Source organism: Notamacropus eugenii, chromosome X, assembly GCF_028372415.1.
Source record: "Notamacropus eugenii isolate mMacEug1 chromosome X, mMacEug1.pri_v2, whole genome shotgun sequence".
Classification (NCBI taxonomy): domain Eukaryota; kingdom Metazoa; phylum Chordata; class Mammalia; order Diprotodontia; family Macropodidae; genus Notamacropus; species Notamacropus eugenii.
The window spans coordinates 90,352,239-90,424,327 of NC_092879.1; the positions used below are offsets into that span (position 1 = coordinate 90,352,239).

The window sequence follows — 72,089 nt, forward strand, 5'->3', positions numbered from 1 at the left end:
CTTTAATTCAGAAAATATAGCTGAAGAGATGAATAAATCCAAGAAACAACAACCACCATAAAACTATTTGTATAACTAAAGCCTCATCCTTTCCCTCTTACTACTACCAAGAAAGAGACTAATTCTGCATCCACTTCAGAGACTCAAAATGGAAAAATGAATTTTCTACAAGAATTACATGATTGCTTGGGAGAAATGAAACAAAAATAAAAGCTCTGGAGGAAAGAACTGGAAGGAGAAGAACTAGCTCAAGCCAGAACATGGTAAACATTACCCAAGAAACTGATTAACTGAAAACTAGAAGAGATTAAACAGAAAGCAATGACTCCATAAGACTTAAATAGTAAAACAAAATTAAAAGATTGACAAAATAGAGAAAAATACAAGGAATCTGGTATAAAATGGCACCTAACTTGGAAAACAAATCAGGGAGAGATAATTTAAGAATTATTATATTGTCTGAAAATGCTGATTTTTTAAAAAGCCTCTGCACTACATTTCAAGGAATCATAAATGAAAGTTCTCCAGAACTATTAGAACAAGAGGACAAAGTAAAGACAGAAAAAATGAACCAACCACCTTCTGAAAGAGACCAGAAAAAGGAGGAGTTCCAAACATATCACAGCCAAAATCCAGAGCTCTCATGCCAAAGAAAAGAATATTGCAAGCATCCAGAAAGAAGCAGTTCAAATTCCAAGGAACTATAGCCAAAATCTCACAAGACCTGGTAGCTTCTATTATAAATAAGAGAAAATTGAGAATCCAATGCTCTAAAAGTCACAAGATACAGGAATACAACCAATAATAACTTACCCTGCATCAAAATATAATTCTACAGGGGAAAATGTGGTCTTCTAATAGAATAAAGGATTTTCAGTCACTCCAAATACCACCACTATTGCTGCCACATATCAATCAACTAGTATTTATTAAGTACCTACCATATGCCAGCTAATGTGGTAGACCCTCAAGATCAAAACATGCAAAATCTAGTCCCTGACTTCAAGGAATTTATAATCTAAAAACTTATTATTATGAAAACTGTCATTTATATACATTAACACATCTGATCCTCACAATACCTCTTTGAAGTAGGTGCTGCAGGCATCATCGTCATCCTTTTAGATATTAGGAAACTGAATTTCAGAGTGGTTAAGAGACTTGTCCAGGGTCATAGATCAAACAAATACAGGAGAGGAGATTCAAATCTAACTCTCCTCCATCCACATTTAAGTCTTTTCACTTTACCACACCTTTTTCAAATCTCCATTTCTGTCCTAATACCTAAAAGAAAGAGCATCTTCTGTGATATCATGAAGCACCTAGGTAGTGCACTATGCTACCTACTACTGCGTCTACACTAGAGTCAGAAAGACTTGAATTCAAAGACAGTCTTGGATACTAGTTATGTAACCCTGGTCAAGTCACTTCTTTCTTTGCTTCAATTTTCTCAATTATACAGTGGGGATAAGAACAGCACCTACTTCCCAGGGTTGCTGTGAGAATCAAATGAGGTAATAATTTTAAAGCACTTAGCAGAGCTCCTTGTTACATTGGAGGGTCTTAAAAATGCTTATTCCCTTCCTTTTTCTCTTCTCTTTTTATATATTATAGACCTGTGATTTTCAGAGTAAGGTAGATTGCTACCCATCTACAACATATATGTCCCAAATGGCTAAGATCTCTTGAGGATGTATCTGACCATGTGATTTTGTAACACTGAATTTATCTTTATTACTTCTGAGAAAGTACATTTAAATTCACCCTGGCCCTGCATTACAGGTATTCTCACGCTTGATTTAAAAATATTCAAAGACCAAAGCACTTAATTCCCCAGTAGTCAATATTACTTCCTATTGGCATACTTCAGAAATCTGTTGAAGCTTCTGACACATACCATTCAGCTATAAAACACTGGGCCATACCAGGAGGTACACACACATAAGTATGTATGTATGTATGTATGTATGCATGTATGTGTATGTGTGTGTTCGTCCTTCATTGACAAAGAAGATCATGCCATCAGAGAAATAATGACATGACTTGTACTTGACTTTGTTTTGAGTGAAGGAGGGCTGTGCAGGTCACCAGCCTCACTTCTCTTCCAGAGCCATCTGAATCCAGTGACCAGATATTCATCAGGATGACTGGAGATGACCCAGGATGAGGCACTTGGGGTTAAGTGACTTGCCCAAGGTCACACAGCTAGTGAGTGTCAAGTGTCTGAGGTGAGCTTTGAACTCAGGTCCTCCTAACTCCTGCACTGGTGCTCTATCCACTGTACCACCTAACTGCCCCAAGTATGTGTACCAGCTTTTTAATAAACCATTTCTGCTTAAACAATGGAATTAGATATTCCTTATGCCAGTGTTCCTCAACTTTTCTGTTCTCTTTGATACTCAAATTACTTAATCAATTGGTAAACAAAATTGTATTCAGTGGTTACTGTATGCAGGACCCTTGAGACACAGAGATACAAGTACAATAAGCCCAGTCCTTAAGGAGCTCACACTCCAAAGGGGTAGACAACAAGTGTACATCTGAGGAGAGAAGGAATACATACAGAATGTGAGGTAGTTTCTAGGGAAAGGGAACCCTAGCTAGCAGATGGGGGAATAGAAAGACTGAAAAAAGGAAGCATCTGGGTCACTCTTTCTTGGAGATAAACTCAGATAATACTTCCTACATTCCCTTTCCCTGATCCCTCTGGGTTGTTAGTATCTGAGGCTCAAAGAAATTAAATGCCTTGTAGGGGGTCACAAGAGTGTGCTGAATTAAGGTCTCTATAGTTTCTAGTCCAACACTATCCACTGTGCTAAACTCTCCCTCCAGTTGTTTGTTTTTTTTTTTTAAAGTCATAGGAGCTAGACCTTTGATTTCATTGATATAATAACTCCCAGGCAAAAAAAAAAAAACACAAAAAACTTCCTCTATCACTACAAGTCAGGGCCATCTCTGCAACTTTGATTAGAATATCATAGTCTTAGAGTTACCCAGGGTGGGGAGAAGTTAAATAACCCCATGAAGGAAGGTGGAGGCAAATCATTTGAAATTGCTTTTGGAGAGGCAGTCTTCTATGTAAAAACTAGCTCTGGTGCAGTGGTACAATTATTCTAGGAGGTAATTTATAAATAAACCTAACGCACAGTTTTGGAATGACTTAACTGAGCTATTTATTTTTGGAAAGGAGAGGGGAGTGGAAACTTCCTTCCTTCTTTTTAATTTTTTTTGGTTCAAGAGAATGACATGGACAGGGAAGTTACCATAGGGGCTACATTTCTAGTCAATTTTACTTATGTGATTTTCTTTCATTGGCGACTGGGTGGGAGGAGATAGAGTACAGTGAGGGATACATGAAAATTGTTCTAAAACCAGGACTCTTTGCCTTGATTTCTCTACTAAAACAGGGAAATCAGCTCCCTCAGAAAGTAATACTTTAGCAGCCAAGTCAGAAGGCTTCATTGCCTCATTTCAGCAACCCTATAAAATGGACTGTGGCCAGGAAATCAGGAGTGATGCTGTTTTTTCTAGCAAAACAGTTATTATGCTTTAACCTTTAAAGGATAAAAGACAACTTTAATAGAGACATGGAGAAACTATAGAGCAAACTATGGAAAATGATATTATCATGTCGGGGAGTCTTGCAAGATATTGACTTCAGTAGACATCATTGTTTCAAACAGCTTTCTATCTTGATCAGACCCATTGTTCATCTGCTCTCATTCCTTTGTACCAAGAGTATTCAATGGAGTGGTTTCTGGGGGAGAAAATCAAGGGTTTCTTTCTGAAGATGCATGGATGCCAAAGAGGCCAAATAATCGATGAGATCTATTTGTGGTGCTATTCCTGTAGCTCCTGTGATGAGCCCTAAAGCTTGTGGGGTGAAGGTGTGCATGTTTTTGCTTCTGAAAAAGAAGGTAAGCCACTGCAGCAGCTCCAGTATAACATAAATATCATGTGATACAGCTGTTGCTAAGAGCAACCACACATCTTTCCTGTCATATCTTTATCCCTAAATGCTCAATCCTAATGATGTCCTCAATAGCATGAAATCTGTGCCTCTGACTTTCCAAGTTTGACAGGGTATAAAGTCTACAAAAGACTGTGGGAGGGAACGGGTGTATATGTAGGGGGATGTGAGAAGTTGGTGGTCCCTAGAAAGAATCCTGACCTTGATGCTTATGGCAGATAAAAGACGACAGTAGGCACTACATTAAACTTGTGAACTTTAGCACAAAATGCAGCCCATACAAGAATATTAGATAATCCAAAAAGATTGAATCTAGCTTGTGAAATTGCTACCTTTTATATTCAAATGTCCACAATGGATTTTGGTCAATAGTTCAGACTGAATGTGATATATTCTTTTTTAAAATTCTGAAGATCAAAGATGATACTTTTTGATGATAACCAGAGGAATGCTCAACACCAAATATTATGAGCACAGGGAATCATGGGTATTTTCATCTATTTTTAGCTGGGTTGAACTGAAAAAAAAACTAGTGGAAATTTTACAGAAAGACTCTTGTCTAATTCAGTTCACTTTTTGGCTGCTATGAGGAGAATGGATTGAATGGAGAGAGGCTTGAATCTGGGGCATCAATTAGGAGGCTATGGCAACCACTCAGGCAAGAAGTGAGGAGGGCCTGAACGATCATTGCGATTTTGTGAGAAGAACAAGAGGAAGAAGGTGGTGCCTTCAAGAAGGATGTGACTTGTTCCATTGTGTCTGCACTGATTTCTGGATGTCTCTTTCTTATCTCCTTATTAGGTAGAAATGTCAAAAAACAATGACTATGGCACGTAGCCATATTTCTCTTCCTTCTCCAATCATCATGTAGATACCTAACAATAACTATAGTATCAGGAATGCCAACTCTATCTAGAGAAAGCAAAGACAAGAACAATGGACTGGCTTATCTCTACTAGGAGAAAGGGGAGCAGTAAAGAAGGGAACTGACAGTTATGTGTGCGTGTGTGCATGTGTGCATGCATGTATGTGTGTGCACATGCATGCGTGTGTGTGTAGATAACTGAGAATATGAAGATGTAAGAACTGACAGAACCAAATGGATTAACAAGACTGTGACATCCAAGGAAGAGAGTAACAAACTGCCTTTGATGAATCCAAGTCCTCTGGCTCAAGCAAATGGCATCCTTGGATCCCGGGATAGCTGAGATTTATTAGCAATATTTGAAAGAGTGTGGGCAAAGGAGAAATAACTCAAGACTGGAGAAGGGCAGGTGTTTCAACTTTCAAAATGGGAAGTCAAACTGTGGGCCAATGAGCTTAGCTTTGTTACTGGGGAAAATTCTAGAACTTACCCTTAAAAAGCTGACTGGTAAAGAAATAGAAAGGGAAGGTGTGATCACAGTCAGAAGGGTTTCATTAAGAACAGGCATTTTAGACTAATTTTATTTTTAAATAATATTTCTAGCCTAGTAGAGAAGAGGGAATGTTGAGGATAGAGTTTATCTAGAATTCAGCAAAGCTTTTGGCAAATTACCTCTCGCGGAGAAGATGGAGAGATATGGATTAGACAATAATAAAAACAGATGGTTTCAAAAGTGTTTCAATGGCCAGACTCTTGTTAATGCTTCAGCTTCCATGTGGCAGGAGGTCTCCATTGGAATATTCCATGGATCTGTGCTTAGCCTTGGGCTACTTAACATTTTTATCAATGACTTAGATAAAGACATAGATGGTATACTCATCAAATGTGCAGATGCTGCAGAGCTAGACAACTGAGCCAGGGTACAAAAGGAACTCAATGGCCTGAAACATCTGGCTGAATTGAAGGTGATAACTTTAGTAGAGACAAATGTCAAGTCTGGCACTTAGGCACAAAATCTCCATGCCATGAGTATGAGATGGAGAAAGCATAGATAGAAGAGTCTGTTCTTCTAAAAAGAATCTGGGGTTTTAGTGACTACAAGCTCCTTATGAATCAGTATGGCATGCTATGACCACCAAAATCTGATGCTTTGATCTGGTACCTCTAAGGCCTGGAATGACACTTGCTACTTAATGCTTAATGAATACAGAATAGAATTAAATTGAGTAAGAGTAGAAGTGGTGAGGATCACTAGTTCATAGTTCACCACTATTGAAGGATAGGGGTAGGAATTTACCTTAACCCTAACCTAAATGCACAAATACACTGAAAATTTGTAAGGAAAAAACAATATCTCTTAACAATAAATATTGATAGCATTTATATTGTGTCTTAAGGTTCACAAAATGCTATACAACTATTATGTTATTTTATTCTTACAAAAACTGTGGGAGCTGGGTGCTATTACAATTCCAATTTTACAAATGAGGAAACTGAGGCAAAGGTTAAATGACTTTCCCAGTGTCACAGAGCTAGTTAGTGTCTGAGGGAGTGTTTGGACTCAAGTCCAGTGTTCTGTCCACTGTGGAACCAATAATGTGTCCAATCAGGGAGACAACATACAAGCAACTATGGACAGACAAGTTATACACAAGGTAAATTAGAGAAAATGAAAAGAGGGGAGGCATGAGTGGATTAGTAAAGGCTTCTTTTAGAAGGTGAGATGCTTAAATAAAATGCAGGAGGCACACATGAAGGGGAAGAGAGTTCCAGTCGTGAGGGACATACAGTGAAGATGCTCAGTCAAAAAGATGGAGTACTTTGTACTAGGATCAAGACAGAAGTCCATACCGTGGGATCACAGAATACATGATGAAAGTAAGAGGGGAGAAGACTAGAAAGGTAGGAGGGAGTCAGGTTATAAAGGGTTTTAAAAGTCAAACAAGAAGTCTAATTCCAGAGTTCCCAGGTCAAGGAAAAAATATTGCAAGCAGCCAGAAAGAGACAATTCAAGTACTGTGGAAACACAATCAGGATAACACAAGATTTAGCAACTTCTACACTAGGGGATCAGAGGACTTGGAATATGATATTCCAGAGGTCAAAGGAGGTAGGATTAAAATCAAGAATCATCTAACCAACAAAACTGAGTATCACACTTCAGGGGAAAAAGTTCAATGAAATAGGGATATATAGGGAATGGGGTACAGAAATCTATCTTGCCTTACAGGAAAATAGAAGGGAAGGGAAGGGGGATTGATAGAAGAGAGGGCAGATTGGAGGAAAGGGTAATTGGAATATATGCTATCCTGAGGTGGGGGGAGGAGGGAGACAGGGATAAAATATGAAATTCAAAATTTTGTGGAAGTTAATGTTGAAAACTGACAATAAACAAATTAAAAAAAGACCTGTAAATTTTCTTCCAGTTCCTCATAAAATTCTAGAAAGATATACTAAAGGAATTCTTTGTGAAAGGTAAACAGTGATCACCAAGAGCCAGTATCAGATTAAGCACAAGTTATGACAGATCAATATCAAGTGTCTATTTGATAAGGTTACTAGACTTTTGACTGAGTCAGAAAAATCCAAAATGTTCTCCATCAGCTAGAAGAATGTGCCAGCTTAAATATGGATCATTTTGCAAAGTGTCACAACTATGTGGTCAATAACCACTCATTGGTAAGTACCAGTTCTTTCAAGGTGCCACAGTGTCCCTAAGTGTGTTGCACTGGTGAGTTCTTAAATGAGAATGTAGTGGGCATATCTGGGCAGAAGGAATGACACTGAAAGGGTTAACATTCCTTTGCCCAAAATTGGCCAGTTTGTTCCTAGAATTTCCTCATGGGCCAATGAACGATCAGAGAAGCATCAGGAATCAAATGGAGACTTCAAGATATGACTGAGTTTGGGGGGCCATAGGGGTGGGGCAATGTACTTCCATGCACTCAGCTTTTTAATGTGTCTGTTTAGACATGCTGTGCCAACTGTCTAGAGTTAGAAGTATTCTAGAAGTCTCTTGAAGACTGATCAAGTGCCAGGGATCCCACTCCCTCCTCAAGGCTCCTTTTAGGCTGCTTATTCTTGTGGTTGTTAGAAGAGAGACAGATACTTCATTGGTGGTGCACCTTGGCCTGATTAGATCTTGTATGAAACAATCACACTGCTAATCAGACTAGTTCCTATACATGACTACAGCTATCAGCAGCCTACAGCTGGGAGTGACAACTTCTACATGCCAAAAACCCTAACAATTATCTTTCAGTCACATTCAATGGCCAGTTAGGCTAATGAAAATGGTAAGGATGGGCACTTCCCTTCAAACAGTCAAAACACACACAAACCAAATCCAGAGTGGGTGAGAAGGCAAGCTTCAAGAGAAGGAGATGTTGGGAACAGCCCCTCACTTCCATCCCCAGCCATCCTGCTGTCTTAGGAGGAAATTCTCCATATGATGTGGAAAACCACACACATCAAATAAATGACCATGTCCTACTGTTAACAATATTTTTCTTTCATCCAATGCATTTCTTCATCACCTCCACCTGAGAAATGCCCCCAAATTCCCTTCAAGCCACAGTTCATGAATGACCTCCAACTCAAAGTCTTTGCAGCTTCTTCCTTGATCCCATCAGCACCTGCTCTCTCCAGAAATGACTGTGTATTTACTTATTTGTGGATATGCTGCATTTCTTCCCTCCCCTGGAATGTAAGTTATTTGAAGGCAAAGACTATCTTGTCTCTGATGCCTAGCTGGCATGCTTTCCAGCTAATGGTCACTTAATGTTTACTGAATTAAATTAATTTATTCATTCAGGCAACAAATATTTATTGAATACCAACTATGCATCAGACATAGTGCTAGCCACTGGGGATAAAAGGCAGAAAAACAGCTCCCCCTCACCAACTCCTCCACATGGTATTATCTTAGATTCCTATTTTAAAGGGAATTCAGAATCCTTACAGTTGAAGTGATATTACCTGTGTGTGTGTGGTGGGGAGGGATGGAGGTGATTATACTCACTATTAAATTTTTGAGAGTCTCATTGAAAAAACTCAAAAGGATCCTTCTATATATTTGAGATTCTAGAATTTTAAAAATAACTTGGTTGCAATCATACTAAAGAAACCCCAAATTATAGGTTCCATTTTTAAATTCAAGTGGAGGAGAGGGAGATATAACTCAGTTTGTTCTTGGCAGGCCCTGAATTTGAAATTACCCTGTACTAGCATGCACAGAAATCAGGTGGACCAATGATGAGTCAGCAGCGTTGGCTACTCATTTCTAGGCCAAAAGTCACTGGCACACAGGGAAGCCATTACACAAGCAAAATGAGTCATATGACCTTAATGCCTGCACAGCCTTGTCATTTCACCTCTGGTCCTCAGTGTCCTCATCTGAAAAATGACCTTGAAGCTTCCTGCCAGTTCAAACATTTTATGATTCCAAGTCATTAGTGCTGAGGTTAGAATTTAACATCAAAATATTAAAGGCAAGACCAAACAAAATTACACAACAGAATCATTTGGAAAAGTTAGTCAACCATTTGGCCTAGACCTTAAATTATTTTCTTCATTCAATGTGCATTATTTTTTTTCCTGTTAATTAAAGCATTAACAGACTAATTAGCAGAAGCATAAAAGAAGTGTAGACTGGCACAATCCTGTCTATTTTAACCTTCCCAGACACTGGATTTTATTCATTTTTATGTGTTGGGTATTTGAACTTCCTTTGGGATGATGCCAAGACTCTGCTCTAGAGCCTAAGAGAAGTTCAGGTCCATGGTAGAAATGCATGCTCCTAAAAGGTAAAGTTACCTGAAAGAAACTAGAGGATACGAATTTGTCTTGAGAACCTTGAGGGTTATCTAGGAGCCTCTTTGTCACCTAGAAGAAGTCACATAGTATGTAGACAACTATCTCATTGTGATTGATGACAGAGAGACGTAAGATCCATGTTTCTGATTACCAAGTAGCCTATATATACTTACTGGTATGTAAGTTCCTGCAATTCCAGTGCCTAGGAAACCATGGTGTTTGAACTCAGAGGAAAACAGTGCAACCACACTCCCTTGGAATGAAATTGTCACAAGGTGCATACTTCTAGTTCAGAATATATAATTTAACTTTAGGTTGGTTTGAGTGACATCATGCTGGAAAGAAGGTACAAAGGAACTTTATGGAGAAAAAGGCTAGAAAGATACATGAGAGGAAAATTCTGAAGAGAATCAAATGTCAGGCCAAGGACTTAATGCAGGAAGTCATCGCAGCTGTCTCAAGAGGGAATAATACCATCAGAAATGTGTTTGGAAAGAACTAGGAAGGAGCACAATAGAAAGATCATCAAATTTAGAATTAGAGGGACTGGATTCAAATCCTGGGACCACATGACAATGCAGTTGTTGCAATCTTTTTTTTTGATGTTTATTAATTTATTTTTAGTTTTCAACATTCATTTCCACAAAATTTTGAGTTCCAAAATTTCTCCCCATCTCTCCCCTCCACCCACCCCAAGACACAGTACATTGTGATTACCCCTTCCCCTAATCTTTCCTCCCTTCTAACACACCTCTCCCTTCCCTTATCCCCATCTCCTCTCTTTTCTTGTAGGGCAAGATAGATTTCTGTATTTCTTATTTCCCAGTTGTATGCAAAAGTAATTCTCAACATACATTCCTAAAGCTTCGAGTTTCACCTTCCTCCCCCCTCCCTCATCCCCACTGAGAAGGCAAACAATTCAATATTGTCTACATATGTGTAGCTTTGCAAAAGACTTCCATAATATTCATGTTGTGTAAGACACACTATATTTCCCTCCATCCAATCCTGCCCCCCATTTATTCTATTCTATCTTTCGACCTTGTCACTCCCCAAAAGTGGTTACTTCTGATTGCTCCCTCCTCCCATTTACCCTCCCTTCCATGATCCTCCCACTCCATTTATCCCTTCTTCCCTAATTTCCTGTAGTGTAAGACAGATTTTCACACCAAAGTGAGTGAGCATGTTATTCCCCCCTTAAGTCAAATGTGATGATAGTAAGCTTCATTTTCCCCCTCTCCTCTCCCTCCTTTTCTGCTCCACTGAAAAGGTTTTTCTTTTGGGCAGAGCCAAGATGGAAAAGTAGAAAGGCAGACCTGTAGAAGCTCCCCTACATAGCCCATAAGATACCTGTAAAAATGACTCTAAACAAATTCCAGAGCAGTAGAAGCCACAAAATGAAAGAGTAAAAGAGATTTATAGTCCAAGACAGCCTGGAAGGCTGACAGGAAAGTACTATGGCACAAAGTGTGGAGCAGAGTGCAGTCCACTGTGGGCCACACAGCACAGCATGGACAGGAACTGGAACAGGCTTCAGGGAACCACCGAATGCAGCAGTTCCTAGATTGTTCAACTCACAAATGCCACAGACAGCCTCAAAGGCCAGTGAGAAAGCTTTTTCATCTGGGTGAGAAGGGAATGTGGTCAGGCCTTGCCAGCCACAACCACTGAAGCAGCAGCATCCGTTTTTGGAGCCCTCCACCTAAAACCCCCTGGAGGAATTGAGAAGCTGATCTGAATATCAGCCCTGAGCCAGGCCCTGGGGTGGGAAGGAGCACTGGCATGGTGGAGGTAGAGGTGGCTGTGGAGAGGGAATTGTACTTACAGATTCTGGACAGAAAAATTTTTGGTTGCTCCCAGACCATTGTGTAGACCAGGAGATGATTAAACTTCTCTCCCTTGACTGGAGGAACTGAGAACTTACAAGTCTCCAGAGTAAACCCTCCTCTTGACAAAGGACTGAAAGGTCAAGTAACTGACTGGGAAAATGCCCCAAAAAGGGAAAAAATAAGACTATAGAAGGTTACTTTCTTGGTGAACAGGTGTTTTCACCCATCCTTTCAGATGAGGAAGAACAATGCAAACCATCAGAAGAAGTCATGGCTTCCAAAATCTCCATAAGAAATATGTAATGGTCTCAGGTCATGGAAGAGCTCAAAAAGGATTTTGAAAATCAAGTAAGAGAGGTGGAGGAAAAATTGGGAAGAGAAATGAGAGCAATTCAAGAAAGGCATGAAAAGTGAGTCAACAGCTTGCTAAAGGAGGCCCAAAAATGCTGAAGAAAATAATACCTTTAAAAATAGGCTAACTCAATTGGCAAAAGAGATCCAAAAAGCCAATGAGGAGAAGAATGCTTTAAGGAGCAGAATGATCCAAATGGAAAAGGAAGTTCAAAAGCTCACTGAAGAAAATAGTTCTTTAAAAATTGGAATAGAGAAGATGGAAGCTAATGACTTTATGGGAAACCAAGAAATTACAAAACAAAACCAAAAGAATGAAACAATAGAAGATAATGTGAAATATATCATTGAAAAAACAGCTGACCTGGAAAATAAATCCAGGAGAAAAAAATTAAAAACGATGGGAATACCTGACAGTCATGGTCAAAAAAAGAGTCTAGATATTATCTTTCATGAAATTATCGAGGAAAATTGCCCTGGTATTCTAGAACCAGAGGGCAAAATATATATTGAAAGAGCACACAGATAAACTCCTGAAAGATATCCAAAAAAGAGAAACTCCTAGGAATATTGTAGCCAAATTCCAAAGTTCCCAGGTCAAGGAGAAAATATTGCAAGCAGCCAGAAAGAAACAATTCAAGCATTGTGGAAATACAATCAGGATAACACAAGTTCTAGCAGCTTCTACATTGAGGATAGAAGCACTTGGAATATGATATTCCAGAATTCAAAGGAACTAAGATTAAAACAAAGAATCACCTATCCAGAAAAACTGAGTACAATACTTCAGGGGAAAAATGGTCATTCAATGAAATAGAGGACTTTCAAGCACTCTTTATGAAAAGACCAGAACTGAATAGAAAATTTGACTTTCAAGAATCAAGAGAAGCATGAAAAATTCAACGGGAAAGAGAAATCATAAAAGGCATTCTAAAGTTGAAGTATTTACTTTCCTACATGCAAAGATAATATTTGTAACTCTTGAGACTTTTCTCAATATTTGGGTAACTGGAGGGATTATATATACACACCTATACATACATACAGACACACACACACACACACACACACACATATAGACAGAGGGCACAGAGTGAGTTGACTAGGAAGGGATAATGTCTAAAAAATAAAAATGAAGGGGTGAGAGAGGAATATATTCAGAGGAGAAAGGGAGAATAAGGCAAACTATCTCTCATAAAAGAGGCAAGAAAAACATTTTTAATGGGGGAGAAAAGAGAGGAGGTGAGAGGGAAAAAGTGAAGCTTACTCTCATCACATTGTGCTTAAGGAGGGGATAACATGCTCACTCAATTTGGTATGAAAATCTATCTTATACTACAGAAAGTAGGGGAGAAGGGGACAAGTGGTGTAGGGGGATGATAGAAGGGAAGGTAAATGGGAGGAGGGAGTAATCAGAAGTAAACACCTTTGGGGAGGGATAAGGTCAAAAGAGAGAATAGAATAAATGAGTGGTAGGATAGGATGGAGGGAAATATAGTTAGTCTTACACAACACGAATATTATGGAAGTCTTCTGCAAAACTACACATATATAGATGGACCAGGGGGACAGAGCCAAGATGGTGGAGTGAGAGCAACTACTCACATAAGCTGTTAGACAAACCCTTCAGATACCTCTAAAAAGAGAATCTGACCAAATACTGGAAGTGCAGAATCAAATAGGAGATAGACTGTGGCAGATTCACAGACCAGGACAGACTGGAAGGTTGATGGGAAGGATTTGTTCTGCCTGTGTGGAAGAACCACAGCATACAGCACAGCATGTCTCACTGAAGCAGGGTCAAGCATGAAAGCCCTGAGATGGCCTAAAGCACTGGAGGGGCAACAAGGCTGAAAGGCAGAGTGGCAGCCCAGTGTGGGAGACCAGTGGAGCTGAGTGATAGCTGCTGAGCTCCAGGTATCAGCCACAGCCACTCCTGAGACTTTCAACCCACCGATTAAACATCTGTAAGTCACCTACTTGAACTTCCAGGAGCCAAAATGGTGGAGTGATCAGTAAATGCTCTCTCCTCTTCCTCTTGCTGACCTTAAAAGAACCATAAAATATTTCCCCAGAAAAAGCCTGAATCAGTGGGATCAGCAGAAGGGGCAAACAATCTCGTAGCACCTGAGGCTAGGAATATTCCTCTTACAGTGGGGATAGCCCTACCTCAGCAAACCAACAAAGAGGAGATTGAGAGCCGAGGGATGTGGAGCCTTGCACTAGAACCCAGGTGTGTCTGAGTGCTCCAGGGGAAAAAGGAAGGCAGCCATGATCACCACACCCTGAGCTTGCCTTTGCTCTAGCTCAGCTGAGGAGATCTTCTATGACCAGACCACCCCTCCCCCACATTTAACAAACTAGCCCCAGAGCTTATCTGGGGAAACACAAAATAAGAAAAAGGACACCTGCTTGTTGCTTTCTTACACCAGCCAGTTCAACACGAGATTCTCCAGCTTCTAGCTGAAAGAATCAGAGGCCACAATTCACAAAGCATCATCATCAGAGTAAGAAGCAAAGAAAGAGTGAAAAGACCACAGAATACCAAAGAGGTCCATATTGATACTGTACACCCATCTGAAACTTCAGAAAGGACTGTGAACTACTTGCAGGCACAAAAAGCTCTCCTGGAACAGCTGAAGAAGGAAATAGAAGAGAAACTGGCCAATGATTTTATAAGTATGAAAATAAGAATTTGCTGAAGAGAACATCTCTTTAAAAGGGAAAATTGAACAAATGGAAAAGGAAGCCCAAAAACTAACTGGAGAAAGTAATTCCTCAAAAGGAGTAATTGGACAGATGGAAAAGGAGATGCAAAAGTTAACTGAAAAAAAATTTGATAAAAATTAGAATTGGGCAAGTAGAAACTAATGACTCTATGAGACATCAAGAATCAGTCAAACAAAATGTAAAGAATGAAAAGATAGAAGAAAATATAAAATATCTAATTGGAAAAACAACTGACCTGGAAAATAGATCCAGGAGAGAAAATTTAAAAATTATTGGCCTGCCAGAAAGCCATGATGAAAAAAAGAATCTAGACAATTTCTTCCAAGAAATCATCAAGGAAAACTGCCTAGAAGTGCTAGATCCAGAGGGCAAAATAGTCATCCAAAGAATCCACTGTTTACCTCCTGAAATGGGTCCCAAACTAAAAACACCAAGAAATATTGTTGCCAAGTTCCAGAACTATCAAGTGACAGAGAAAATACTACAAGTAGCCAGAAAGGAACAATTCAAATATCGAGGAGCTACAGTCAGGATCACACAGGACCTTGCAGCTTGTACTTTAAAAGACTCAATAAATTGGAATATGATATTCTGTAAGGCAAAGGAGCTGGGATTACAACCAAGGATCAATTACCCAGCAAAGTTCAGCATAACATTTCAGGTAGGGAGATACACATTCAATGAAGTAAGGGATTTCCAGACCTTCCTGTCAAAAAGGTCAGAACTCAAAAGAAAATTTGATCTTCAAACACAGGTCTCAAGAGAGGCATAAAAGGTAAACAGGGGAAAAAAATTTGCTACTCAATTTGGGCAAACTGTTTACCTCCCTATAAGGGAATATGATACTTACTAATCTTGAGAATAGTACGTCTATTATGAAATATAAAAGGGATATACATAGATAGAGGGAATGGGTATAAAGCAAATGATGTGATGATAAAAATGTGATTCAAGCATATGAAGGAATTGCAACAGGAGATGTGAAAAGGAGGAGGCAAAAAATGGTAAATTACATCACAGGAAGAAGTACAAAATTATATTAGAGAAAAAGAGGGGAGGGAGATGAGCGTTGTTTGAGAGGTACTCTCATCTGATTTGGTTCAAGGGGGGAACAATAAACTTAATTAAGTTTATAAATCTAACTAGATCTATAGGCAGTAGGAGAGAAAGGGGGAAGAAAGTAGAGGGGAAGCTAAAAGGGAGGGAAGAAGTAGTAAGGGTAAAGAGGAGTAAAAGAGAGGGGGGCTGAAAGAAGGAAGGGAAGACTGTGAGGTGGTGGTCAAAAGTGAAAACTCTACTGAGGAAGGGAAGGGAGAGAGGAGAACTAAAAGCATAAATGGTGGGAAAGACGATGGAGGGAAAGAGACAGATTGTAATTATAACTGTGAATGTGAATGGAATGAACTCTCCCATAAAACAGAAATAGATAGCAGAATGGAATAGAAACTCAAATCTAACAATATGTTGTTTCCAAGAAACACATTTGAAATGGGGGGATGCACATAGCGTGATGATAAAAGGTTGGAGCAGAATATATTTTCCTTCATATGATGTAAGAAAACCAGGGGTAGCAATCCTAATCTAAGACAAAGCAAAAGCAGGAGATCTAATCAAAAGAGATAAGGAAGGAAACTATCTCCTGCTACAAGGCACCACGGAAAACAAAGCAATATCATTACTAAACATTTTTACTCCAAGTGGTATAGCATCCATATTCTTAGAGGAGATGTTGGGGGAGCTGCAAGAAGAAATAGATAGCAAAACTATACTAGCGGAGGAACTTAACCTTCCCCTCTCTGAACTTGATAAATCTAATCTAAAAACAGACAAGAAAGAAGTTAAGGAGGTGAAGACACTCTGGATAAGGTAGATATGAGAGATCTCTGGAGCAAATTGAACGGGGACAGAAAGGAATATACCTTTTTCTCAGTGTCACATGGCACATATACAAAAATTGTTCATGTTCTAGGGCATAAAACCTCACAATCCAGTGGAGAAAGTCAGAGATAGTTAATGCATCCTTCACAGATCACAATGCAATAAAACTTATATATAATCAAAGGCCATGGAAAGCTAAACCAAAAATTAATTGGAAACTAAATAATCTAATCCCAAAGAAGGAGTGGGTTAAACAACAAATTATACAAACAAACAACAACTTCATTCAAGAGAATAACAATAATGAGGCAACCTACCAAATCTTATGGGATACTGCAAAAGCAGTTCTTAGGGGAAGTTTTATATCTTCAAATGACTACATGAGTAAATAGAGAAAGAGGAGATGAGTGAAATGGGCATGCAGCTGAAAAAGCTAGAAAAAGAACAAATTGAAAATTCCCAAGTAAATACCAAATTAGAAATTCTGAAAGCCAAAGGAGAGATTAATAAACTGAAATTAAGAAAATTATTGAACTAATAAATAAAACTAATTGTAGCTTTTATGAAAAAACTAATACAATTGATAAATCATTTGTCAGTTTGATTTTAAAAAAGAAAGAAGAAAACCAAATCACCAATATCAAAAATGAAAGGGGTGAACTCACCTCCCATGAGGAGGAAATTAAAATAATAATTAGAAATTATTTTGCCCTACTTTCTGCCCATAAATTCGACAATATAAATGAGATGGATGAGTATTTTTAAAAATATAAATTGCCCATATTAACAGAAGACAAAGTTGAATACTTAAACAACTCCATCCAAGAAAAAGAAATTGAACAAGCCATCAATAAACTCCCTAGGAGAAAATCTCCAGGGCCAGATGGATTTACATATGAATTCTATTAAACGTTTAAAGAACAGTTAATTCCAATATTATAGATATTATTTGGGAAAAATGGGGAAGAATGAGTCCTCCCAAATTCTTTTCATGATACAAATATGGTTTTAATATCTAACCCAGGAAGAGACAAAACAGAGAAAAAAAATTATAGACCAATTTCTCTACTGAGTATAGATGCAAAAATTTTAAATAAGATTTTAGGAAAAAGAATACAGCAGCTTATCATGATAATAATTCAGTATGGCCAAGTAGAATTCATACCAGGAATGCAGGGCTGGTTCAATATTTGGAAAAGTATTAGCTTTATTGATCCTATCACCAACAAAACTAACAGAAACCACATGGTTATCTCAATAGATACAGAAAAAGATTTTGACAAAATAGAACACCCATTCCTACTGAAAACCCTGGAGAGTATAAGAATAAAGAGAACTTTCCATAAAATAATAAGCAGCATCCACCTAAAACCTTCAGCAAGCATTATATGCACTAGAGATATGCTAGATGCATTTCCAATAAGATCAGGGGTGAAACAAGGATGTCTATTATCACCACTGTTATTCAGTATGGTAATAGAAATGTTAGCTGTAGCAATTAGAAAAGATAAAGAAATTGAAGGAATTAGAATAGACAAAGAAGAAACTAAGTTACTACTCATTGCAGATGATATGATGATACATTTAGAGAATCCCAGAGATTCAAGTAAAAAACTACCTGAAATAATAAACAACTTTGTCTATGTTGCAGGTTACAAAATATTCTGCATTTCTATATGTTAATAAAACAGCCCAACAGCAATAAATAGAGAGAAATCTCGTGTAAAGCTAGGGTAGACACCATAAAATATTTGGGAGTTTACCTGCCAAAACAAACCCAGGGACTATATGAACACAATTGCAAGACACTTTTTGCACAAATAGTCAGGTCTAAGTAAATGGAAAAACATCAGTTGCTCGTGAGTGGACTGAGCCAATATAATAAAAATGACAGTTCTACCTAAAGTAATTTACTTATTTAGTGCCATACCAATCAAATGATCAGATAATTATTTGCCAGAGCTGGAAAAAAAATAACATCAAAATTCATCTGTAAGAACAAAAGGTCCAGAATTTCAAGGGGAGTAATGAAAATAAATGCTAAGGAAGATGACCTAGTGCTACCAGATCACAAATTGTATTATAAAGCAGCAATTATCAAAACCACTTTGTACTGGCTAAGAAAGAGAAGGGTAGACATGTGGAATAGGTTAGGTATTCAAGACACAGTAGTCAATGAATATGGCAATCTACTGTTTGATAAACCCAAGGACCCCAGCTTCTGGGATAAGAACTCACTGTTCAGTAAAAATTGCTGGGAAAGCCAGATAACAGTGTGGCGGAAAATAGGCATAGGCCAATCCCTAATACCGTACACAAGAATAAAATCCAAATGGGTACATGATTTAGGTATAAAGATTGATACTATGGACAAATTGGTGGAGCAAGCAATAGTGTATTTATTAGATTTATGGAGGAGGGAAGAATTTTTAACTAAAGAAGAGATAGAAAGCATTATGACGTGCAAGATGGATAATTTGATTACATTAATCTGAAAAGTTTTTGCACAAGAAAACCCAATACAACCACGATTCGAAGGGATGCAGAAAGCTGGGAAAGAATTTTTACTGCTAGTGTCTGCGATAAATGTCTCATTTCTTTTTTTTAATTTTTTAATAAATGATTTTATTTCCATGACTTTCTTCCCCCCTTGAAAATTAATTTTAAAAATGGAAAGCAAAAGAAAATAATGTTCTACAAAAGAGAAATTTTTGGACTCTATCTGGATATATCAAAAAAAACCCACAAGTTTTTTTTTCACTATTTGTTGAATAGAATGGCTGAAAAAGGTGACTAAGATTTTCTTAAGAGGGCAATTTTTAATTTGGCAGAAATATTCTGACACAATTCTCACCGATTTTAAAGTCAAAAATAAGAAAGGAAGTACTTTAAATGCTTTCTACGGCTCTTCCTTGATTTCAGATTTATTATATCATTGGACACACAGGACAGATCTAGACCAAATAACTTACAACAAAGTTCTCAATCAGTGGAAGCTAATTAATGCCCAATGAATCCATTTATACATATATTCACACCAATATTTGAGCAAGAATTTTATTAAGTTGGTCTACAAATTGCCAACACAAGGAACCCACTTAAAGTAATTAAATATTTCACAAGTTTTGAACTTTACATTGAAACTGACTGAATTTCAGGTGAAACAAAGAAATTTTAAGTGTACCAATCAAGAAAACTTCCTTTTTTGCTTTCTCTTTAAAGACCCATAAAAATAACTGTGCTCTTGAAAAGTACATAAATTGCACATTTATAATTTTTAAAAAGTTGCTGGTGTTATTCTTTTGTTTAATCTGAGGGTGATTTGTATCAAATATTTTTAAGGATAGAGAATACTAAGTTAGTGGATTTGATACAGCTCATTACCTGCATATACCAGTTATGTATCTTTAGACATCTAAAAGACACCAGATTAAGCTGTCAAAAACAATTTGTATAGATCAATTGATCTGTTTTCAAGGTGTTTTTAAAAAAGTTTCAATTTCTGGCAATGAAAACAACTGTTTCATTATTACAGATCCAAGTCAATGAAACATAAGAACCATCATTTCACAATTTTTCTAAGTGAATTAGTTCACTTCATATTTAAAATGTTTTTTCTTTAGTAGTAGGTTTTTGAATAGAAGCTTAAGACATACGTAGATCCAGATTTCAAGGGGAAATGCCCTTGTAAACTTTCCTTATAGTTCTTTGTTTTAACTGAGAAAAATTGGTAAGATTTCACGTTTTTTGTAATGAGAACTGAAAACAATACTTTTTTTAAAATAACACTCATATAAAATCTTGGCAATTTCTCTGCATATGGACTGCATAGACTGACTTCATAAAGTTGGAAAATATAGTATGCTACAGATAAAACTCAGTACAAATTGAGTTGGCCAGGGAAAACATGTTTAAAGCATTATTAGATACAAATGAAATTTTTATGAATCCTTGCATAATATCCAACCATTTTTCTCAAATAAAAAAATGTTCATTATAGAAATGTTCTCATATTAGCATACAATTTTTCCCCTGAATCACACAGAAAAGAACTGGAGTAATCATTTATCAAGTTTTCTTTCTACTATATGCAATAGTAATACCTCCTGTAGATCAACAGGTGACATAAAAGAATGACATTACAGAATGCTATTGTAGTGGCAGAACTATAAATAAGGTTGATCATTATGCAGATATCAACCCATTCTGGTATTAACATTTGCTTCTTAGTAATTTATAGAAAACAACCTTGGTCCATTAACACATAGAATTGAGAACAGCACTCAGGAGTCTTTCAGTCAAGGGACACAGCTGAACAACAACAACATTCTTTGCATTTTTTTCTGTAGGCATGTCCTTTTTCTATGGAAATCTGACACCATTTAAATTCTGGCATTTTCCAGCTACTGGATGAACAAGATGCTGAAAGTCATTACCATACAACATATTGTTACATAGGGACTCTTTCGTTCACCAATTCTGACACACTTCCAAAATATACCCAATAGACCAGTTTTATTTTTGTCCAGGACCGTAGGAGTCAAGAATTGGGTATACCCACAGGCACACATAAGTAGCAAGATTGCTGTCAGCAGTCTTTGAAAGTTGAAAATGATAGACATAGTGAGATCTCCGCTACCCCCAGCCATCCTCATTGCTAAAATCTATAGAGAACTGAGTGAAATGTACAAAAATACAAGTCATTCCCCAACTGATAAATGGTCAAAGGATATGAATAGGCAGTGTTCAGAGGAAGAAATTAAAGACATCTATAGTCATATGAAAAAATGTTCTAAATCACTATGATTAGAGAGATGCAAATCAAAACAACTCTGAGGTACCACATCACACCTGTCAGATTGGCAAACACGATAGAACAGGAAGATGATAAATGTTGGAGAAGATGTGGGAGAGTTGGAACACTAATTCATTGTTGGTGGAGCTGTGAGCTGATCCAACCATTCTGGAGAGCAATTGGGAACTATGCCCAAAGGGCTACAAAAATGTGCATACCCTTTGACCCAGCAATATTGCTTCGAGGACTGTATCCCCAAGAGATCATAAAAATGGGAAAGGGTCCCAAATGTACAAAAATATTTATAGCAGCCCTCTTTGTGGTGGCCAAAAACTGGAAATCAATGGGATGCCCATCAATTAGGAAATGGCTGAATAAATTATGGTATATGAATGTAATGGAATATTATTATGGTTTAAGAAAATATGAACAGGAAGCCTTCAGAGAGGCCTAGAAAGACTTATATGAACTGATGCTGAGCTAAAGGAGCAGAACCAGGAGAACTTTGTGCACAGCAACGACCACAGTGTGCGAGAATTTTTTCTGGTAGCCTTGGAACTTCATTGCAATGCAAGGACTTAAAAACATCCCCAATGGTTTTTTTTTTAAATTAATTTATTTAACTTCTAACATTCACTTTCACAAAATTTTGGGTTCCAAATTTTCTCCCCATTTGTCCCCTCCCCCCACCCCAAAACACCAAGCATTCTAATTGCCCCTGTCACCAGTCTGCCCTCTCTTCTATAATCCATCCCTTCCCTTGTCCCCATCTTCTCTTTTGTCCTGTAGGGCCAGATAACTTTCTATACCCCTTTACCTGTATTTCTTATTTCCTAGTAGCAAGAACAATACTCGACAGCTGTTCCTAAAACTTTGAGTTCCAACTTCTCTTCATCCCTCCCTCCCCACCCATTCCCTATGGAAGGTAAGCAATTCAATATAGGCCATATCTGTGTAGTTTGGCAAATGACTTCCATAATAGTCGTGTTGTGTAAGACTAACTATATTTCCCTCCATCCTATCCTGCCCCCCATTGCTTCTATTCTCTTTTGATCCTGTCCCTCCCCACGAGTGTTGACTTCAAATTGCTCCCTCCTCCCGTTGCCCTCCCTTCCATCCTCCCCTCCACCCTAGTTATCCCCTTCTCCCCCACTTTCCTGTATTGTAAAATAGGTTTTCATACCAAAATGAGTGTGCATTTTATTCCTTCCTTTAGTGGAATGTGATGAGAGTAAACTTCATGTTTTTCTCTCACCTCCCTTCTTTCTCCCTCCACTAAAAAGGCTTTTGCTTGCCACCTTTATGAGAGATAATTTGCCCCACTCCATTTCTCTCCTTGTCCTCCTGATATATTTCTCTCTCACCCCTTAATTTCATCTTTTTAAGATATGATCCCATCCTATTCAATTCACTCTGTGCTGTGTGTGTGTGTGTGTGTGTGTGTGTGTGTGTAATCCCACCCACGACCCAGATACTGAAAAGTTTCAAGAGTTACAAATATTGTCTTTCCATGTAGGAATGTAAACAGTTCAACTTTAGTAAGTCCCTTATGACTTCTCTTTGTTGTTTACCTTTTCATGCTTCTCTTCATTCTTGTGTTTGAAAGTCAAATTTTCTTTTCAGCTCTGGTCTTTTCATCAAGAATGCTTGAAAGTCCTCAATTTTATTGAAAGACCATTTTTTCCCCTGAAGTATTATACTCAGTTTTTCTGGGTAGGTGATTCTTGGTTTTAGTCCTAGTTCCTTTGACTTCTGGAATATCCTATTCCACACCCTTCGATCCCTTAATGTAGAAGTTGCTAGATCTTCTGTTATTCTGATTGTATTTCCACAATACTTAAATTGTTTCTTTGTAGCTGCTTGCAATATTTTCTCCTTGACCAGGGAACTCTGGAATTTGGCCACAATGTTCCTAGGAGTTTCTCTTTTTGGATCTCTTTCAGGCGGTGTTCTGTGGATTCTTTGAATACTTATTTTGCCCTCTGGTTCTAGAATGTCAGGGCAGTTTTCCTTGATAATTTCATGAAAGATGATGTCTAGGCTCTTTTTTTGATCATGGCTTTCAGGTAGTCCCATAATTTTTAAATTGTCTCTCCTGGACCTATTTTCCAGGTCAGTTGTTTTTCCAATGAGATATTTCACATTATCTTCCATTATTTCATTCTTTTGGTTTTGTTTTGTGATTTCTTGGTTTCTCATAAAGTCATTAGCCTCCATACGTTCCATTCTAATTTTGAAAGAACTATTTTCTTCAGTGAGCTTTTGAACCTCCTTTTCCATTTGGTTAATTCTGCTTTTGAAAGCATTCTTCTCCTCATTGGCTTTTTGGACCTCTTTTGCCAATTGAGTTAGCCTATTTTTCAAGGTGTTATTTTCTTCAGCATTTTTTTGGGTCTCCTTTAGCAAGGTGTTGACCTGCTTTTCATGCTTGTCTTTCATCTCTCTCATTTATCTTCCGAGTTTTTCATCCACCTCTCTTACTTGATTTCCAAAATCCTTTTTGAGCTCTTCCATGGCCTGAGCCCATGGTATATTTATTTTGGATGTGTGGGATACAGAAACCTTGACTTCTGTGTCTTTCCCTGATGGTAAGCATTGTTCTTCCTCATCAGAAAGGAAGGGAGGAATTATCTGTTCACCAAGAAAGTAACCTTCTATAGTCTTATTTTTTCCCCTTTTCTGGGCATTTTCCCAGCCAGTGACTTGACTTCTGAGTTTTCTTTCCACACCCACCACGCCTCCAGATCCACCCAGCCAGTGGTTGGGGTCTGAGATTCAAATGCTGCTTCCCAGCCTCAGGGCTTTGGGCGGGGCTAGGGCTGCTATTCAGTGTGATATTAAGTTCAGGTGCTCAGGTGGGGGCAGGGCCACCTCATGGGGCTTTGTTCCCTCGGGGGTGTTTATGTGGAGACCTTTGACAATGGATGCGAGTTCCTGCCTGCTTGGGGAGCCCCTGTCTGCTGCCACCCCCGCTTCTGACTCCTGAGGGGCCCTGAGTTATGGGGACACCCCACTCCCCTCTTGACCAGCCAAAGAAACCCTCTCACTGACCCTTGTCACCTGTGGGTGGAGGGACCTGCGTGGCCACTGGAGATTCTGTCCCTGAAGCCTGCTTGGATCTGCTCCTCTAGGTGCTGTGTGGCCAAGACAGGGCTGGGCTCTGCTCTGGGTCTGGTGCCTGACAGACCTTTTGCATGAGGTTTTCAGGTCTCTCTGGAACAGAAATCTCGTCTGCTCAGTTGTTCTGTGGCTTCTGCTGCTCCAGAATTTGTTGGGAGTTCTTCTTTTCAGATATTTTATGGGCTGTGGGTTCTGAGCTAGCATATGTGTGTCTTTCTACTCCACCATCTTGGCTCCTCTCCCCCCAGTGTTCTTTTAAAGTAAAAATGCCTTCCACATCCAGAGAAAGAACTATGGAATTCAATCGCAGAATGTAACAGATTGTTTTCTTCTGTAATATGTTTTGGTTTGTTACATGATTTCTCCCATTCATTTTAATTCTACACAGCATGACTATAGTGGAAATCTATTTAATAGGAATGTACGTGTAAAATCTATGTAAAATTTTATGCCATCTCAGGGAGGGAGGGGGAAGGTAGAAGATAGGGAGGGGAAAAATTTAGGTTATATGGTAGTGATTGTAGAACATGGAAAATAAATAAAATTAATTTAAAAAAGAGAAAACACAGAAAAAAGTATACATATACAGCCTATATTGAATTGTTTGCCTGCTCAGTGGGGATGGGTATGGAGGGAGGAAGAGAGAAAAGTTGGAATTCAAAGTTTTAGGAACAAATGTTGAGAACTGTTTTTGTGTACAACTGGGAAATAAGAAATATGGGCAATGGGGTATAGAAGTTAATCTTGCCCTATAAGAAAAAAGAGAAGATGTGGATAAGAGAAGGAAGGGGTGTTATAGAAGGGAGGGCATATTGAGGGAAGGTGCAATCACAATGCAAGGCGTTATTGGGTGGGGGAAGGGAGAGATAGGGAGGAAATTTGGAACTCAAAATTTTGTGGAAATTAAGGTTGAAACCAAAAATAAATAAATAAAAATTTAAAAAAAGGAAAAAAACTTTTTCTTGTCTCTTTTATGAGAGATAATTTGCCCCATTCCATTTCTCCCTTTGTCCTCCCAACACATTCCTCTATCACCCCTTAATTTTACTTTTCTAGTTATCATCCCTTCATGTTCAACTCACCCTGTGCCCTCTGCCTGTGCGCACGCGCGCGTGTGTATGTGTGTGTGTGTGTGTGTGTGTGTGTGTGTGTGTGTGTGTGTGTGTGTGTGTGTACTCCTCCAACTACCCAAATACTGAAAAAAGTTTCAGGAGTTACAAATATTATCTTTCCATGGAGGAATATATACAGTACAACTTTACAAAGTCCTTTATGATTTCTCTTTCCTGTTTACCTTTCCATGCTTCTTTTCATTCTTGTGTGTGAAAGTCAAATATTCTATTCTGTTCTGGTCTTTTCATCAAGAATGTTTGAAAGTCCTCTATTTCACTGAATGATCATTTTTTTCTTCTGAAGTATTATACTCAGTTTTTCTGGATAGGTGTTTCTTGGTTTTAATCCTAGCTCCTTTGACTTCTGGAATATCATATTTCAAGCTCTTACACCCCTTAATGTAGAAGCTGGCAGATCTTGTGTTATCCTGATTGTATTTCCACAATACCCGAATTGTTTCTTTCTGGCTGCTTGCAATATTTTCTCCTTGACCTGGGAACTCTGCAATTGAGCTACAATATTCCTAGGAGTTTCTCTTTTTGGATCTCTTTCAGGAGGTGATCTGTGGATTCTTTCACTGTTTATTCTGTCCTCTGGTTCTAGAATATCAGGGTGGTTTTCCTTGATAATTTCATGAAAGATGATGTCTAGGCTCTTTTTTGATCATGGCTTTCAGGTAGTCCCATAATTGTTAAATTGTCTCCCCTGGATTTATTTTCCAGGTCAGTTGTTTTTCCAATGAGATATTTCACATTATCTTCTGTTTTTTCATTTTTTTGGTTTTGCTTTGTAGTTTCTTGGTTTCTCATAAAGTTATTAGCTTCCATCTGTACCATTCTAATTTTTAAAGAACTATTTTCTTCAGTGAACATTCAAACCTCCTTTTCCATTTGGCTAATTCTGTTTCTTAAAGCATTCTTCTCTTCAATGGATTTTTGGACCTCTTGTGCCAATTGAGTTAGCTTATTTTTAAAGGTGTTATTTTCTTCAGCATTTTCTTGAGTCTCCTTTAGCAAGCTGTTCACTCGCTTTTCATGGTTTTCTTGAAATGCTCTCATTTCTCTTCTCAATTTTTCCTCCACCTCTCTTATTAGATTTTCAAAATTCTTTTTGAGCTCTTCTGTGACCTGAGACCATTGTATATTTATTTTGGAGGTTTTGGATGCAGAGGCCTTGGCATTTATGTCTTTCTCTGATGGTATACATTGTTCTTCCTCATCTAAAAGGATGGAGGAAAATACCTGTTCACTAAGAAAGTAGCCTTTTATAGTGTTATTTCTTTTCCCTTTTTGGGCATTTCCCCAGTCAGTTACTTCACTTTTGAGTCCTTTGGCCAGAGGAAGATATACTCTGGGGCCCTGTAAGTTTTCAGTTCCTCCAAGATGGCATAATCAAGGGAGAGGAATTTACTCTTCTCCTGGCCTGCACTCTCTTCTGGGAGCAACCACAGGCTCTCCATTCTGCCCAGGATGTGCCTGCAGGTTTCCCTCTCCAGCGGGTCCACCAGCTCCACTGCCAGCACTCTTCCTCAACCCAGCAGAGCCAATGAGGCCTGAGATCCAGATCAGGGGCTCAATTCCTCCAGGGTATTTAGATGGAGGGCTCCAAAAGTGGATACTGGTGCTGCACTGGCTGCTGCTGACCATGTTCCGTTCTAACCAAAGTGAAAGAGTTGTTTTCTCCCTGACTTTTGAAGTTGTCTTTGACTTTTGTGTGTTGAGTAATCTGGGAACTGCTGCTGCCAGTGGTGTCCTGAAGCTTGTTCCAGGTCCTGTCCCTGCAGAGTGGCTGGGCTGTGTTCTGCTCCACACCCTGTACAATAGACCTTTCCTGTCAGCCTTCCAGTCTGTCTTGGGCTGGAAATCTCTTTCACTCTGTCACTTTGTGGCTTCTGTTGCTCTAGAATTTGTTTAGTCATTTTTTACAGTTATTTTATGGGCTATGGAGGGGGGAACTTCTGCACGTCCATCTTTCTACTCTGACATCTTGGCTCCACCCCTTAATTGTTGGAATCTTTACATTCTAGTAGTAGGAGAAAAAATAAGTGCTTCCTTAGAGCTCTGATATCTTCAAAGTTCATGGGGGAATAAATAAAACTGAAGGCCTGGAAGTATATTTTTAAAAATATATTTAGATGTTTTTAAGAAGAAAAAAGGAAAAGGAATATATTATGGAAGAAAGAGCAAGGAAAGTGAAACTTATCTCAAATAATTGGACTGCTTGAAATAACTGCATACACATGGAGGAAGAGGATAGGGGAAGAAACATGTGAACATCACTTTCATCTGAACTGGACAAAATAGGGTTGAACATATATGGAGTTTGGCGCAGAAATACATCAAACTCAATAAGGAATCAGGTAGGAATAGGGTAAAGGGAGGTAGGGATTAGGAGGGAGCATATAATCACAGAGGGATGTCATCAACAATAAAAATTTGGAGGATGAATTATGTAGGACCACTAATATCAAAGAAAGAAATCTGATCAGGTCCTGTTTGAGGGGATAGGAAGAGAAAAAATGCAACAGAATCAGAGTTCATCAAATGTTGATCACTGGCAGTGAACACACCTCTTTTTTGCAAGGAGGAGGATGGGATGTGAAGAGACTAAAAGAAAGTTTAAGAGGATAGGCTAGGATGGAAGAAAATACACAATTAAAAACAATTACTTTTAGCATGAATGGGATCAACTCACCCTTAAAATGGAGGTAGGAAGCAGAAGAAATTAAAAAGCAGAATTCAATAATGTTGTTTACAAGAAACACTCTTGAAACATAAAAATTCATAGAGTTAAAATAATGGTTTTGGAGTAAAATCTATTATGCTTCAGGTGATCTAAAAATCTCAAGGGTAGTAATTATCTCAGACAAGACAAGAATAAAAATAAATTTGATTTAAGGAGATAAACGCAAAAACTACAGTATACTTAAAGACACCATAGACAATGGTTAATATCAATACTTATATGTGTGTGTGTATATATATATATATATATATATATATATATATATATATATATATATATATATAGTGAATTACATAACATCTATACACAGGAAAAGTAGATGAAGCAACAGGAAGAAAGAAATAGAAAATTTATAATAGTGGGGGAATTTCAAAGTACTCTTCTCAGATGTATACAAGTTTAACTAAAAAAAGGTAAGAATCTCAACAGAACTTTTGAAAAATTAGATTTCTGGGCAGTAAATGAATGGAAATGGAAAGGAATAAATATATACTGTAATCAAATAATTACTTTAAAGAGCTATGTGGTGGGAAAAACATCCAGATTGTCAAGAAAAGTCATGAAAAAAGTGAAAAGAAAAGAGAGGCTAACAGTACTAGATTCCAAACTATACTATGCAACAGTAATCATCAAAACCTTTTGGCACTGGTTGAAATATATAAAAGTTCATCAAGGGAATAAATTAGGTACACAACTTACAGGAGAAAACAAATACAATAAGGTAATGTCTGATAAACCCAAAGAGACCATCTACTAGAGTGATTACTCATTATTGACCGTGATGACTCTCATTTGACAAAAAAATTGCATAAGAAAATGGAAAGCAATCTGTTATGAATTAGGTTTAGACCAACATGTCACATCATGTACCACAGTAACTTCCAAATAAATACATTATCTAGATACAAAAAGTCAAATCAAAAATAGATTAGAGGAACAAGGAGGAATTTATCTTCTTAACTTTGGACCAGGGAAGAGTTCACAACAGAAAAGGGGTAGAGGGGATCACAGAAGACAAAATAGACAATTTTTTACATAAAATTGAAAAGTTTTACATAAACATCAATGCAGTAAAAATTGGAAGGAAAAAAGTTTATTAGGAAAAGCAAAAATTCTTTACAGTATTGTCTGATAATAAGTCACTATCCTATCTCCAGATCTCCATGATATATAAGGAATATATGTGAAAGCCACTCTCCAAAAATAATGATCTAGGAATATGAAGAGGCAATTCAAAAAGGAAGACATTCAAAAGATCAATATGCTTATAAAATACTCTAAATCATCAATGATTAGTAAAATGAAAATTAAAACAACTCTGATATTCCACCTCACACCCATGTGATTGCCAAAAATGTTAAAACAGAAAAATGACAATTGCTGGATGACTTATGGGAAGACAGGCATACTGGTGCATGGCTGGTGAAGCTATGATTTGCCCCAGTCATTCAGGAAAGTAAGTTGCAACTACATGCAAAAATCATTTAAACTGAGCATGTCCTTTGACCCTGTGATGCCACTGATCAGACTGTACCACAAAGAGATCAAAGAAAGGGGAAAATAACCTATCTGTATGAAATATTTGCATAAGATTTTTTATTACTATAGGAAAGAACTAGAAACTAAGGGAGTGCCTATGAATTGAAAAATATTTGAACAAATTATGATACACGAATATGATAGAATACTATTGTGCCATAAGAAATAACGAAGGTGACAGTTTCAGAGAATACTGGGAAGACCTGTATGAGCCAATGCAGAGTGAAGTGAGCTAATACATGAGGAGAAATTATATAATAACCACACAGTAAAGACAAACTACTTTGAAAAATTTAAGAACTGATCACAACTCCAGGGCTCTAATGATGAAATACTATCTGCCTCCTGACATGGGAATGATTGATTCAAAGTAAAGAATGAGACATACATACTGGACAAGAAAAATATGTGGCTTTGTTTTGCTTGGATATCGTTACTTGTTAAAACAGGTTTTTTTTTTTTTTCAATTTGAGGGTGGAGGATTTTGGGGAAAGAGGGCTTCAGCCACAGTATTTACTCCCCAAAGAAGAAGAAAATAAATGAATGAGGGTCACTGAATCTTTTTTTTTAATCCACAGAAAGGAACAAAAGAAATACAGAACAAATTCTCAAGACCGATTTGAAAATAATGAAAATATTCTATGCCTTTTTTTTAAAGAAAAATCAAGTTTCATGTGAAGAGATTCATGTTTTTACGCAGAACCTTCCTTTTCTATTCTACTTTGTATATGGAAAATTTGTATGTTAAGTTCAGAATTCAAAACATGTGAAGATCTCAAGTACATGTCATATGAGCTTTGGCAGAAGGCAAGAGGATGATTAGCATGGAGCAGAAAAGGCTGCAGATGTCAAGACAATGGTTTTTAATTATTTGAAGGGCTGTCATGGGGCAGCCATTATCCATGCTCTGTTTGGTCTCCAAGGAAAAAATGAGGAGCAATGGGTAGAAGGTGTACAGGGGTCAATGAAAGCTTGGTAATAATTAGAGTTAGAGCACACTGAGTATTGGGAAGTTTGGAAGGGGATGCTCACCTAGGGATGGGTGGTACGCTGTGCCTGCTCAGGTTGCTTCCAACTCAGATTCCGTGATGCCATGGAGATTGGACAAACAATTTCCAAGGTTCCTTTTAGTTCTAAATTAGTAATCTCAATTTTGGCAATGGCAAATAGGGTAGATTGGAGGAAGGAGAGAGATGAGAGGATCCCAGGAAGACTACTTATTAGTGTGGTCCAAGAGTCTACAGAGGAGTTTCAAACTTAAGGAGTTTCATATGGAGCTTAACCTTTGTACCTCACATAGTTTAAATTGAAGTGGGTCATAACCAATGGTGACTCCTCATTTGAATTGACCCAGACCTCAAGCTCCCCAAAAGTAGGTAAATTAAACATTGGACAGTAATAATATTTCCTTTAGGAAAGATTCCTGGAAGATCAATATAATTACTGCTAGAGATATTAGACCACCTCCAAGCGAGACAAAAAAGAAACACTAACTTCTAAATTCTTCAATAACTTTGGGAAATAGTTTCAATTGTCTTCAGCTGAAGGTCAACAATGAACTTGGACAAAATTTCTACCTACCCTCTTGCCACACTCCACATATTAGTTTGCAAGCTGTAGTCACAAAAATGGTGTTCTATACTTAGACTTAATAAGGTTTTGATTTGGCAATGAAGTTAATTATATACAATTATTACAATATTGTACCACTCCAGGTGATGCTTAATTAAACATTAAGTTGCTTTTCTTTGTATTCGCTTATGACTCATGTTAACAAGCAGGAAGGAAGAAGTGTGGGGTCTTGGGAAAAGCACTGGGATGGATATTGGGAATCTTGAATTCTAGGTTGGATCATAAAGACCTCATTGAATCTACTGGGGGCAGTCATATTCTTGTAGCATCTTACATGAAAGGAGCACATGCTCTGGCCCCCTGTGGGTCCCACTTTCCTCCATTACAAAATGAGAGAGTCAGACTAGATGGTGTCTAAGTCCCCTTCCAGGGACTACAACTCTATTACCCTTCCCAGGGAACATATTTGCATTTCTACACAATGAGAACATAGGTTCTTTCTAGGCTTTCTGGAGACAGTGACTTAGAATCATGTAAGAATGAATGCTACTGAGGATAGTATAAATCACAGTAACCACCTGAACTGACACTGAGCTTTGTCTCAGAAGTGAACCTATGGAAGCATATTCTCAACCTCAAGGAATGGCTAATCTCTGAGGGAAAGGATGAACATACCTCTGATTTTGACATGCTCACTAAACAACTGACGTTCTTCTGTGGCCCCATTTTACTTTGGTGAAGGGTGTTTATGGGGGAGTTTTTGCTGATTACTTGGTTAGTTCTTTGAATCACAGAATGCTGGAACTTGCAAAGGATCAGAGAGCAGTTGGGGAAACCAAGGCCTAGATTGGGGAACAGATCTGCTCAATATTAGAAGACCAGTACTTAACAGCACCTGAGTCCAGTGTACTGCCTATCATGTAAGGCTTAGGGGAAGGGCTCCCTGACACTTTCTATCAGACCCCTACCAGGCCAGAATTTCTATTACTGGGTAACTATTCCTTTGGGCTACAATATGAAGTCTTTCTAATTTCCCTGCTATAAAAAGGTGCTCCTGGGAGGACAACGATGGTAAGAGTAATAAAAATGGTGATGATGACAATGATGATTACAAATCTCATCTCATTTTATCCTCGCAACCCTACTGAACAATTGAAGAAACTGAGGCAAACAGAGGTTAAGTGACTTGCCCAAAGTCACATGACTAGTAAGTATCTGAGGTTAAATTTGAACACAGATATTCTTGACTTCAGGCCCACTTCTCTATCCGCTGTACCACATAGCTGCCTCTAACATCAAGAATGCCATATTAAGTTGTTATCAACCATGAACATCTTAGTGTGAATCATTACTTTTTTACAAACAAAAACCTTTTAAAAAACAACCTTTCCTACACACAAGGCTCTGCTAGAATGATTTACAGGAAAGGTAAATATCCTTAGGGGTATAGGGAGAAGAAGATCTGGTCTGAGGAATCTGTGCAGGATGGGCAGGCTTGGGTGATTAGGTGAAGACACCCTTTAACTCAGGGTCACTTTAGCATGGGGTCAGACCTGATCCTGGTCAGCTAGGAAAGTGCAAGTGGTGGATTTCAAAAAATAGTAAGACTGAAGATCAGTGGATAGATGGCGAGAAGCTAGGAAAGCAAGACAGGGAAGAGCTGGGGAAGGGTGGCCAAAACTGACATGACATTAGGAGAAGGAATTTAAAAACAGCCTTCTTACTGCTAAAGATGATTAATTTTTGTATTACGTTACCCTTCAATACCTAAAACAAATGCTATGGCTTTCCAGAGAAAGTAAAATTAATAATTTTTAAGCCATTAAATGATAATGTAGAATTTTTCAGGGCAGAGAACAACCACTATGCTTAACCTTTGTACTGGTTTTTTAACCCATATATTCTCTTCAGAGGAATATTAAGCCTTCACTTTATATTTTTAAATGCTTTGCACCTGGTTTAAGCACCATAATACAACTCCTCATGCACCCAAAATCGCTTCAGCAAAGAGAAATTTGAACAGTAAGAGCCTTTTAGCTAAAATTAGCATTTTTCACCTCTCCCCCCATCTCCACCTCCAAGTCTGAGAGTCTGGAAGAGTCACTACCTAAAACATGTGCCACCAGAGGCAAGGTTAGGGTGCCTGTTGAGCATATCCTGGCTCATCAGAGAAGTCCAATACGTTAGTCTATAGCAGGGCTTTGGCAGCTGTCTGTGTGTGTGCACACACACACACCACACCACACCACACTGACAGCAATCTGGAAAAGCTAAAATTGTATTAAAAATAATGGAAAGATTATGTAAATGAATTTGTGGGTTCTAGGCAATTTATGGTACCACCTGGAAGGTTCAAATAGGTAATGCCCCTGGATAGGGCAAAGAGTGCCCAGTTCTACCATGAAACAAAGAAGACTACAGGCAATTCTTATGCAGCCAAATCCCACTTAAAACAACCCCCAGCCTCTCCTGGGATCCTCTGTAATCCTGGGATTAGGAGGATCAGCACCAGCACTGGTTGCTCTTTGCTCAGGGAATTTGCTCAGACTGGTTGGAGGAGCTGGCTCTATTTTACTTCCAATTTCATATTCTGGGGTTGGGAGCCTTATTCTTATTCATGTATGTCCCCATGTGGTGTGTGAACATTGGAAGTTGCTGCAGACACTTGTTGGGGGTGAGTCTAAAAAGCATGGAACTCCTTTATCAGTTTCAGAATCAAAGTCAAATGTCCTACCTTGCCCTCCAACCTGGGCCACCCCTCCCTACATGTGGTCATAGCATCATACACGTACAACTGGAAGACACTTTAGGGGTCATAGAATCCAATCCTTTTATTTTACAGATAAGGAAATCAAGGGTCAAGGAAAGGATGTCATTTGCCCTGAATACGAAAGCAGTAAGTGACCAAGAAGAAACCGATTCAAACTCAGTCAGGTCTTATGATTCCAAATCCACTATTGATTGTACTGCACTACAGAACTGGCTTCCTATTTGGGTATGTTTTGGACAGAACGCATAGCACCTATTCTCAGGGGGCTACGGAATCCATCTTGTGATTTTGGGAATTAATCCTGCATGCCAATTTAAAATTGAGAAACCTTACAGAACCTTCCCAGTTTCTCTTAAAAATATCTTGCCATCAGTACTCCTTTGATATAAGCATGAGACCAGCAAGAGCATTGTAACTATCCCAAGCTTCTAGGTTTAAGTGGAAGGCAAGACATTTGTTCCTGGGGATCCATGGTCTTGGGGATGCCTTCCTTCTTCTACTCTGTTAAAGCTCTCATTCACTGACCTCTCTAGAGTCTGACAGTATTATTCTTACCTTTGTTGATAACCAGGTAAATCCTTGTTCTCTTAGGTTAATACTTTTTTTTACCCTGTGCATGTAAAATCCAGAGAAACTGCAGCCATGGTAAGGACTATTTTGCGGCTATGGATGCTGTAATTGTAGTACATTAGGCAAATAGAAATGCTATGCATTTTTCATCAATTCAAAGGATTTGAGAGTCAGGAAGATTTGAATTATAAATACCATTTTTCAGCTTCTGTCTCCCAGCTTCCAAGAGTCCCCCAACATTTCACTCTTACCCCATTCCTTTAGGATGGAGGGGTAGGTAGATATTAAAAAGATTCTATGTTCTGCCTTCTATGATCATTATTTTATTTTCCAGAAGTGTATCCTATTCCGGTAAGACAGATATGTCCCATTGATCTTAGAATTATGCTGTTCCATGGCTGTGATTTCTTTCTGTGAAATCATCCTTGGGTATTTTAAATTTATTACCAATTGGCTGGTGCAGTGTGGTTTTCAGTGGCTGAAAATTTAGAGTCCATTACAAAAGTGAGGTTTGGAGTAATTTCCTGGATGGTCTGTGATGCCAAAGTCCCCACCAAGTGGAAGTTCACCAAATTCACCCCCCTAGTTCTGTGAATCTATTTGAGCTTTCTATTCCAGTCTTCTTTGTCTTACTAGTGTTAGAGTAGGAATTAGGCCCCTGGACCTTCCCCTCCCCAAGATTTCAATCACCTCTACCTTAGGCAAGCAATATTTTTGCATGGGAGTTTTAGTAACCAACAGCAGGGTCACTCATTCCAGAGCATGGTTGTCCTTTTCTTTATTTTTATCATGGGAATCTAAGTCATAGGAAAAAATCCTCAAGCTCACTACATCATCTGATAAGAAAACATTTCTAATTGTTTTCCTAGAGGAAAAATAAGTTCTCTAGAAAGCACCACTGGAGGACTAGTCCCTGAGAGATCATACTAGGTAAAACCTCATCATGTATACCCTTGAAAGGGGAAACCAGCAATCTGGAGAATAAATATTGGGGGGGGGAGTCTGGAAAGATCATTTTTTTCTCTTACATTGCTTAAAAACCTTCAGTTGACTCTGCCATTCTCTCATGTTTTCAGTCTATATATCTTCTCACTTTCCAAACCAAACACCTGGAAAAAGTCAGCCAGCAACAAATCAATGAAGCACTAAGTCACAGTCAACTCTATCTTAAGCTTGATGCCAACCACTGTGGCTCCAGTGACAAATATGGAATGGTCCTTACTGTGAAAAAGGTGCCATTTTCTAAGGGGGATGCAACATGTAGGACAAGTATACCCAAGTCTCTACAAAATATACGCAGAACAAGTACAAGGTAACTTGGGGTGGACCAGTAGGACATGAGGAAAGGTCCCATCTAGGAGGTGGCCTCTGAGTAGACCATTGAAGGAAATTCAGGAATTCAAGAGATGGGGGAGTAGGTAATATGTTCCAGACATGGCAGAAAGGTTGGAGATGGGAGCTTGAGTTTTATGTGTAAGGAATCAAAAGATGGCCAGTCTTGCTAGACTACAAACTGTGATGGAAGAAGAATAATCTGTTATAAACCCTTAGATTGAAGTCAGCTAGTGAAGGAGCATATTGTTGATCCTTATGACCAAGGGAGCCACTAGAGTTTGAGCAGGAGCGTGACAAGGTCAGACTTGACAGTAGCATAAAGGAATGTGTGCTTAAGGAATATCAGTGACAATGGTGTGGAGGATAGATTAGATAGGGGAATGATTTGATGGAGAAAGATCAATTAGGGAGCCACTGTAATAGTTCAGGCAAGAGGTGATAAAGGTCTAAATTAAGATGGTGTGAATAGAGCAGGCCAAGAAGTTTTAGATGTTGTAGAGGTAGAAATTAACAATACTTTGCAATCTATTGGATATATGGGTCAACGTAGCAGTGGCACTGTGGGTCAAAAGGCACTCACAATTTAGTCACATTTTTGGCAATAGTCCAAATCCCTTTCCAGAATAGCTAGACCAATTCACAGCTCCACCAGTGATGCACTCATGTTTTTCTATCATCTTTGTCAATTTCATCAGTGTGAGGTGGAACTTCAGAATTGCTTTAATTTGAATTTCACTAATTATTAGTGACTTCAAGCAATTTCCTTCCCCTCCCCCCCCATATTGCTGCTGATAGTTTGAGTCTCATTCTTTGAAAACTACTTCCCATATCCTTTGACTGTTTATCAATTGAGAATTGGCTCTTATTCTTATGCATTTGAATTGGTTCCTCATTTATCTTGGGAACGAGATCTGTATCAGAAAAACTGTTTTTCCTATTTGACTTTTTTCTTCTACTTTTTACCAAGTACAACACCTATCGATGAAACATCTGCTGCATGCAAGGCCACACATGCATCTAGGACAGGTTAATCAACCAATAAATCTTTATTAAACATCTATTATGTGTCAGGCATTATGCCAAGTGCTAGGGTACAAAGAAAGTCAAAAGAACAGTCTATGCCCTCAAGGAGTTCACATTTTAATGCAAGTTATGACATATAAGAAAAGTACATGTAATGATGTACATCTAAAGTACATACAAGATGGATGGAAAAATAATCCCAGAGTGAAGGCAATAGCAGTTGATATATGGTTTTGGAGGTGGAGGGATGAGCAAAGGCCTTCTGCGGATTTGAGTTGGGTCTTGAGGAAAGCCAGGAGTCAGAGGTGGGGAGAGAGAGAGCTCTTGGGGCATGAAGCCTACACCTGGCACAGAACCCTTCTCACATGTCCACTTAAACAATCCAGACTTGGGTGACAGCTGATACACTGTGGGTCCTCCCCGGCTTACTAATGTGCCTTTTTCTACCTTTGATTCTATTCTGTATTATGCTGTGCTGGTGTCTAAAATACAGATGATCCCTTGTCTGTGAAAACATGTGTTTATGCTTACATTTCTTATATTCTGAATTTCATTATACCAAAACCTCTGAAAAAAATCAATCCCTTCTCCATCTGCCTATCAAGGCTGGGATTAAGGATTTATGAGAACTGATGACAGCACCAGCATAGTGGTCCCCTGGCTGTCTCTTTCACATTGGCTCTTTCTTTTCTGGCAAAGGTAGAATACTGATTCAGATGCATTTAAGCTCAGGGAAGAAAATCATGACCTCCATACAAGTGGGAGTGGCATCAGCAGGATGCTTCATGTATTTGGTGTCTAATGGCTTTTTCCTGGTTTAGTAACTTCAGTAATGGAGTTGAGTTGATTTTCTTTTTTTTAAAGCTTCATTCTACTCTTTAAGCCTGTGTTTCATAAGCTTAATGGACTTCCTCAGGTTTGGGACGGAGACAATCCACCAGGTGAATAGCCCTAAGCTTATGAGCTTGGAAGGGCTTATTCTGCCAGGCTGCTTACTATTTGGAGCTGCACTAGTTGACGTGTTTTGATTATAATGCCACAAAACCCTGACAATATTTATCGCAGAATGAAAATGTCTTTTGCACCCAACCTTTATCCTCCCCATTCTCTTTTACATAAGTACAGTAAGTTGAACATTAACTAAGGTGAAATCTGAATGCAACTGACAAATTCAGAGGCCTGAAATTTAGGATTACATTTATGGATTGCATCTCCAATATATCAGCATAAAAATTTCAAGGCCAGTAAGTCACAGCCAGGAGAATGTTATGTGGCTTTGGGAACTTCCCGTTCATGTCATTTCTGTGTTATCTAGCACTGGTCAGAGTAGCAGGACTGATAGGGCTGTTGAGAGGCATCCAAAGTTTAAAAATACTTCCAAACCAGAGATTTATTCAGACACATGGGGAGAATAAAGTGGACCTTTAAGAAGGATGTAGCTTGTTGTGTGTTTTTCCCCTAGAGAGGGGAAGAAGAAAAAAAAATTGCAGTTAGTCTGAGCCTGAGTCATTTTCTGGGAAATGTACAAGGGTCCTTACACTTTGAACAATCTGACAGACCAAAGCATTTGGTTCCTTTATTTCTAGGACAAGAACAGCTAAATGAGATGCCTTGTTGGAGTTTTACTTAAATGGAAGGGATGGGGGCTTTCAGATCACATGACCAACAAGGCCACAGATTAGTCACTTTCTTCAAACTCCTTTAAATTGCTCCTTCTCCAAAAAATGAATTCTATGCCGGATATAGAGCAATTCCAGCTGAATCCACAGGACAAAAAAGAGAGAAACCTGACCAGCTAAAATCTTTATGAATTAACAACCAAGAACTCTAATTTTGAAAGTGCCCATGCAGTGCCCCTCCTGGAGCTGCTCCTCTTTCCAAACAGGGACACAAACTCACTCAAAGGCTGGTTGTGAGACCCATCTTGAGATTCCTTCTGCTGCAGACAACACAATTAGATGCTATAGCTATAGCCAGGCATAAGATACCCACTTTGATTGGGGCCAGGCCTCTGCAAAGTGTACCAGAAACACCCTCCTGAATCTGTCTCTATGCAAAGAAATAGAGGCTGATTTAGAGTTTAGTCATGAGATAGAAAAAAGGTAAGGCGATGGAAGAACTGGGGTAGGGTCAGCACATGCATCTGCACTGAGGTTGAAAAAAAGGACAGAAATCCAGATGGGAACAGTTTTGTTCCCCTTTCTTCCCCAAAGATACTTAGGTCAGGGACCTAGACCTAACCTACATCCTGGAATTCAGAGGTTGAGACAGTTTAGCATTCCAGCCTCAGGGATATGGCCATTAGCAAAGAGGGAAGAGTCAGAAAGTGAGTGATGGGGCAATATTTTTTTAAAAGCTAAAACCCCAAAGATTTCTATAGGAAATAACCTTATACCCAGAACATAAGAAGATAAGCTAGCAAGCAGGAATTGAACATCAGAGAGAAGAATGAGTATTAAATCCTCTGACATCATAAAGTGCCCTACTTTGTGATCATTTCCTATTTGCTGACATCTTGCCACCTTGAAGAAACTGCAGCCCTGGAGTCTTGCTGTCCTGATTGCTGCCTTTCTGTCCTGGACCACAATTACAGAAAAGCATCAGTCATAATACCTCACTTTACTCAGGGCTCACTGGTTCTTCACCAACTGCTTTGCCATCACATATAAAAGCTGTCCTTCTCTTCCCCCAAACTGTGGAACCATGAATCATGAACAAATCAACTGTGTCTTTGTTCTTAGATGGGGTTATGTCAATCTGCTTTCATGCGATTCCATCTATCATCTTTTTTGCAAAATTTTGACCAAAGTAGCCCCTCTCTGGCCACCACTACCTTTTGTGCGTGGTCTCCTCCATGAGAATGTAAACTTCCTGAGTGTAGATATGGTTTATATTTTTGTTTTTGTATCCCCAGAACTTAACATAGATACTGATACATAGAAAGTGCTTAAAACTGCTTATTCATTCATTCATACATGAGAAAGGAAAGTGAACTAATGCCTAACTACAGATTCTGGTGGACTTCCAAGAGATTTCAGACCAATGGCCACCAGATACTCTATTTCTTTCCCTGGAAAACTCAGAATTGGGAAATCTCATTATCCTTTAAGATGGAATCTGCCTGGTCCTCAGATCTTCTCATTAGCCTCTGCCCCTCCAATTGGACCCTCTGACTAGAGGGAGGGCCATGAGTTACAGAGTCTTTATTTAAGGAGAGGACTCAGCACAGTTATTCCACCCATTTCCCACTAGTTATTTTGCTTTTGGACTTCTATGGAACTCCCCAGGCACCAGGGACTTTTTCCTCATCATCTCATCCCTCCCTTTTAAACTTCCATTTGCTTAAAAATTTCCATGAGCTCCCTATTAGACTATAAGTTACCTGAGAGTAGGGACTGTCTGTTGGATACAGTGCTTGGTTCATAATAAATGCTGAACAAAAAAGTCCAAAATATACACATTTCTTATACCGCATGCATGGTAGGAATATCAATAGCAAAGACAGGAAAGCCTTTTCATACAGACCAGGTTTTTTTCTTAAAAAGCAATGAAACCATCCTTGAGACTTAAATGGTCCAGGGAACTAAAGATCAAACCATTGGCCTAACTTTCTTGTCCCTGAAGACATCCATATCCAGTGAATAGGTAATGGCTGCTCCTCTGGATCGACAGACTTCCCATTTGGTGAAAGTCAACACAGTGTTGTGACCTAGAGCACCTCTCTGACAAATGTGGGAGGGAAGGGAACCCGAGCTCAATGGAACTAACATTGTATCTTTGATGAATATTATTGTTAAATGAGCTTCCTATGGTTAAATATTATAATGTCCTATAGGTACCCCTTTTCATTCCACTCCTGTGCCTGGATTATGAAAATAACTTGAGTTAGATCTGGCCAAGAAAAGCACAGCTCCTTTACAAAATTAGTCCAGGTACTAAGGTCCAGAGAAAATATACATAAAAAATGATGCTCAACACATCCTTTTCAAGACATAACAAAACAAAAATACTGAGAAACATAGGGAACATAAGAAAAAGCCTCAGATAACATACATTTTGCAAACTTTAAAGAGCTATTAAAATAAAGCTATTATTATTATTATTAAATAAAGACAATACTGACATTCTTAATGTTATTACTGAGGGCAACCAAGAACAAATCATAGCTACATTTAATAACTATGTGAAAGACAGCAGTAAGGGGATGGCATACCAAACTTTCTGGGACATTGGTAAAGCAGCCCTCAGAGGAAAAACTACATCTCTAAAAAATATAAACAACCAAAAGGGTTAATGGAATAAATCTGTAGCTGGAAAATTAGAATACCAACAAATCCCAAATAAGCACAAAAGTGAAATTGGAATGAAAATTCTAGAATGATCTAACTAGAACTACTTCTCTGAAAATATTAAAGTGAAACATTATATACAATGGGAAATACACTCAAAAAATTGCCAGTAACATAGAAGTAAAAGAAGGATGCCATCTTTCTCTGATATTAGTTTACATTTTCTAATAATGCTAGCAAGAGAAAAAGAGAAAAAAAGAAAGTCATAACGATTAGCAAAGAGAAATAAAACTATCACTATGTGCAGATGACAAGGCACTCTACTTAGAAACTTGGAGGAAATCAACAACCAAAAAGTGGAGACAATTCATAGCTTCAGTAAATTAGCAGATTACAAAATATACCCACAAAAACAAGTTTTCCAGAGAGTAATAACAAAATCAAGGTGGAAATGACACAGTAAAAGTCCTTTTCTTTCCTCTTAGATTCAATACTTCCTTTAGCTTCCTTGCAGAAATGGGAGATTATGTGCATACAACTGTATACACACCAATTTTTATATTTTTATATGCATATATGTATGTGTGTACACACATACATACGTATACACACATATACACGGTGTCAGAACATTTAGTATTGCTGAATCAATTTTTTTCCGACCTATCTTTCTACCATGTTTCTGTGCCTCTACTTTCACCCACCACAAAGCTGACTCTTTGGGTTCCTGGACTTCTGATTGGCAAAGATTGATCATTTCTTGCCTGCTTCAGACATACCTCTTGCTGTTCCTAGAGCATTTTCACCCCAAACTGCCCAAGTACGCAACAGCTTTCCATTTTCCACCCCTAGCTCTAGGTAAAATTATCAAACCAAAACTTCTGCTCTTTGAAATGGTGTCGATCAATGACCTCTCTCATCATCCCTAAGACAACACTGACCAAAATGCCCAAAGGTCTGCTGGTAAATGTTTACCAACAAACTCTCCTCTCCCCCAATTTATGTATGGCATACTTTCAAGTTTAATCTACATTATTAACACTTTCTTGATCATTCTCTTAAATACAGACAATCAATAAAACAACAATCAAGCCCTGATTTATAATTTGCTGATTTTTGAGGTGGGAATGCTTATATTTAATAATCAACTTTCACAACTGCTTTCAACTGATCCCTGAACTTCTCCTCGCCCACCATTTCCCTAGAAGTGTTTTCCCCTATGAAATGTAAATTTTTTTGAAGGCAAGGACCATCTTGCTTTTTGTATTTGTATCCTCAGTGATAAATACAGTGCCAGGTTCAGGGTTCGTGTTTGATAGACACCTTTTATTCATTACTAGGGATAGCTCTTTTCAGTGGAGGAATATACTGGGAAACACAGATGATGCAAAAATAAATAAATGAAATAAATAAAAACTATTAAATAAGTAAATAAAACAATAAATCTAATTTTTCCCAAAAAGGAATAGGTACTCAGTTACTTTTTTGAGTTATCCAAGATGCCTTTGCTCCTTCTTATGCCTTTAAAATGACAACATGAGGGCCATTACAATACATTCTCCCACTGTGGGAGAATGAGTCCTAACAACTTTAGTTTTACACTGCTTCCAAGTCCTGAGTGGTGCACTATGGGAGTTTTGTAGACAACCAATGAGATGTTAGTAAACAACGAATTCTCTGTCAATGGGTATGGCAGAGTATAGTAGGATCATACATTTAGAATGGGAAGAATCCTGTGAGTCCCCTGAGTCCAATATGGGCAAACTGTTTGCATCGTTATAAGGGAAGATGATACTTGTTAATCTAGAGAATTGCATATTTATTATGAAATATATAAGGGATATACATATAGAGGGAACAGGTATAAAGTAAATGATGTGATGATAAAAATGTGATGAAAGGGCAAAACGGGATTGTAACGGGAGATTGGAAAAAGAGGAGGTAGGAAAAATTACATCACAGGAAGAGGCACAAAAACATATCACAATAGAGATAAAGAGCAGAGGGAAATGAACAGTGTTTGAGATTTACTCTCATCTGATTTGCTTCAAGGAGAGAACAACAAACTCAGTTAAGTACAGAAATCTAATTAGCTCTAGAGGCAGTAGGAGGGGAAACGGGAAAGAAAAGGGAGGGGAGGCCAAAAGGGAAGGAAGAAGCAGTAAGAGAAAAGTGGAGTAAAAGGGAAAGGGCTTGAAAGAAGAGAGGAAGACTAAGGGAGGTCAAAAATTTAAACTTTTGTGGAGTGGAAGGGAGAAGGGAGAACTAAAAAGCACAAATGGGGGGAAAGAGGATGGAGGGAAAGACACAAATAGTAATCATAACTCTGAATGTGAATGGGATGAACTCTCCCATAAAACTGAGGTGGATAGCAGAACGGATTAAAAACCAAAATCTAACAATATGTTGTTTACAAGAAATACATTTGAAACAAGGGCATACACACTGGGTAAAGGTAAAAAGTTGGAACAGAATATATTGTACTTCATCTGATGTAAAAAAGCAGGGGTAGCAATTCTCATCTCAGACAAATCAACAGAAGAAACATATCTAATCAAAAGAGATAAGGAAGGAAATTGCATCCTGCTAAAAGTCACCATAGACAATGAAGCAATATCATTACTAAACATATATGCTCCAAGTGGTATAGCATCCAGATTCTTAGAGGAGAAGTTAAAGGAGTTATAGGAAGAAATAGAAAGCAAAACTATACTAATGGGAGACCTCAATCTCCCCCTCTCTGAACTTCCTAAGTATAACCTCAAAATAAACAAGAAAAAATTAAGGAGGTAAATAAAACTCTGGATAAGGTATGTATGATAGATCTCTGGAGAAAAATGAATAGGGATAGAAAGGATTATACCTTTTTCTCAGAAGAACATGGCACATATGTAAAAATTGACCATATACTAGACCATAAAAACCTCACAATCCAGTGCAGAAAGGCAGAGATAGTCAATGCATCCTTCACAGATCATAATGCAGTAAAACTTATATTTAATAAAAGACCATGGAAAAATAAACCAAAAATTAACTGGAAAGTAAATAATCTTAAGAAGGAGTGGGTTAAACAACAAATCATACAATCAACTACTTCATTCAAGAGAATGAGAATAATGAGACAACCTACCAAATCTTATGGGATACTGCAAAAGCACTTCTTAGGGGAAGCTTTATATCTTAGAATGCTTATATGAATAAAATAGGGAAAGAGGAGTTCAATGACTTGGGCATGCAGCTAAAAAAGCTAGAAAAAGAACAAATTGAAAATCTCCAAGTAAATACCAAATTAGAAATACCAAAAACCAAAGAAGAGATTAATAAAATTTAAATTAAGAGAACTACTGAATTAATGAATAAAAGAGTTGGTTTTATGAAAAAATCAATAAAATTGATAAACTTTTGGTCAATTTGATAAAAAAATAAAGAAGAAAACCAAATTATCAATATCAAAAAGGAAAAGGGTAAACTCACCTCCAAAGAGGAGGAAATTAAAACAATAATAAGAAATTACTATGCTTAATTGTATTCCCATAAATTCGACAATTTAAGTGAGAGGAATGATTATTTCAAAAGATATAAATTTCCCAGATTAACAGAAGAGGAAGTTGAATATTTAAATAGCCCCATCTCAGAAAAAGAAATTGAACAAGCCATCAATGAACTCCCTAAGAAAAAATCTCCAAGGCCAGATGGATTCACAAGTGAATTCTATCAAACATTTAAAGAACAGTTAATTCCAACACTATATAGACTGTTTGGGAAAATTGGGGAAGAAGGAGTCCTCCCAAATCCTTTTTATGATACAAATATGGTTTCAATACCTAAACCAGGAAGAGCCAAAACAGAGAAAGAAAATTATAGACCAATTTCTCTACTGAATATAGATGGAAAAATTTTAAATAAGATTTTAGCAAAAAGAATGCAGCAACATACCATGAATATAATACATTATGATCAAGGATGATTGATACCAGGAATGCAGGGCTAGTTCAATATTAGGTAAACTATTAACATCATTGATCATATCAACAATAAAACCAACAGAAACCACATTATCTCAATAGATGCAGAAAAAGATTTTGACAAAATACAACACGCATTTCTATTGAAAACACTGGAGAACATAGGAAAAAAGGGAACTTTCCATAAAGTAATAAGCAGTTATCTACCTAAACCCTTCAGCAAGCATTATATGCAGTGGGGATAAACCAGATGCATTTCAAATAAGATCAGGGGTGAAACAAGGACGTCCATTTTCACCACTCTTATACAATATGGTACTTAGAAATGTTAGCTGTAGCAAGAAGAGAAGAAAAAGAAATTGAAGGAATTAGAATAGGCAAAGAAGAAACTAAGTTATCACTCTTTGTGGATGATATGATGATACACTTAGAGAATCCCAGAGAATCAAGTAAAAAACTACTTGAAATAATAAACAACTTTGGCAAAGTTGCATTTTACAAAATAAACTCACACAAATCTTCTCATTTCTATATGTTAGTAACAAAACTCAGCAGCAAGAAATAGAAAGAGAAATCTCATTTAAAACAATAGTAGACACTCTAAGATATTTGGGAGTCTACCTGCCAAAACAAACCCAGGAACTATATGAACACAATTACAAAACACTTTTCACACAAATAAAGTCAGATGTAAGTGGAAAAACATCAGTTGTTCGTGGGTGGGCAGAGCCAATATAATAAAAATGACAATTCTACCTAAATTAATTAACTTATTCTGTCATACCAATCAAACTATCAAATAATTATTTTGCACAGCTAGATAAAATAATATCAAAATTCATCTAGAAAAACAAAAGGTCCCAAATATCAAGGGAACTAATGAAAAGAAATGCTAGGGAAGTGGACTTGCTCTACCAGATCTCAAATTGTATTATAAAGCAGTAATTGTCAAAACCACATGGTACTGGCTAAGAAACAGAAGGGTAGACCAGTGCAATAGTTTAGGTACTCAAGACAAAGTAGTCAATGAATATACCAATCTACTGTTTGATAAACCCAAGGACCCTAGCTTCTGGGATAAGAACTCACTGTTCGACAAAAACTCCTGGGAAAACTGGATAGCAGTGTGGCAGAAACTAGGCATAGACCAATGACTGACACCATACAGAAGAATAAAGTCCAAATGCATATGTGATCTAGGTATAAAGACTGACATTATAAACAAATTAGGGGAGCAAGGAATAGTGTGCTTATCATATTTGTGGAGAATGGAGAAATTTTTGACTAAACAAGATAGAGAACATTATGAAGTGCAAAATGGATAATTTTGATTATGTTAAATTGAAAAGTTTTTGCACAACCAAATCCAATGCAACCAAGATTAGGAGGAAAACAGAAAACTGGGAAATAATTCATACAACTCCTGTTTGTGATAAAGGCCTCATTTCTAAAATATATAGAGAACTGAGTGAAATGTACAAATCAAGGGGATGCCTATCAATTGCGGAATGGCTGAACAAGTTGTAGTATATGAATGTAATGGAACATTATTGTGTTTTAAGAAATGTTGAACAGGAAGACTTCAGAGAGACCTGGAAGGACTTATATGAACTAATGCTGAGTGAAAGGAGCAGAACCAGGAGAACCTTGTACACAGCAACAACTACAGTGTGTGAGGAATTTTTCTGGTAGACTTAGTCTTTCATAGCAATGCAAGGACCTACAAAATTCCCAATGGAGTCTTGAGGCAAAATGCCTTTCACATCCAGAGAAAGAACTATGGAATTGGATCACAGAATGAAGCAGATCATTTTCTCTAGTGTTATGTTATGTTTTGTCTTCATGGTTTTTCCCATTCATTTTAATTCTTCTATTCAACAAGACCGATGTGAAAATGTATTTATAAAAACTCAAAACCAAATACAAAGAATGTAATGAAAAGAATATATTAAAGGTCACACAAAGGATACACCCAGAAAAAAAAAAAAACAGAATTGCAGTCCATCAATTAGCAGACTGGTCAGGCCATTCTGTGCTGTGCACTGCATCAATCACATAGGCCATGAAAACTCCCAGGGAAAGAACTGTGGTCCGTACTGTAGGATGGTAAGGCCATTTGTGACCCAGCTCCCATCTCCCTATGTGCTTCTTCTTCCACCTTCATGAGCTCTATGGATCACGGCAAGAAGAGAGTCTGAATAATTCTTGGTAGAAGGCATGCCTTTGTGCACTGGAACAAGGCTTGTGAACTGGGAGGGCAGGGACACAAGGAATGATTTTCTTTCCCTCCCCTCCTGAGGGGGGTAGAAAACCTCTAGAGCATGGCCCCTGCCTCTTCCCTCCTTTTATAAACATCAGATGATGGTGTAAAGTGCATGCTAACTGTAAGATGACAAAGCACAATTTTTTTTGTTCAACATTAGAATCTCTGTCATATTCAAGGGGAAAAGTAAAACATGAGACAGGGAATCTTTACCCATTGTCTTTAATGGCTTTAAACTGCACTAAGAATTTTGAGACACCCTGCAATTTAACTGAAACAGAACTACAATAAAAAGTAATGAAAAGTGAGTCACATTTTGGACAAATAGGATAAAGAACAGGTTGAAGATAAACAAGGGAGAAAAGGGAAATAAGAGAGAGAGACTCAGCACTAGAAAACAAGAGAGGAAATGAGAATATAATACCCACCCCTCAGCCAAGGTAGTCTGGTTTCCTGAGAGACAGCCTTGTGACCAGTGTTGTGTACCCTGGAGGAGATATTACTCCTAAGTGTCTGAGAGAAGGATATTTATCTGAACAGCAGTAAGGAAAAGTATACTCCTGAATTTCAACACTTTCTGATTAAGATTGTAAAGGCTTCTACATACAGGAAGTAAATTATGCATGTGTTTTGTTGTTCTCCCCTCCTCACATACTCTCTCCCCCCAAAAATTTAGGGTAAAAAAAGAAGAAAATATGTTATCAATTAAACAGCACTGTAGATTATTTCAGACAGAGAATACTCACAGGGCTTACCTTCTTAAAATAGAACATTGTGACTACTTTCAAAGGAATATTAAGCTTGTACTTTCCATATTTAAATGGAACACCCTTATCTGACCCATGGAAACATATGAAAGAATGCTGCAAATCACTAACTAACCCTAACCCAGTGAACATGATTACAATCAGAAAATGCACAATAACTCCAAATACTTTTTCTCAAGAGTCAGTTTAAGGGAACACTCCTCTATTCCAAGATAAGCATGGCTTACCCTTATGGAATATGCTGGATACAGAGTTCTAATACCTACCAAGCCGTATCAAAGTTGGGAAGGGAGGTGGTAAAAGAGATATTGCCTGGTTCCTCACCTTTTCCTTCCCCATAGAGGGGGCATCTCTGGGCCCTGCTAAGGTTAAGAGATTAATGTTAGGTTTTTAATCTTTTTTGTTATGCAGAACACTCACCAATACATACCATACAGCCCCATATCTCTCCTTCACTTCGGCCTCATGTCTTAAAGATATTTCAAACTCAACAGGTCCAACAGTGAATCCATTTTCTTCCTTCCTCTAAGCTTTTCTACATCTATCAAATGCACTACCACTCTTCCAGGAGGCCAGTTTTATAACCTTGGAGTCATCCTCACCCCGTTCTTCTTTACTCCTAATTGAAAATATGATCTTCTTGCTGTAACTTCAGTTCGGAAATAGGAACTCATTTGAAAGATGGGATTCTTAGCAAGTCTTCCTAGTGGGTTAACCTTCAAGTTGCATGGCTGGTGATACAAGAGAACCTTGAAGAGGGATACAGCTGAGATCTTTATGTACACAGATTCCTGGGCATTGACTATAGGTCTGGCCAAATATTTGGGGGTTGGTGGGAAAGAGGCTTGAGCACTCCAAGTTGCTTCCCTTCATGATCAGTACCAGTGGAGGGACTTTGCCAATTCTTTCCCTGCATATAATCATTTGTTGACTACATCAGTGCTCATCAGAGGTATCACAGTCTGATGAACTAAATAACAATAAGAATGGCAGAATTTTTGGAATGAGTTGGCTGCCAGTCTAGACATGGGTTTCATGGAAAGCATGAGGTGGTGAGGTGGCAAAAAGGAAACTGCATCTGCTCAATGGTTTTCCTCATGGCAATTAGAACACCTACTTTTGAAAGACAAGTATAGCATGGACCTTCGGGGTTCTCAATCTTCCTTAGATCAGCACATTGGTTCCATTGCCCAGCTTTCCCTACTAGAGGGCAGGAGGTTGGTCCAATCATCATGACAACCATTGATACCTAGTCAGGATATGGCACTATAGCACCAATCAAGCCAAGCATGGTAAAAACCATTAAAACTCTCACAGAATAGATCTTGCTGTCCAATGGTACCACCTGTAACACTGCCTCCGCACTTTGAAAAAGGTCTGAAATCAGGAATGTTGCCCTTAGCTCCCATTACAATAAGAATAGCTAATAGTTACATATGGCATTTTGATCTTGCTGTTGTTTAGCATGTCCAACTCTTTGTGACCTCATTTGTTTGTTTGTTTAGGTTTCTTGGCAAAGACACAGGAGGGATTTTCCATTTCCTTCTCCAGATCATTTTGCAGATGAGAAAATTAAAGCCAACAGAGTTGAGGGACTTGCCCCAGGGTCCTATAGCTAGTAAGTGCTTGAGTTTAGATTTGAACTCAGGTCTTGCTGACTCCAGGCCCAGCTCTATCCTTTGTGCCATCTAGCTGCCCATATTGTACCTTAACGTTTGTAAAACATTTTACATGTGTTATTTCATTTGATTTTCATAAAAATCCTATGACTGAATGAAGCATTTATTAAGTAATTCCTATATGCAAAGCACTGTGTTAAACATTGATGATACAAACAGAAAATAAGTCAGATAGAGATGTCCCACGGGACTTAGGGTACAGCCGTAAAACTGATGGCAATGTCTCATTTCAATGTCATTTTCACTGAAAAATGACATCAATTTCTGATGCTGAACCATTTGACAGGACTAAGGATTTTGGCATCAAAAACTTTCTTTTCTGGGTCCTCAGTAGCTATGGCAGAAGCACCTGCAGTAGCAGTGTTCAGGATGTAGCTCCTCAAAAGGATGACCAAGAACAATGGGCTACAAAATGGGGCTCAGGAGGTCTGAGCTGTCTCCACTGGAGTCTGAGGGGAGGTGGTAGTCACAGGCACAGTGGTGGTGGCCTAACCTCTTTGACACCTACTGCTACTGGTTCTCTCTACCCCAGGGGACCTTCCTACTTGAGCAAAACTTACAAATACCATCCACAGTATGATATAGTGGAAATCCAGTGGGAGGAATCCAGGCTCTAGTCTCAGCTTCCCCATGAAGGAGCCAGGGGGTCTAGGAAAAGTAATATTCCTTCTCAGTTTCCTCTTCTGCAAATTGAAGTATCAGGTTTCCTGCTCTATGACCTGCTGTTCCTAAATAACAGATATACCATGACTCTGGGGCTTAGAGATGATACAGGAAAAAAGAAAAGCTGCAGTATGCAGTACTTCCTGAACTACACATCTAATCTCCTTCCCAAGCCTCAGTAATGTTTTCACAACATTTCTCATGTCTGTCCCTTAGCCAGGTCTGGAACTGAAAAGGATGAGAATGGGTTGGATTTTATTTCAGCAATTGTGTGGTTCTTTTAGTGGCCAGAAGCTGCTCCCTAACACAAAAGCTCATGTTTTTAATACCGAATTCCTCCTGGTGATGATACAAATCATGAAACACCATGATCTCTGAAGAGCAAAACTGCAGGTGACCCAGACACTGGAAATACACAGTGAGGGTAAATAGGCTGGAACATGAAAAGAACAGGAAGTAGCACAAAAGACATTAGGAGAGTGTGAGACCAGTCAATTATATAGTGGGGGCAAGGGGTAACAGATGAAAAGCCAAATGCTCCCCTGATATCTAACAAAATAGAAAAAAAGAAACAGAATGGACTGCCAAGGAAGGCAGTGGCTTCTCCATCACTCCATTTTCAAGTGATGGCTAGAAAGTCCCTTGTCAGACACATTGTGGAAAGGATCCTTAGTCAGGTATAGGCTAGCTTAATTGCCATCTGGGGTCCCTTTCAATTCTGAAAGTCTATCATTTGGCAATTTCTGGATCTCTCAGGCTAGTAACCCTATCAATGAAAGGAAATGAAGTCAGCTGGAGATCACTTAGGAAACTCATGCTGGAGCCTAGAGATGATGATTACCCTTTTTTTCAACTTGTATCACTCATCTGTTTCATTTCTGTCTTGGTATTCAGAGTACCTAGCAAAGTCCTGGGTACATAGTAGGCATTTCAGAATTGCTTTTTGACAAATTGTATTTGCATCTTTTGCTAGGAAGTGACATTCACCTTGAAAAAAATAGAAGGGTATGTACTCGTGTTCAGTCTTTCAATCCCTCTCCTGGTCTTCAGGAGCCCTCCAATATTACTCACAGTTTTGTCATGAAATCTATTTCTATACTTTGGGATATCATTTTTCTAGATCTGGAGACTAGAACTCCTTCAAAGCAGTAAATGGTCTCTTAGTGTCTTCTCAGTATCTCCATCATATTATCAGCCAAAACCTCAAGAGCACTCACTACCCAGCGTAAGCCCCACAATCAGCTGAATGAGACTGTCTGCCAACCTCCATCTATGTCCTTTCATGCCCTGTCTGCTTGAGTTATATCACTTCTTATTCCTCCTCACTTTCAAGGCTCAACTCAATTCAATTCTACAAACTTTCTTGTTATTAAGGATCTACTATGTTCTGGGCATTGGGGAAAATAGTACAAAACTGTGACAGTCCTATCCTCAAAGGGATTGTATTCTACTGGGGGGAAATAACATGAATCAGAGAAAGAAACAAGGAGGAGTATGGTGTTGAGGATGGCATGGAGATTATAAACCTGGGTACTCCAGGAATCCTTTCTTGATTTAGGAACTCTCCAGTCGTTTTGCCCACTCCTATCTTTTGAGCATAACCATGACACAAAATATTTTTAATATTTTAATATTTACATGTATATTATATTGAGACCATAAATAACTTTAGAGCCAGGGTGATATGTTATTCATCTTTGTAACTTCTCCAGGTCCTAGCATGCAGTAGGCACTTAGTGTTTACTAGATGGATCAGGTAAGATAAATAAAGACCTGTCTCTCTGTGACTAGTTAGGAAACAGTGTGTATGTGTGTGTGTGTGTGTGTGTGTGTGTGTGTGTGTGTGTGTGTGAGGACTCAGTGGATTGCAAGTGAAGCAGAGGCAAGAGGACAAGTGGTCAAGTTTTTTCCACTCTCTTAATGCAGAGAGCTTTACACGACAAGATTTCTCATCTCCACAAAGATGGATGATTCAAGCATTAAGACACTACAGCAGGTGATGATCTCCAGAGGCCTTTCATAGTGACTTTGTCATTCTGTTTGCCCTAGGGAAATGAAGTATTTGGAAATGAAAAATACTAAGTTGAATACCATGGAACATTTTGGAGGAGGAAAGAGCAGAATGGTCTGATTCTAAAAGAAAGTTCTAACTTTCATCATTTACGCCACAAGCATTTCTTTGGTGCTATATGAAAAGATAAAATATTAAGATTAGGTGAAAGCATTTCAGAGTAGGTGAACAAAGTGTGTGACGTTGGTGTGATCAAAGTTGTGAATATCTCTGTGCGTAGCTGAGGTAGAGCAGAGGAGGAGGCCATGGGATTGAAATAGATTAAGAAACTGGAAAGCCAGGGTACTTGAGGGAGTATCAATTTGCACATTGAAGTTGCCCAGGATGAGGACAGGAGATAGAAAGGAAAGAAAGTCCCTGTCCCTGAACTCACTGGGCATGTTGAGTTGAGGATATTTAGCTGAAGATGGCCAGTAGGCAACTGGAGATGTGAGACTGGAATCATGAAAGAGATTAGGGCTGGATAAGAAGATCTCAGAATCATCAGCATAGAGATGACAATTGAATTCATGGGACTTGAAGAGAACTCCAGGAGAGAATGACCAGAAAGGAAGGCAGAGACAACTCAAACTGTATCATTCCTTGAACAAAGCGTACACAACCTAGCCACACCAACCATATAGAAGACTTTGGTATACAGAATATCTTCAGTTACTTGACTCATAATATCACTGTGTGGATCCCATGTTATTTCCCATGTGTAAGTTTTACTCTATCCATGAGCTTTGATGTCATTTTTAAAAGTTTTATGTTGTTCTTTTTTTGTATATCACAGATATTTCACCAAATCCACTGTCACCTTGCCTACTTCTCCTGTAAAATACTCCATTGCCACAAAGAAAAATAGTCATACAGAAGTAACCAATGCAGTGGCAACATCTGCATAGGCAGCATTCTGCACCACCACTCACATTGTGACTTCCTAATGTGAATCAATGCTGGCTGCCACTGACTTTAAACAGAATCTAGCAGCCTTTGTGAGCTTTCATTTGCATTATTCCAGTCATTCTGTATGTTGTTCTCCTGGTTTTGCTGTCTGTGTGTTACATTCCTTCAAGCCTTTCCATGTGTCTCTGAATCCCCCATATTCATCATATTAATATTACAGAAATATTCCATTATATCCATAGACCATGGCATCTGTTCAACAGTTCCCCAACTTTTGACATCTTTGTCATCATCCTTATCTTTTCTAAATATGATCCACATCAAAGTTCACAGAGGCCATCTTTTACTTTTGAGAAGTCTTGGGTTTCATGCTGCCAAGACCAAAAGTTCCCATCGACTGTTTCCCATGAGAAGACCCTGTACTCTGCCACTGTCTTCCTTCTACCCAATCAGAGGAACTCAAGGCAAAATTACTATACCTTTGGGTTCTGATCCTAGGAATGTAACAAAAGAATACAGCAAAGCACACATATGCTTTGGAGGAGGGTGGGGATAGGCAATGAGTGGGATAACTTTATTTCACTTTAGTAGTTGTATCTTTTTTCCCTCATTCTCACAGACTCTACCTCCAGAGATATCATTAAGAATGGCTATCTGAGAGTGACTTACATACATTCCTGCTATAGGCAAGGAGGACAGTTAAGGTAAATGGAGATGGCAACTCACCCAAGGTTTGCTGTGGAGCTCTTTGGTCCTCTGTGTTTCAATTGCTTCCTCTTTGCCAGCCCTGTCTTCCCACAGAAGCAGCAGCTGCTGAAAAGAATGAAGAGAAATACCAATAAGGGGGTTGAATAACCTAGAAATACCCGTTAAAATTCAGAACCTGTTATCTAGCGAAAAATCCCATTGGCCACTACACCCTTCTAGAAGCAGCTAAGTGGTGCAGGGGATAGAACTCTGGGTCTTAAGTCAGGAGGACTTTAGTTCTAGCTATGCTACCCTAGACAAGTACCTTAACCCCTGTTTGTCTCAGATTCCCCAAATGGAGAATGGGGGTGTTAGTAGCAGAAACTTTACAGGCTTGTAAGGGTCAAATAAAATATCTGTTAAAAAAAAAAAGCACTTAGCACAGTGCCTGGCACATAGTAGGTACTATATGAATGATTATGCCCCTTCCCTCCCTCTCATTAAAGCCTCACTAGATATCATTTATTCGAAGGAAACATTTATTATGATCTTACTATGAGCCAAGCACTTTACTAGACCCTGGGGGAAGGGAGACAAAAATGGGATAGTCTCTGACCTAGAGGAATTTACATTTTATTATGGGCAAACATGCTTTTCAATCCCTTGCTCCTACGAAGTACTTTTGAGAGGCAGTGTGACATAATGAATAAGGTGCTAACCTTATAGACAGCAACACGTAGGTTCATGTCCTTTCCTCTGATTCCAACTGTGTGACCTAGGGAAGTCACTGTAGACCTCAGGAAATGCTTAAGGCTCCAAGTTCCAGACAGCCCCTGATCCACATGGGGAAGAATACTTCTATACTAAGAGTTTCCTAATTCAGTCCCGATTTTCCTCCCACCCTCTGCTTCAACATACACATGCACACATGCACACATATGCACATGAACACACACACACACACTCACATGCATAAAAGAACGGGGTGTTAGTCATCACTTCAAAGTCAACATCAAGCTTGATTACACTCTTGAAGATGACAAATGTGTTTTTAATTCTACCAATTTCACATGAAAAGAAAAATACCTCTCTCACATAGACCAGCCCATCACCCATGCATGTAGGTGGGGGGGGGGGCTTTGAGAGAAGGGAAGGACAGTAGCAAAATAGAGGCTTGTCAGTCAGAATGATGTACAGATGGGCCTCAGAGTGCCCTGTGACTATTGTAATAGCTGGAAAGGCTAGACAGGAAATCTAAAAAGCCAGCAAATGGAGTTCTAGTGTTATCATTGATTGGGTTAGCAGCCCAATCAGTATGATGCCATTTCTCCTTGAAACAAAGGCACAGTCAAGCATAGGGTTGTAGGTTGCCACTACACAAAACTATCATGGTGATCTGCTTGGTGCAGAAGACAGTGGAGTACATCCTAGCACCTCAAGAAGGGGAAAGCAAAAAACCATTAGAAAATTCAATATTCTACCTGCTCCAAAAGTCTTATTTAGCACATGCTGCTGACTACTCAAGTGCGTCAACCATGAGCTTACATAAAGCGAGATTGATGGTATCAGCACCACAACATAATTGAAAACATCTTCCCAGCTAGAGCTGAGGGCTCCATCTTGCTTTTTTCCCAACATCATCCTCATCAACAACGTATAGAGGAGGTGGAGAATGCCCTGAGGAAAAGACAGGAGGCAGCATGTGTCAAGAAAGTCAAATCATCACCACCTCTCCCTCTACCACTGCCTTTCCTCAGACCCCAATGAAGACAGTTTAGGACCCAAGCAGCTTGGGAATAGAAGTGTCCCAGTCTGCCCACAGAGCACTGGCTCTTCTTGTTAGACTGGGCCTGAGAGGAGCAATCACTGAGGAGAAGAGGCCAACCTTTTTCTCCACCAAGGCCAGTCACTGACTGGTAGATAAAGCCCAAAGTCCTGGCAATGGTAGAACCCATCAGAATAATGGTCTTGATTCTAGTTTCTTTGAGAGGTAAAAAGATTAGAAGATTTCTAGAATCCTTAAAGAGCAAAGAAAAATATGGACAATTTTTGGTCATCTTTATGATCACAAGAAATCTAACATGAACAAACCACATGTCATATCAAATGGGAAACAGAAAACTTGTGCACAGATAAGAATGAACTAAATAGTTTTGTCAACAACAAACTACTTTCTCTGAAACAGTGTCAAGTGAAAGGGTAGGATAAGATCCCTCATTTTTGGTTCAAATGCTTCAATGTTAGCACATGAATTAATTAGCAAAACATTTTATCATATTCCACATAGATGCAAGCCTGATCCCAACTTTCTTTTTTTAAAAAAAAATCTATTTCCCCCCAATTACATGTGAAAATAATTTTTAACATCCTCTTACAATTTTTTTTAGTTCCAAATTCTCTTCCTTCCTCCCTTTCCCCCTATTGAGAAGGCAAGCAATTCAATATAGGTTACACATGTGAAGTCATGCAAAATATATTTTAAAATTCATCATGTTGAGAAAAAACAAGAAAAATAAAGAAAGTAAATAAAAAGTAATGGTCAATCTACATTCAGACTATATGAGTTCTTTCTCTGGAGACAGATAACATTTTTTATCATAAAGCCTTCAGAAGTGTCTTCGATCATTGCTTAGCTGAGAATAGCTAAGTCATTCACAGTTGATCATCACACAATACTGCTGTCACCCTGTACAATGTTCTCCTGGTTCTGTTCACTTCACTTTGCATCAGTTCATGTAAGTTTTTTGAGGTTTTTCTTGGAGGATCATGCTTATACTTTCTTGTAGCATAATAGTATTCCATAACAATCATATACAACAACTTGTTCAGCCATTCCTCAACTCATGGACATCCTCTCAATTTCCAATTGTTTGCCACCTATGTTGCCTAAACTCATTAGGACATTCTGATCTCACTCAATATGCCTGCGATCTGATTCTAACTAATCTTATTCCTAGCCAGACACTGAAGGACTGTTTATGATGTTTGCTCCCAGGAAAGGCTGGCTGCCCTTCCCTGAACCAAGCATTTTTAAACAGGGATGCTCTCAAGGATGTTTTAAGAACAGCTCCTTTTCCATGGATCGCACATTTAATTGGCAAAATACCTTCTTGGTTAGAAGAAACCAGTAAAGGCAGGTAGTCTTGAACTATCTTTGGGGCAATCTCCCCCATAGTATGGATGCATAACCCAAGACCTTCCTGTTGGGACTCTGGAGGCTGACCTGGGACTCAGGTGCATGGTCCACATATAGATAATTTCCCCATTGGTGCTGATCAACTCTGGTAATATTGGATAACTACTGAGATTTACTTATTGTAAAACACCTATCGGGACTTGCTGATTGTGACATACCTATTGGGACTTACTGATTGAGACGTTTATTATTATTATTAAAATAAATACTAGTACCATACATACATATCAAACTTGAGACTCTGCATCATTTCTGAACCAATCCCAACAAAAATGAAATGAAGCTGCAGCAAATAAGGTTGCTTCACAACACACCACCACAAAAGAGCTATTATAAATAGTTTTGTACGTATAGGCCCTTCTCCTTTTTCTTTGATCTCGTTGGGGTAAAGACCTAGTAGTGGTATTCCTGCAACAAAGACTATGCAGTTTTCACTCCTTTGGGCACAGTTCCAAATTGCTTTGCAGAATAGTTAGATCAGTTCACAGTTTCACCAACAGGGCATTAGTGTCCCAATTTTTCCACATCCCTGTAAACATTTCTCATTTTCCTTTCCTGTCATATTAGCGAATCTGATAGGTGTGAAATGGTACCTTGTAGTTGTTTTAATTTGCATTTCTGTAGTCAACAGTGATTTAGAGTATTTTTTCATATAACTATAGATAGCTTTGATTACTTCATCTGAAAGCTGCCTGTTCATATCTTTTGACCATTTATCAAGTGAGAAATGGCCATTATTTCTCTAAATTTGACTCCATTCTCTATATACTTGAAAAATTACATCTTTATCAGAGAAATTTGCTATCATTTTTTCCAGTTATGATTGCTATGTATTTCCCTCCATCCTATTTTCTCCCTGTTTGCCCTATTCTCTCTCTCCTTTCACCCTGTCCATTCTCATAAGTGTTTTTCATCTGATTTTTACTTCTTCCAACCCACCCTCTCTGCTTTCATCCCCCCATCCTTCTCTCACCTTCTTTCCCTCCTATTTTTCTGTATGGTAAGCTAGATTTCTATATGCAACTGAGTATGTTATTCGCTCTTTTAGCCAAATCTGATGAGAGTAAGGTTCAGTCTCTTTCCCCTACTTCCCTCTCTATTGTTAAAGTTTTTTGTACCTCTTTTATGTCAGATCATCTACCCCATTCTATTTCTTTCTTTCCCCTTCTCCCTGTGCATCCCTCTTTCTCACTCCTTAATTTCATTTTTAGACAATTATCTCATAATATTCAACTCCCACCTGTGCCTTCTGTCTATGCTGCCCCATGTCCAGTTATTTCTAACTGTCCTAATAATGAGAAGGTTTTTAAGAGTTATGAGTATCATTTTTCTATGTAGAAATGCAAACACTTTATCCTTATTTAGTCTCTTATGATTTCTCTTTCATGTTGACCTTTTTATGCTCCTCTTGAGTCTTGTATTTGAAAGTCAAATTTTCTATTCAGCTCTGGTCTTTCCATCAGGAATGCTTGAAACTCCTCTATTTCAATGAACATCCATTTTCCCCTAAAGAATTATTCATTTTTTTCTGGGTAGGGGATCGTTGGTTGTAATCCTATCTCTTTTGCCTTCCAGAATATCATATTCTGAACATTTAATGTAGAAGTTGCTAAGTCCTGTGTTATCCTGACTGTGGCTCCATGAAATTTGAATGGCTTCTTTTTGGGCTACTTACAGTATTTTCTCCTTGATGTGATCCCAACTTTCTCAACAGAAAATTTCACATACTTATTACAAAAAGATGAGCATGCCAGTGATTGCTTCAAATGCAAGCCAGTTATTTACATGCATACATACTTTATAAAAAGGCATTCACAGCACATAGTATTAGAAAAGTCTATGAACACAAGAAAACAATACATTTGGTGAGAAGTATAAAAAAAGTTTTTAAAAAAATCACTGGGAAACTTATTAGCAATTCGATAATTACTGAACAGGCTGTCCAAAAGTACCAATAACATGATTACTTACTTGATCAATTATAGCCAAGTCAGTTACTCATTCTAATCACATATCTTAGTCATGTTTTGCAATGGTGTAAACCAGACCAGATTACAGTAAGAATACTAGAATGTTTGATGTAGAAGTAGAAAAATCTTCTTTCCTTAAAACATATCACCAACATTGACCCTTACATTCAACATTTTTTCTGAAAGAATAACCAAGTATGCCCTTGACATTAAAGAAAGAATCACATGAAAACATTGTCTTAATCACTTGGTATAAAACATAAGGAGGCAGCTACATGGCTCAGTGGATAGAGCACTGGGCCTGTAGTCAAGAAGACCTGAGTTCAAATCTGGCCTTAGACCCATATTAGCTATGTGACCCTGGAAAAGTCACTTAATCATCATTTGCAGGAAGGAAGTGGCAAACAACCACATTATCTTTGCCAAGAAAGCCTCAAACCGGGTCACAAAGCATCAGACATGACTGAAGAAATAATACGTAAATGACATCAACTTATATGGTTCTGCCACAAACCATATCCAACAGCTTTTACATCTCACATAATCTTCCTCCAGTAGCATAAAAATGTCACTTGGACTTCAAATAGAGATAGAATGCTTTGAGCTTGAATCTGGAGGTTGAATTGAATCAGGGGATGAAGGCAGTACTGGCAATTATCTAGATCTCCCTCTGGACAAGACAGGGGGTATAAAGCTGTCAATGAGAAAGCTCTGTGTGTGAATGTCATGAGACTTACTGACATTCAGAAATCAAAGGTCAATGGGAAGAGCAGGTTTAAAGCAATTACTACCTATGAAATACCAGTCTTAAAATATACTTTGGAAGTATAAAATGGACCGTAACAGATTTGGAAAGTACCCTAACAAAATTACATTGATGGAACACAATGCCTACTACCATAAGGTGGCCAGAAAAAGATGAAGATTTCTTTGTCAAAAAGGAGAAAGAGGACCTAGAGGCAAGCTCAGAACATACAAGAATTAGTTTAAAACTTACAGAGATAGTTTTGGAGCAAGTTTACATCAATTCACCAAGCAACAGTAAAGACTGACATAACAACAGGTACATGTCATTGGATTTGCTGAGTGTAACTGAGAAATCAGAAATCGTTTTTCTTCCAGACAAAGTCTATAAAATGACCAAAATCTAAGTGAAATCAAAGGCCCTCTATGGATGATATCCAAGTCAACAAACAAGATAACACATCAACAAAGAAGTACTGAATAAAGGCTTGCGTCATGCATATATACTGGTAGAAGGAGAGGGGTCTAACTTGGCAACTCAAGACCAGGTCATCTCCAATAGAAATTATAGATGGGTTACCATTAAGGAGTTCAGACTTATTAATTCATTCAGATTATTCAAGAAAAAAATCAGAACCTTCACAACACACCATTGCAGGCTGTTAAAAACAGACAACAAACCAGCACCCACCAAGTACCCAGAAAGATGAAAGACACTCTGTGGTAGTTTAATTATGCACCAGAGGCTTTCTATCTTTCATAAATGAACATGCAGAAAAGTACTATACTACTAATACAGACCTCAAGACCACAATTCAACTCATGAAGTTTACTGGAGCCAGATCATTATCATAGAGAGAATTATCAGTCATAGTTAGTTGGTCAAGAAAACATTTTGAATAGGTATGGCCACACCAAGTACTTGACCTCCAAGCTGTGTAGAATGAACACTTTCCAAAATTGGTAAGTCAAAGTATTTGTGGATCAGAAGAAGGTACACATCACCCCCGTCTACTACCGGAGTTGTCCCAAAGATATTTTCAGGGAGCCTACATAGGATGCACTTATATTCATCTCAACACTTGTATTCACTTGCAAACAGGCAGACATTTTCTCCATCCCTTCCAGAGTCCACAATACATTAAATACCTTCCTTGTCCCAGGAATGCTTCTACCTAAATTCATTAGAAAAAGATGAGAAGACTGAGATAAGAAATACAAGAATACCATTGAAATATACTTAACATTTTGCTTTCTATACATTATTTCATTTGATCTTCATAACAAGCCTATGAGAGAGGAGACATTTTTTATTATTATCTCTACTTAGCAGGAAGTTCAGTGACTTGCACAGAGCTAATAAGTATCGAAGGCATGACTTGAATCTAAGTCTCCCCACTTTCGAGGCCAATACTCTATTATGTCACACTACCTCCTTTGACTAGGAGCACTCCCATTGGAGAGTATGGTCTTTGGGCCCTCTGCCATAGCCTCTGCTGTATCCTTTGAGATCTGGCAAGGACAACTCAATGTAGGTGCTAGTTACGGGAAAATAAATTGGCTTCTCTCACCTAAGCCAATGACCTTTTCACTGATGATTGTTGTGTTGATTCTGATATTTTAGCTAAAGGGGAATGGAAAAAAAGAAAAAAATGTTTTTTGCTAAATCTGAGTGTATGTTTGTGTGTATGTGTCCTCTTCCCAGTGTTCTTGATCCTGGGGCATTAACACATTGACTTGTTTTCTAATGTCAAGTTTTCCTGGTCCTGTTCTTTGAGCAGTCTTCAGGAGATTTTAAATTCCTCTCTGTCCTTCAATACTTTCATAATATACTGGCCCACTCTGAAAATAGAAAAAAAATGTCACTGGGCCAGGTCTCATGATACACAACACATGTTTACTATAGGGACAAAAGACTACAAATATATATTCAACAAAATACCTCTGATTTAGACCTCAAAATTATAGGGGTAATTATAAATTCAGCAGCTATCAATTATTTTTTCCTTTTGGATTCTTTGTTTTTGGGGCTCTGAAGTTGAGTGCCCACCCCAGAGAAGGCATTAAGTCACAGATAGCACCTTTTTACCTTTTCCTGAATCAGGATAAGTGAGTTTGACTGATTCACTGTCTGACCACTGGCCAAAGTATAAATCATGTAAGAAAATGTCATTTGAAATGTTAGTGCACCTTAAGGTCATTTATTGAATTTTCAATATGTACCTGGATCATCTTCAGCAATCCCTAGCATTAAAACACAGCTACAAGGCAATGAACTTTTAGATTCGTCTTCACAATGGTTTAAACTAGATCACACTCAACCCCACCATGGTACTTGGCATTTGAACATATTGATGCATCTATACTTTCAGAGATATGGGAACTTTTATACACAGTCTACTCTGACACCTCATCATGGAGCATAGGTGAGCCCAAGCTTGGGAAAACTTGAGCTGGTGAGGGAAGATTCTTCTACGCTGATGAGATTTAGAGCACTGTCTTGGCAATACACCAAACTACTTAAGTACTGAGAGGCTCGTCACCAGGAGGCTAGCCACAGCAATGCAGAAAATGCAGAAGCAACTGGCTTCCCAAGGTCTTCCTCTTCTATAGCAACAAACTAGTACCAAGGGGAAAGAGGGTTCTAAGAATCTTGCATTTATTACATCACGTTGCAAACACCATTTTAGCTGTTGGTGCTCTATACCTGAGTTACATCTCCAAAGATCAACAAGTAGAAATACTATGAAAGCACATGGATTTGCAAAGGCTTGACATTTTCACTATAAATGAAACTAGAAGAAAAAATAAAGCTGTATTTAGAGAGAAGAATGGTTTACAGGATTTACTTAGAGAGATTACTGGCAGAATTGGAAGGGTTATTTTTGTGTTTTCAGAGGCAATGAGAAACATAATTTCATGCATTATTTGGTCATGTCTTGTTCATTCTAAATGTGTGCTGAAAGACACCTTGAGAACTATTGCACCTTATTCTTCAAGATTTGTTTTAAAAGATGAAGAGGAAGAGAAATTCTATGAAAAATTCAGTAAAAGGCTCCAAATGAATTAACATATGTCATAATACTTAGTGACTTCATTGGTCATAGGGAAGAAAGGCAAAGAGGAAAAGAAAAATAAAACAGGAACAGTCATTATGGAATAAGAGAAACAAGCTAAACTTTTAGACTAAAATATCAATAGATTATGAAAACCCTGAGGAAAAAGAAGTCTTCTATCTAGTAAGCACTAAATGACATCAACAAATTAAATTGCTATTTAAACAGACAGTAACCAACTTGCTGATGTAAATGTCATACCCCGCTCAGCTTTTTGTGAACAATCAGACCAGTGACTTGTAAGAGCCAAGATCCCAAACTGTATAAAGCTAGGTCGAAAATGACAAAAAAGTAAGGGTGTACAATTACAACTACTCCAATCTGATCTATTTGAATGACTAATCCATGCTCAAAATGAAAGCTGGACAGAAGAAAGGGCACTGACACTGGTGACAACAATTTCAGAAGAAGAGTAACTACTTGAAGGAAATTACCATAAAAGAAAGGACAAAAGAGCTGGAAAACTGCCTTAGTCAATCAGTACTTACCTCACTTGCCAAGCAGAGAGACATGGCAGCCAATGACAACACATGTTTGGAATATGAGCTTGTTTGTACAATATGTGAGAATCAGGGAAGAAAAAAAGAATTTAAAGAAAATTTGGTAAGAAAGGCAGAAATATAAAGGCATCCTGAAAGCACTGAAGAATTGGAAAGACAACAGGTAGTTGTTGTTGTGTTCGTCCTTCGTTTTCGAAGAGGACCATGGCATCAGAGAAATGATGACATGACTTACATTTGACTTTGTTTTGAGTGCGAGGTCACCAGTCTCACTTTCTCCTCCTGAGACCATCAGGATCCAGTGACCAGATGTTCATTAGGATGACTGGAGACAGGCCAGGATGCAATGGGAGGCCTTGACCTTTTAGGCTAAGACCTTTTTTTAGGTACTCCCTTCAAAGACCTTGGCTTAAAGGGTCCAGGGTCTCCCAGTGCATTCTGGGTCACCTCCAGTCATCCTGATGAATATCTGGTCACTGGATTCAGATGGCTCTGGAGGAGAAGATAGGCTGGTGACCTCTTACAGCCCTCCCTTACTCAAAACAAAATCAAGTGCAAGTCATGTCATCATTTCTCTGATGGCATGGTCTTCTTTGGCAATGAAGGACAAACACAGTTTCAGGTACTCACTTAAAATGAGGTAATGCCCATTCAGTGAACAGGCCTCTTTAAAAAAGTAGTCAGGGGGATGCCCCTTTAATAGAAAAGAAAAACAAATAAATAGATAAATCAGACTGGGAGGGGCAGGAGACTCCTGCCCCTCTCAGCAGAAAAACAACAGAGCAAAGATTAAAAAGAACAGCAAAAAAATTAATAACCACCTTGTTTTTAGCATACATAGTGGGATATATGTTTATAGAATACACGTTGACTCAGATTCTCCTGATTTTGCAATGAAGTACTAAGGACAAATGGAGTCTCCACAGAATTTGGATCCAAACATCCTAGTCCTAGATGTGTTTATGAATGAGATAGAAATGTCACTGACAGGAACAAACGTTAGAAACCCAGTCCCAGCTAGAGCAAACTCTCAGAGAAGGACTATGGTGGAATCTGTACAAAATGGAAAGAACTGAATGAGTGATTCTCAAGGTATCTAAAAGGCAAGGAAAAAACCAAAGACATGGGGGAAAATCGTACCTTATTAGACATCCAGCCCCACTCTCAAAAGTGACAGCAAGGAACATCAACATTACCTCCCTACATGTCTATGTTTGCATTTATACACAGTTTTTCATTCGAATACACATGCATCAAGAACATCCTTGATGAGGATCTTGTCTACATTATGTAGGACACTACATCTTTACAATCATAATTTTGACAGAAAGAAACAAAGAATATGATATCCCATTGTGCTCATTGTTTGGCAATGAAACTTACATTTATGCAGCAGAGCAAGAGGGTTCACCAATGAAGCATTTTCTATGCACATGCCAATATTGTACATGGTTTCCTAAAGTATACGATGGACAACCTTATTTAGCTACTCTGATCATCAGCATTTGGGGATAACTAAGTCATGGTAGAGGAATCAGAAGTTTCCTTACTTCCTATTTCTAGACTCCCTCCCACTATAACTCAGTCATCTTTCCTCCTTTGAGGTTTATATCTACAAATTTATCACTCAAGTCAGCTCCTGGTGGTTTTTATTTACTGACTCCTGGACATTCTCTTTCTTTCCCCAATGAGGTCAGTACTTCGCATGTAGACTTTTTCTTCACCCCAACTCCTGTTCTCATGCTAGGAAATTTCAACAAAAGTATCCACACTTCTTCAAACAACTTCCCAGGTCCTCAGTCTACTCTATTCTCATAACCTCTCTCATTCTATCTTATCTGCACAGAGAGATTGTCATATCTTTTATCTTGACATCACTCACAAATTTACCATTTCTACATTCAAGAACTCTGACATTCCTTTATTTTACCATTTCATATTTCCCTATATGCCTCCTGTCCCCCACCTCTGTTTTTTTCCTCATCATGACCTCTACTCCCTCTACTATTCAGTTCTCTCTCAGGTCACTGTACCTACACTGGCTACACTCTCTTCCCATTCCTATCTTAACACCTAGATGAACCAATTTTACACTATCTTCTACCCTCAGACCTTTGCTCCTTTTGCCACAGTAGCTAAAATGCCTTATCAAGATTGTCCCCATCATCATTCTTTGGTCTTATTCATATGTTGATGAATGGAACTAGAGGCAATCACAAAACTGTGCTGATAGAGTCCAATACAAATTTATGCTTCCTCATTTCAGCTGGGTCCTTCCTTCAGCAAGGTCATCATTCTAGTCTTCCCTAAATGTGCTTCACTATCCTACACCCCACTACAGCTATTTCAATTTTTTTGTCCCTCCTCAATACTCCTGCATCACCATCCACTCTTTTTTGCTTTCTCAGCTAAACATGAGTCCATTTTTTGATAGCTCTTGCTTTTCCCCTCTTTCTCATTTCATGTTACTCAGACACCTTCCCCTCAATACTCCTTCTTCACACTGATCCTATTTGACAAGGAAAAACCCTCTGCATGCACCCTTGATTCTATCCTCTCTTGATTTCAACAAAATTCCCCCACTATCATCCCCATTTCTCCACATGTATTGGTTCCTTCTCTGATTTCTACAAACACTGCAATGTCTCTATCTTTAATGAAATTAAAAAAAAAACACCTTAGTTGATCTAACTATCCCTGCTACTTGTTATAGCCCTATCTCTCCTCTCCTTCTAGGCTAAACTCCTTGAGAAAGCTGTCTACACTAGGTTCCTTTACTTCCTCTAATTCTTTTCTGAACCTTTTACCATATGGCTTCATCGTTCAACTGAAACTACTCTCTCTGACATTTTCAGTATGGTAGATTTCTGAGAGGACACAGATAAGGTGTGTCCTATCTATCTTTGTAGCTGTAGTACCTAACATTGTACCTTGCAGAGAGGTGATCAAAAAAGTTGTTGCAATGAAATTTACTCAGTTCTATCTGGACATATGTTCTACATGTAGCGGCTCAAAGTATTTTGCCACTTATGAGCCAGTTGTGTATTTAGCAGAGTATCCAATGGACAAAAGAGATGAGTCAGAATGTGAAGGGCTATTGTGAAGCCCTGAAATTAGATCACAATACAGGAAGAAGCAGTTTGATGTCATGGTTAGAGAGCTGGCCTCACCATTGGCAAGACCGGGAATTAAGAGGTATGAAATATATGACTACGTGAACTTGTGCAAATCCCTTAATCCCTTGATATACCAGACAGTTCTCTAAGACTTGCAGAATAGTTCTCTGTGTTGTAGCATAATTCACTTCTCTGCTCAGAAAGCCCAACTGGTTCCAACTCATTTGTCCAGACTTACTAAACATCGTTCTCTTTACATCCTATGGTCTGCTCAAACTGACCCATTCGCTGCTCTTCACATAACATTCCACCTCTATGCTTTTGCACAGGATGTCTCCCATGGTTTGAAAGTATTCACTCATCAGCTCTAACTCCTAATCCCAAGACTCCCAACTTCCCTTCAAAGCTCAGCTTAAGCCTCCCCAATGAACATCATGCTTTCCTCATTCCTTCAGCTGCTAGTACCTCCTCGTTCTCCCCATCCCCACACCACCTAATAACCCTGTATTTATTTTGTATGTTTTGTGTTTATCTGGTTGTGAATGGAGACATAATATCTCCTTGAAAGTACAGATTTCATTTTTTTAATTCCTGGGACCTCGCATGTACAGTACCTAATATGTGGTGAGTACTGAATAAATGGTTGTTGAAATTGACATGATGCCTCATTTGGGTGTGGAGGTGGCCCCGCTTTCTCAAATGTCTTATGAGTGGGATGCTAGATTTGGCAAGTCTGACTGAGTAAAGCTCACAGCAACAGACTTTATCATCTGAGGAGCAGTTTAGCTAAAGACAAAATGGCTCATTGTTAGTAGGTTGGCAACTCAGGAAATGAAGATTACAAAATAGCATCTGTCTGGTGCTTGTCCATTCCACTTGTATCTAACAATATTAGAATGGTAGAAAATGGGGCAGAGGGTGATAAGAATATTATAATTATTAGATTCTCTAAAAACATTGATCTAACTTTCTAATCACCATAATCACCAACTATGTTCCAGAGGACCAATAATGAAACATATTACACATCTCCTAACAAAAAGTGATAGATGACTGACTAATACGTAGAAGCAGATATTTTTTGGAACGGCCAATGTGACAAATTGTTTTGCTTGATCACGTATATTTGTTAAAAGGGTTTTGTTTATCATTTCCTTTCCCTGAGGAGTGAAGATTTAGGAGAAAGAGAAAATAGATTTGGTTAATGTTTTTAAAAAATAAAAAACAATGTAACCAATGGCACTCACCATTTTATCTCTGTACAATGCCCGTGAGTTAATGTCCAACTAGAGGCAACAAAGTAAAACCTTGGCAAAATTAAGTCAGAAGATAAGAAGATAAAGAAATTGTAGCTAACTAGGATACTTTTAAGGTCATTCTTGGAGATAAGAATAAGGGAATGGATCAATAGCAAGGCCAAAGGTAATGAGCAGCAGCATGTCATGAGACAGGTGGCCTTCTCATCCTGTAGTACTCAATTTAAGTATGAGCAAAAACATCTGCATAACGATAATTATGGCTAAGGCATAAACATTTGCTACAGGAGATAAACTGAGACTTACTTCTGGGAGCCAAGACTGTGGAGTAAGCAATAAATTACTATAACTCTTCCACATTCACCTCCAAATAACCATAAAAGTGTTCCAGAACAAATTCTTGGAATAGCAGAACCAGAAAAACAACCAGGCAAAACAATTTTTGAGATCAAGAAACATGGGAGATCAGCAAGAAAGGACTATCTCATTAGAGGAAAAGAGGAATGCAATCCAGGACAGGAAATGTTGCAGCAAGCCCCACCTCAGCAAATGAGTGGGAGATCCTGAGCCCCAGTGTGACAGGGCAGGCAAAAACCAACACCAGTACTCCTCACATGCCTCAGCACATCCAGGGAACTGGCAGATCCCAGATCTAAGAACCACCACATGCTTCAGTATAGCCCCAGATGAACAAGTATCCTTCAACATGATGAGAAAATAGGGCTTAAGGTACTTTAGCACAGCCCAGGAAAAACAGACATCCTCCATCTTGATGAAAAAGTAGGTCAGACCTCCATGTGCTTCAGCAGAGCTCCAGGCAAACAGGCATTCTCCAGCAGCCAGACCTCCATGTGCTTCAGTGTAGCCATAGGGAAATGCAGAAGCATGGGCCTCAGCACATGTCAGATACCACCACTAGGACCCTGGTTCAGCACCACATAAGCTACCAGAATGCAACAGTCTCCAGTAATATCAGCCACCCCCACCCTACTCCCTCAGCACAGAACCAGATGAAAAGGTCCCCAGGGACCTGAGGGCAACATCGGTGCAACACCAGGTAAATATCTAGGATGTGCATCCACTGGCACAAGCAGCTGGAGACAGTGCCCTTCTACCCCAGAAGCAGAGACCAAATTTAAAAGAAAAGAAAAAGGCCAAAAAAAGATGAGTAATAAACAACAACAAAAAAGAATCTGACCACAGAAAACTACTGTGGTGACAGGGAAGACCAAGACACAAACTCAGAAGAAGACAACAATGTCAAAACACCTAGGAGCAAATACCCAGAGAAAAATGGGAAGTGGTCTCAAGCCCAGAAAGAACTCATGGAAGAACTCAAATAAGGAAATTAAAAATCATATAAGAGAAATAGAAGAAAATGAGGAAAGAAATGAGTGTGATGCAAGAGAATTGTGGAAAAAGTAGTTAACATCTTGGAAGACTGCTTAAAAAGCAGAATTGGCCAAATGGAAAAGGAGACACAAAAATCCAATTAAAAAAATCAACTTCTTAAAGAGTACAATTAGCCAAATGGAAAAGAAAGCACAAAAACTATTTGAGGAAAACAACACCTTAAATGTTAGAATTAGGCAAGTGAAAGCTAATGACTCTATGAAACGTCAAGAATAAAATAAATTCGAAAGAATGAAAACTGTAAAATATCTCATTGCAAAAACAACTGACCTAAATTAGATCCAGGAGAAATAATATCAGAATCATTGGATTACCTGAAAGCTATAATCAAAAGGAGGATCTAGACAGCATCTTTCAAGAAATTAGCAAGGACAACTGCTCTGATATCATGGAACCAGAGGGTAAAATAGACATTGAAGGATACACCGATCACCTCAGGAAAAAGATCCCAAAATAAAAACCCCAAGGAACATTATAGCCAAATTTCAGATCAGATCCAGGGAAAAGCACAATTGGCCAGTCACAATCAGGATTACACAGTACTTGGAAGCTGCAACAAGATTGGAGGTTATGGAACATGATACTGAAGAGGGCAAAGGACTTAGGAGTGCAACCAAAAATCACTTATCCAGCAAAATTAAGCATAATACATAAAGAAAAAAGGTCATCCAATGAAATATAAGAATTTCAAGCTTTCATAAGGAGAAGACCAGAACTAAATAAAAAATTTGACCTCCAATATCAAGATCCAAGAGAAGCCTAAAAAGTTAAAAGGGAAAAGAACATAAGGGATTCAATAGAGCTAAACTATTTGCATCCCTACACAGGATGATATTTGTAGTTCTTACAAATTGTATCACTAATAGTACAGTTACAGGGAATATACCATCAACAGAGGGTATGAGTATAAGCTGAATGTGGGAGAATGACAAAAACTTAAGGGTTGAGAAAGAGGAGTATAATGGGTGCAGAAGGAAGAGATAGAATTGGGTAAATTATTTCACATGAAGAGGCTTGAAAAATCTATTACAGAGGAGGGGAAGATAGGAAGGTGGGTAATGAGAATTGCTTGAGCCTTACTCTCATCAGTACTGGCTCAAAGAGGGAATCTTATACACAATCAGCTGAATATAGAAATCTATCTTATCTGACAGGGAAATAGGAGAAGAGGGCATCAAGTAAGGGGGTCTAGGGACTGACAGAAGGGAGGTTAGATCAGGGGAGGTGTTAGACAGAAACAAAACACTGGTGAGGAGGGAAAGGATGAAAGGCAAGAGAGGACAGACAGGAGGAAGAATAGAATGAAGGGAAATACACAGGAAGCAATCATAACTGTGAATAGGAATGGGATGACTATCCCATAAAATGGAAGCAGAGAGCAGAGTGGATCAAAAACCAGAATCCTGCCATATGCTGTTTACCAGAAACACACTTGAAGCAGAGAGACACACAAAGAGTAAAAGTAAGGGGCTGGAGTAGAATCTATTATGCTTCAGCTGAAGTCATAAAAAGCAGGGTAGCAATCCTGATTCTCAGACAAAGCAAAAGCAAAAATAGGCCTAATTAAAAGATAAGGAAGGAAACTACATCTTACTAAAAGGTACCATGGACAATGAAGCAATATCAGTACAAAACATACACACCAAGTGGTGTAGTATTCAAATTCTTAAAGGAGAAGTCAAGTGAGTTACAGGAAGAAATAGACAGCAAAGCCCTAGAAGTGGGGACCTCAACAGGCCCCTATTAGAGCTTAATAAATCTTTTATTGTTTTTATTATTTTATTTGCTTTCAGTGTTCCACAACCACTTCCATATATCTTAGATTTTTCCCCTCCCTCCATCTTCTTTCCCCCTCCCTCCCCACTCCCTCCCTGAGATGGAATACAGTTTTACATAGGTTCTACACATACATTCCTATTAAACACATTTTTACCTTAGTCATGTTGCATAGAAGAATTAAAATGAATGGGGAGAAATCATAAAACAAACCAAAACATCATACAAAAGAAAATAATCTGCTTCATTCTGTGATTGAACTCCATAGTTTTTTCCCTGGATGTGGAAGACATTTTGCCTTAAGAGACCATTGGGAATTATTTAAGTCCTTGCATTGCAATGAAGTACTAAGTCTACTAGAAACATTCCTGGCACACTGTGGTTGTTGCTGTGTATAAAGTTCTCCTGGTTCTGCTCCTTTCACTCAGCATCAGTTCATATAAGTCTTTCCAGACCTCTCTGAAGTCTTCCTGTTCTTCATTTCTTGTAGCACAATAGTATTCCATTACATTTATATACCACAATTTAGGGGCAACTAGGTTGGTGCAGTGAATAGAGCACCAGTACAGAAGTCAGGAGGACCTGAGTTCAAATCTCACCTCAGACACTTGACACTCACACTAGCTATGTGATCTTGGACAAGTCACTTAACACCAATTGTCTCATCCTGGGTCATCTCCAGTCATCCTGATGAATATCTGGTCACTGGA

General features: G+C 38.4%; 1 pseudogene; it reads right to left on the reverse strand.

Annotated features, from left to right (window-relative positions):
• Nucleotides 1–20,841: 20,841 nt before the first annotated feature.
• LOC140516071 (protein kish-A pseudogene) lies at nt 20,842–21,060 on the reverse strand (annotated as a pseudogene).
• Between the last annotated feature and the right edge of the window lie 51,029 nt (nt 21,061–72,089).